Source organism: Rhinolophus ferrumequinum, chromosome 11 (assembly GCF_004115265.2).
Source record: "Rhinolophus ferrumequinum isolate MPI-CBG mRhiFer1 chromosome 11, mRhiFer1_v1.p, whole genome shotgun sequence".
Lineage (NCBI taxonomy): Eukaryota > Metazoa > Chordata > Mammalia > Chiroptera > Rhinolophidae > Rhinolophus > Rhinolophus ferrumequinum.
Genome location: NC_046294.1, coordinates 87,422,060 through 87,493,827, shown reverse-complemented (window position 1 = coordinate 87,493,827; position 71,768 = coordinate 87,422,060). Strand labels below are relative to the sequence as shown.

At 43.7% G+C, this 71,768-nt stretch overlaps 1 protein-coding gene and 1 non-coding gene across 4 annotated transcripts; one reads left to right on the top strand and one right to left on the bottom strand.

The window, feature by feature from the left end:
• Positions 1-20,774: 20,774 nt before the first annotated feature.
• TMPRSS4 (transmembrane serine protease 4) lies at positions 20,775-60,905 on the bottom strand. 3 transcript variants are annotated; one of them, XM_033119085.1, is made up of 13 exons: positions 60,629-60,905; positions 47,615-47,648; positions 44,017-44,130; positions 41,166-41,318; positions 39,962-40,091; positions 37,249-37,350; positions 36,284-36,324; positions 33,978-34,137; positions 32,801-32,967; positions 23,614-23,712; positions 23,284-23,426; positions 21,807-21,956; positions 20,775-21,369 (listed from the first exon to the last, which is right to left on the bottom strand). In XM_033119085.1, the coding sequence occupies exons 1-13, from the start codon at positions 60,629-60,631 to the stop codon at positions 21,358-21,360; spliced, it is 1,308 nt and encodes a 435-aa protein (XP_032974976.1). In that variant the 5' UTR covers positions 60,632-60,905; the 3' UTR covers positions 20,775-21,357. The 3 variants fall into 3 exon arrangements, with proteins under 3 accessions (XP_032974976.1, XP_032974977.1, XP_032974978.1); XM_033119086.1 differs by lacking the exon at positions 23,614-23,712; XM_033119087.1 differs by lacking the exons at positions 44,017-44,130; positions 47,615-47,648; positions 60,629-60,905 and adding an exon at positions 40,396-40,537 and having other exon boundaries at positions 41,166-41,260.
• On the top strand, positions 31,507-31,580 carry TRNAI-GAU (transfer RNA isoleucine (anticodon GAU)). Its single transcript has one exon. It is a non-coding gene; the product is annotated as a tRNA-Ile (tRNA).
• Positions 60,906-71,768: the final 10,863 nt, after the last annotated feature.

Genomic DNA, 71,768 nt, shown 5'->3' with positions numbered 1-71,768 from the left:
GGTGATTATTGATATGTGAGGATTTCCTATCATTCTAGCTTCTTTAGTTTTCTGGTAAGATTGTGTCTCCCTGGTTTCTTTGCCTTTTTGTTATTGTTTATTATTTCTGTATCGTGGTATTCTATGATGTTTCCCTCTGTTTCTTCTTTTACTGGAGTATATATTTCAGTTCTGGATTTTTCTTGAGTGGTTACACTTAAGTTTATGTAAAAGAAAGTTTGATATTTAGAGTATTCCATTTTCTTCAGCACGCTTACTTTCTCCATTCCCATATTCCGGTTCAGGCCTTTACTCTTCCCCTTTTTATGTTTTGGTTGCCACAAATTGTCCCTGTTGATGGTGGTCGAATAGAACTCCTTTAGTATTTCTTGTAGTGCAGGTCATGTATTAGAAAATTCCCTCAGCTTCTGTATGTCTGGAAAGGTCTTTATTCCTCCTTCATTTCTAAAGGATATCTTTAGTGACGTCATAGGAATGGCGGCAGCAGGGCGCACTTTCTGAGTTCTCCTCCAGATCTTGTTGCAAACGGGAACTATAACCCATCGAGGAAATTTTCGCTCACCACACAATATAGTGGAGAGATTCGTGGATTGCTTGAAGTTAAGAAATTCTTGGGGGTAAGCTAACTGGACGGAGCAAGGAGAGGAGGAGGAGAAACGGCGTGGGAGCGCCCGGCCGGCAGCGGCGGGAGAGCCCAGCCCCCAGCGGAGCCTCAGCTGGCGGGGGCGAGGACCGAAAACCACGGAGCCGGGCAGGCGCGGGATCCCAGGCGGAGCTGGAGAGCGCAGAGACCGGGGGTAGGCCCTTTCCCTGCTCCCACGGCTGATTTCTCCCGCCGGGAAGGCGGCGCGCCCTGCGGCGGTCGGGGGGCGCAGTCTCCATACCTGGGCCCCTCCCCCCCCCGCCCTGCTCTCCCAATCCTACCCCGCCCTTCCAGAGACTGGGACTGGAAACCGCGGTGCAGCCCCGCTGTGCCGGGCGCGCACAGGAGCCCAGGCGGAGCAGAGAGCGCAGAGACCGGGAGGCGGCTCTTTCCCTGCTTCCCGCGGCTGATTTCTCCAGCCGGGAAGGCGGTGCGCCCTGCGGAGGACGGGGGGCGCAGTCTCCATACCTAGGCCCCTCCCCCGCCCCGCTCTTCCAATCTTACCCCGCCCTTCCAGAGACTTAAACCGGCCCCTGAACCGAGAAGTGGTATCAAAAGCTCACGCTTTGGGAAGCCTGACGGGCAGCCCTGACCCAGGCAGACTGGGCAGTGTGCGTGATTTTGGCTGCGCTAGGAGAGAAGAGACGCCTCCACCCCCAGCCACCACCTTTTCTGGCCTGCGGGAAGAGGGCGACGCACGGCTGGGCTGGGAGAGTAAAGACCCCTCCATCTCCAGCCCCCACCCTTCCTGGCTTGCCTAGGGTGGGGTGGGTGCAGCGGCCGAGACACACCCGGAGATCAGCAGTGAGGCAGGCGCAGCTCTGGGCTTTCAGCAGATCAGAAATCTCCTGCCCGCACTCACACACACACACTGAAGAGGTGCCTTAAGACTCAAGAGTTTTGGTCACATATCTGGTGGTGCCCCTCTCAGTGTGCATTTGTGCAGGCAAGGGCAGAAACTGCACTGATATTGTAAAAACTATCATCCAGACCCCTCAGGCCCACGCTTTTAAGTCTGCAGTCCCAAAGTCTCTCTGGGCACCAGGTGACCGGCTCTGCCTGCGCAATAAGCAGGGGGCTCCTTGGTACAGCAGAGAACAACCTGGACATTGCTTGGTGGGCTTAGGCCGAGACTGTCGCTGCTTTTTGTATTGCTTTGTTTTGTCTTGTTTTGCTTTGTCTTTATATCTTTGATATCTTTGCCTCTGTCGAGTGGGGTTATCAGGTGGTTTTTGCATGTGAACGTATTTGATATTTTTCTTTGTTGTTGTTGTTGTTGTTGTGCTTGGTGATTTGCTTTGTTCTGAAACTGCCCTGCCGGGGCCCAGCTTGTGAGGCACGGTCAGCAGATCAGAAATCTCCCGCCCGCACCCATACACACACACTGAAGGAGTGCCCTAGGACTCACGAGCTCTGGACAAAGGACTGGTGGTGCTCCTCTCGGTGTGCATACGTGCGGACAAGGGCAGAAGCTGCACTGACTTTGTGGAGACTATCATCCAGACCCCTCAGGCCCACGCTTTTAAGTCTGCAGTCCCAAAGTCTCTCTGAGCACCAGGTGACCGGCTCTGCCTGCGCAATAAGCAGGGGGCTCTTTGGTACAGCAGAGGACAACCTGGTCATTGCTTGATGGGCTCAGGCCGAGACGGTCGCTGCTTTTTGTTTTGCTTTGTTTTGCTTTGCTTGGTTTTGTTTTGCTTTATCTTGTATCTTTGATATCTTTGCCTGTGTCCAGCGGGGGTTATCGGCTGTTTTTTTTTTTTTTTTTTTTTCTTCTTTGCTGTTGTCGTTGCTGCTGTGCTTGGTGATTTGCCTTGTTCTGGGACTTCCCTGCCGGGGCCCAGCTTGGGTGGCACGGGACTCGGCATATCTGGGGGCCAACTCCAGACCAAATCGGAGTGCAGCCGGGGTTGACCTGCAGGTCACATACCTAGAGGGGGTTCTCGGCAGGCTCTGGAACCCATAGAGGCCAAACCACATTGGGGTGGTCAACCCTCACGCAGCAGAGTGCCCTGCGGGGGGCAGAGCCAAGTCTCACGGCAGGTCAGCCCAGGAGTTGACCCCACCTGCTCATTAGCGGGAAGCAATTAAAGATCTTCTTGAACGGGACAGTGTACACAACACAAGACTCACCTTTGGAGCACACGCAGAGGAGGACGACGTGGTGCGAGTCAAATATAAAGGACACATACTACACAAGATAACCTAGCAAGAACTAAGAACTCTAGGGGATCTACCTAATATATCAAAATAAACACAGTCAGCCAGAATGGGGAAACAAAGATACACGTCCCAAATAAAAGAACAGAAGAAGCTTCCACAACTGGAACCAAATGAAGCAGACGTAACCAACCTCTCAGAGACAGAGTTCAGAACACTGGTGATAAGAATGTTTAAGGAGCTTAGAGAAGACATAAAGAAGGATGTAGAAATCATAACAAACGAGCTTAGAGAAAACATAAAGAAGGATGTAGAAATCATAACGAAAAACCAGTTGGAACTAAAGAACACAATTACCGAAATTAAGAACTCACTTGAAGGAATTACCAGCAGGCTAGATGAAGCAGAGGATCGAATCAGCGACTTAGAAGACAAGGTAGCAGAGATCACCCAAACGGAACAACAAAAAGAAAAAAGAATAAAAAACAATGAAGATGGCCTAAGAGACCTCTGGGATAACATCAAGCGCAACAACATGCGCATCATAGGAATACCAGAAGGTGAAGAGAGCAAGCAAGGGATTGAGAACATATTTGAAGTAATAATGTCTGAAAACTTCCCCAACCTGATGAAGGAAACCAACATACAAGTCCAGGAAGTGCAGAGAGTTCCAACCAGGATTAACCCAAACAGGTCCACACCAAGACACATTATAGTTAAAATGGCAAAGCTTAAAGACAAAGAGAGAATCCTAAAAGCAGCAAGAGAAAGACGGAGGGTTACATACAAGGGAACTCCCATAAGACTATCAAATGATTTTTCTACAGAAACATTGAAGGCCAGGAGGGAGTGGCAGGAGATACTTAAAGTGATGGAAAACAAAGGCCTACAACCTAGATTGCTTTATCCAGCAAGGCTATCATTTAAAGTTGATGGAGAGATAAAGAGCTTTCCAGAAAAAAATAAGCTAAAGGAATTTATTACCACCAAGCCAGCATTGCAAGAAATACTAAAAGGTCTTCTGTAAATAGAAGAAAGATCAAAACAACCTAACTACAAATTTAAAAATGGCAATATCTATGTACCTATCAATAATCACTTTAAATGTAAATGGATTAAATGCTCCAATCAAAAGACATAGGGTGGCTGACTGGATAAGACAGCAAGACCCTTGTATATGCTGTATACAAGAGACTCACCTCAGAACAAAAGACACACACAGGCTGAAAGTCAAGGGTTGGAGTAAGATATTTCATGCAAATGGAAACGAGAAAAAAGCTGGAGTTGCAATACTTATTTCTGACAAAATAGACTTTAAAATGAAGAACATACTAAAAGATAAAGATGGGCACTATATAATAATAAAGGGATCGATCCGACAAGAGGACATAACCCTAGTAAACATCTATGCACCCAACATAGGAGCACCTAAATATATAAAACAGGTACTGACTGACATAAAGGCAGAGATCAACAGTAACACTATTATAGTCGGGGACTTCAACACACCTCTGACCACAAGGGACAGGTCTTCCAGACAGAAAATCAATATGGAAACAACAGCCTTAAATGATACATTGGACCACTTGGATTTAATCGATATTTTCAGAACATTTCACCCCAATGCTGCAAAATACACCTTCTTCTCAAGCGCACATGGAACATTTTCCAAGATAGATCATATGTTAGGCCACAAAACAAGTCTTGATAAATTTAAGAAAATTGAAATCATACCAATTGTCTTCTCTGATCACAATGCTATGAAATTAGAAATGAACTACAGGAAAAAAACGGGAAGACACACCAATTCATGGAGGCTGAATAACTTATTACTAAATAATGAATGGGTCAAGCAGGAGATCAAGGAAGAAATCAAAAGATATTTCGAGATAAATGAAAATGAAAACACGACGACCCAAAATCTTTGGGATGCCGCGAAAGCAGTCCTAAGAGGGAAATTCATAGCTTTGCAGGCCTACCTAAAGAAACAAGAAACATCACTAATCAACAGTTTATCTTCACATTTAAGGGATCTGGAAAAAGAACAGCAAAATAAGCCCAAAGGGAACACAAGGAAGGAGATAATAAAGATCAGAGCAGAATTAAATGAAATAGAAACCAGAAAAACAATACAAAAGATCAATGAATCCAAGAGTTGGTTCTTAGAGAAGATAAACAAAATCGACAAACCATTAGCCAGACTCATTAAAAAAAAGAGAGAGAGGACCCAAATTAATAAAATCAGAAACGAAAGAGAAGTGACAACGGACACTGCAGAAATACAAAGAGTTTTAAGAAGTTACTATGAGCAACTATATGCCAACAAATTTGACAATTTGGAAGAAATGGACAATTTTCTAGAGGCGTACAACCTTCCAAGGCTAACTCAAGAAGAAACAGAAAACCTGAATAGACTGATTACCACCACGGAAATTGAATCAGTAATCAACAGTCTCCCAACAAACAAAAGCCCTGGACCAGATGGCTTTACAGGTGAATTTTACAAAGCGTTCAAAAAAGAATTATCACCAATTCTCCTCAAGCTCTTCCAAAAAATCCAGAAGGAGGGAAGACTCCCAAACACTTTTTACGAAGCCACTATCACCCTGATCCCAAAATTAGACAAAGACACCACAAAAAAAGAAAACTACAGGCCGATATCTTTAATGAACATAGATGCAAAAATCCTCAACAAAATATTAGCAAACAGAATTCAGCAATACATTAAAAAGATCATTCACCACGATCAAGTGGGATTCATTCCTGATATGCAGGGGTGGTTCAACATCCGCAAATCTATTAATGTGATACACCACATTAACAAAATGAAAAATAAAAATCACATGATCATATCAATAGATGCAGAAAAAGCATTTGATAAAATCCAACAGCCATTTATGATAAAAACCCTTAAGAAAGTGGGAATAGAGGGATCTTATCTCAACATAATAAAGGCCATATATGACAAACCCACAGCTAACATCATACTCAATGGGGAAAAGCTAAAACCATTCCCCCTAAGATCAGGAACAAGGCAAGGATGCCCATTATCTCCGCTTCTATTCAACATAGTTCTGGAAGTTCTTGCCACAGCAATCAGACAAGAAAAAGAAATAAAAGGCATCCAGATTGGTAAGGAGGAAGTAAAGTTATCATTGTATGCAGATGATATGATACTATATATAGAGAACCCTAAAGACTCCACCAAGAAGCTATTAGAGCTGATAGATGAATTTAGTAAAGTGGCAGGATACAAAATTAATATTCAGAAATCAGTTGCATTTGTATATACCAATAATAAAACATCAGAAGGAGAAATTAAAAAAACAATCCCATTTACAATCGCTCCAAAGACTATAAAATACCTGGGAATAAATTTAACCAAAGAAGTAAAAGATCTATACTCAGAAAATTATAAGACACTGATGAAAGGAATGAAGGAAGATATAAATAGATGGAAACGCATATCATGTTCATGGATAGGAAGAATTAATATAGTTAAAATGTCCATACTGCCTAAGGCAATATACATATTCAATGCAATTCCTATCAAACTGCCAACGTCGTTTTTCACAGAAATAGAACATATAATCCTAAAATTTATATGGGACCATAAAAGACCCCGAATAGCAAAGGCAATCTTGAGAAATAAGAACAAAGTGGGAGGTATAACAATACCTGACTTCAGATTATACTACAAGGCTACAGTAATCAAAACAGCATGGTACTGGCATAAAAACAGACACATAGATCAATGGAACAGAATAGAGAGTTCAGAAATAAATCCACGCCTATATGGCCATTTAATCTACGACAATGGAAGCAAGAATGTACGATGGAGTAATGACAGTCTATTCAATAAATGGTGCTGGGAAACCTGGACAGACACATGCAAAAAAATGAAGTTGGACCACCTCCTTACACCATATACAAAAATAAATTCAAAATGGCTTAAAGACTTAAATGTAAGGTCTGAAACCATAAAATACCTAGAAGAAAACATAGGAAGAAACTTCTCAGACATTACCCGGAGTAAGATTTTTACTGATATACACCCTCGCGCGAGGGAACTAAGAGAAAGAATAAACATGTGGGATTATATCAAACTAAAAAGTTTTTTCACAGCAAAGGAAACCATCAATAAAACAAGAAGGGATCCTACTGAATGGGAAAAGATATTTGCCAGTGATATGTCTGATAAGGGATTAATATCACAAATCTATGGAAAACTTACTCAACCCAACTCCAAAAAAACAAACGATCCAATTAAAAAATGGGCAGAGGACTTGAAGAGACATTTTTCTGAAAAGGACATACAGATGGCAAACAGACATATGAAGAAATGCTCAACCTCACTAACCATCAGAGAAATGCAAATAAAAACCACAATGAGATACCACCTCACCCCAGTCAGAATGGCTATCATCAATAAATCAACAAACAACAAGTGCTGGCGCGGATGTGGAGAAAAGGGAACGCTTGTGCACTGTTGGTGGGATTGCAGACTGGTGCAGCCGCTATGGAAAACAGTATGGAGGTATCTCAAAATTCTGAAAATGGAACTACCTTATGATCCAGTAATTCCACTCCTAGGTATCTATCCGGAGAAATCCAGAACTTCAATTCAAAAATCTCTATGCACTCCTATGTTTATTGCAGCACTATACACAATAGCTAAGACATGGAAACAACCAAAATGCCCATCGGTAGATGACTGGATTAAGAAACTGTGGTACATTTATACAATGGAGTATTATGCAGCCATAAGGAAGAAAGAAATCTTACCATTTGCAACAACATGGATGGATCTAGAGAACATTATGTTAAGTGAAATAAGTCAGACAGAGAAAGATAAGTTCCATATGATCTCACTTATTTGCGGATTCTAAAGAAAAGAATAAGTGAATGAACTAATCAGAAACTGTTTGGGAGACAATGAGGAAAAACTGAGGGTTGCTAGATGGGCGGGGGGAGTGGGGGGTGGGGGGGAGGGTGAGGGGATTGGAGGGCAGTCGGTGACCACAGGATGGCCACGGGGTTTGAAAATTAATCTGGGGAACGTAATTTGGTGGTTACCAGAGCGTAAGGGGGTTGGGGGGTGGGGGATGAGGGTGAGGGGGATCAAATGTACGGTGATGGAAGGGGAGCTGACTCTGGGTGGTGAACACACAGTGTGATTTATGGATGATGTGATTCAGAATTGCACAACTGAAATCTATGTAATTCTACTAACAATTGTCACCCCAATAAATTAAAAAAAAAAAAAAAAAAAAAGAAAGAGAAAAAAAAATAAAAAAAATAAAATAAAGGATATCTTTGGTGGGTATATTATTCTTGGGTCATAATTTCTCTCTTTCAGTAACTTGAATATTTGGTTCTACTCCCTCCTGGCTTGTAGAGTTTCTGCTGAGAAATCTGATGATAATCTAATGGGTTTTCCTTTTCAGGTTATCGTCTTCTTTTCCCTGGCTGCCTTGAGGATTGTTTCTTTGTTGTTCATTTTTGACAGCTTCAATACAATGTGGCTTGGAGAAGGCCTGTTGAGATTGAGGTAATTAGGTGTTCTATTTGCATCTTGGATTCGAGGATCCAGTTCTGTCCACAAGTTTGGGAAGTTCTCATCGACGTTTTGTTTGAATATATTCTCTGTTCCCTTCTCTCTCTCTTCTCCTTCTGGTATGCACATTATTCTTATATTGCTCTTTCTGATGGAGTCTGAAAGTTCTTGTAGAGTTCTTTCATTTCTTTTAAGTCTCAAGTCTCTTTCTTCTTCCATCTGTGTCATTTCCAGGTTTCTACCTTCGATGTCACTGATTCTTTCCCATCTGGTCAATTCTACTTCCTAAGCTGGCTATTTCATTCTTGTTTTCTTCTATTGAGTTCTTAATGTCCAGAAATTCTATTTGGTTCTTTTTAAAAATTTCAATCTCTTTGGTAAAACATTCATGTTGTTCTTTGATTGTGTTTCTGAGTTCTTTAAACTGCCTGTCAGTGTTTTCTTGCATCCCGTTGAGTTTTTTCAGAACTGCAATCTTGAATTCTCTGTCATTTAAGTCACATATTTCCATATCTTTAACTTCATTTTCTGGAGACATTTCACTTTCTTTCTGAGCTGTCTTGTTGCATTCGTTATTCATGGCAATTAATGATTTATTATTTCTCTTCCTAGACATCTACAGGAGTGGGTTCTGCAACAGGTTGATAGGAAGAGGTCTTTCTTTTTTTTTCCAGTACGTGTTGGTAGAATGTTTTATTTCCTCTCCGACTGCTGCCTTCTTTTCAATTTCATACTGAAGTGCTATGTATTCTCTGCACTATTCCAGCCTCTCACACAATGGGGGGGATTCCCTGGAAGGCAGGCTTCTCCTGTTAACAGTTTGCCTGGGTCTTAGGGTGCCGCATCTGTGTGGGGACGCGGCAAGCTTTTGAAGTTCCATAGCTCTTCCTGTACCAGATTTAGAGTCCGTGTTTTTCAGCAGTTCTGTTTACTCCTGCAGGGATCCGCCCTGATAGGTGGGGCCAGGGCTAGGGTGAGTTGTGAGAGGTGGCCCAGAGCAATGGCAGCGACCACCACCACAGCCGGTCCTGCTTCCGCAGCTCCCTCCCCTGTGCCGGAACTAGTTGGACTGCGAATCTGTGTCTGCGGACCACGTTTCTCAGAACATCAAATTTTCTGTTCTTTTTTTTTTTTTAAAGATTTTTTTTTTTTTTTTATTGGGGAAGGGGAACAGGACTTTATTGGGGAACAGTGTGTACTTCCAGGTCTGTTTTCCAAGTCAAGTTGATATCCAGTTTCAATCTTAGTTGTGTCGGGCGCAGCTCAGCTCCAGGTCCAGTCGCAGCTGCCAGTTGCAGGGGGCACAGCCCACCATCCCTTGAGGGAGTTGAACTGACAACCTTGTGGTTGAGAGGATGCACTCCAACCAACTGAGCCATCCAGGAGCTCAGTGGCAGCTCAGCTCAAGGTGCCATGTTCAATCTTAGCTGCAGGGGGCGGAGCCCACCATCCCTTGGGGGATTCGAGGAATCGAACTGGCAACCTTGTGGTTGAGAGCCCACTGGCCCATGTGGGAATTGAACCGGCAGCCTTCGGAGTTAGGAGCATGGAGCTCTAACCGCCTGAGCCACCGGGCTGGCCCAAATTTTCTGTTCTTTTGATCTGACACTGCTACTGTTCCGCTTCTAGCACTGGGCAGGTGGGGGTGGGGTGAGCTCTGGGAGGGTAGGGAGGGGGCAGCTAGTCTCAGTGCCTAGAGCTTCCATTCTCTGCTCAGCATTGGGGCTTAAACCACCGTTTTCAGCCTTCTTCCCTCAGTCTTTGCTCCGAGGTCTCTGCTGCAAGCATTGGGTTCAGCAGTTTTATATGCTGTCCCCTCAGCCCTGTGGGCCATAAGCAGAGCCCTAGCAGTTTGAGCTCTTCCCTCTCCTGCAGCTGTGGTAGTTCTGGGATGCAGCGAGCTCGGAGCACTGAGCTAGGTCTGTGTACTGCGCCCGCGTGGCCCCGTGTCTGTACTTCTGCCTTCCCTCCTCCCCCGCTTGCACAATTTGCACATCTCTAGGTTATTTGTGTAGTGTACCTCTTAGTCTTGCCTGTCTGCTGCTGAAGGACTCCTTTGTAGATTTATAGTTGTTCAATTTGTTGTAAATTCCAGGGGAGATTTCAAGAGGCTCACCTCACACCGCCATTTTAATCAAACTCTCAGTTTTTGCTTTCCTGAAAAATGCCTTTATTCTCATTTTTTTCATTTTTATTTATTTATTTATTTATTTGATTTTTTTTTTTTTTAGTTTCAGGTGTACAAAACAGTGTAATAGTTAGACATTTATCATTTATATCCCTCACACAGTGATAACCCCCCTATCTACTACCCTTCTGACATCGCACACAGCCATTACATTTCCACTGTCTCTATTCCTAATGCTGTACTCCACTTCTTGTAACCATATATATATGTGTAACCATATATATATGTGTAACCATATATATATGTGTAACCATATATATATGTGTAACCATATATATATGTGTAACCATATATATATATATATATATATATATATAATTATAGTTGTTCAGCTTCAGCTTCAGGTGTACAGTGCAGTGGTCAGGTATCTACACCATCCCTTATATGGTCTCCCTAATAAGACAAGTGTCCATCAGATACCCTACAAAATCTTTACAACATTATTGATTATATCCCCCAAATTGACTTTCGTATCCCCATCGCAATCTTGTGGTTACCGACTGTGGTTTCTAATCCCCTCATTTTCCCCCTTATCCCCACCCCTCTCCCATCTAGGAACCCTCAGTTTTTTCTCTATGTTTCTGAGACTGTTTCTGATTAGTTCATTCATTTCCTCTTTTCTTTAGATACCACATATAAGTGAGATCATATGGTATTTGTCTCTCTCTGTCTGACTTGTTTCACTTAGCACAATGTTCTCTAGGTCCATCTATATTGTTGCAAATGGTAAGATTTCATTCTTCTTGATGGCTGCATAATACTCCATTATATAAATGTATCACAGTTTCTTAATCCAGATATCTACCAATGGGCATTTCGGTTGTTTCCATGTCTTGGCCTTTGTGTATAGTGCTGCAATAAACATAGGGGTGCACATATTTTTTTGAATTAGAGTTGTGGATTTCTCTGGATAGATACCTAGGAATGGAATTGCTGGGTCATAAGGTAGTTCCATTTTCAGTTTTTTGAGATACCTCCATACTGTTTTCCATAGTGGCTGCACCAATCTGCAATCCCATCAACAGTGCACAAGAGTTCCCTTTTTTCCACAGCCTCGCCAGTACTTGTTGTTTATTGATTTATTAATGATAGCCATTTTGACTAGGGTGAGGTGGTAGCTCATTGTGTTTTTTATTTGCATTTCTCTAATGATTAGTGAGGTTGAGCATTTTTTTCATATGTCTGTTTGTCATCTCTATGTCCTCATTAGAAAAATGTCTCTTCACGTCCTCTGCCCATTTTTAAATTGGGTTGTTTGTTTTTTTGGAGTTGAGTTGTGTGAGTTTTTTAATAAATCTGGGATATTAACCCCTTATCGGGTATATCACTGGCAAATATCTTCTCCCATTCAGTAGGATCCCTTTTTGTTTTATTGATGGTTTCCTTTGCTGTGAAAAAACTTTTTAGTTTTATGTAATCCCACACATTATTTTTTCTCTTACTTCCCATGCCCGAGGGGATATATCAGTAAAAATCTTACTCCGGGTAGTGTCTGTAAACTTTCTTGCTATGTTTTCTTCTAGGAGTTTTATGGTTTCAGATCTTACATTTAAATTTTTAATCCATTTTGAATTTATTCTTGTATATGGTGTAAGGAGGTGGTCCAGCTTCATGTTTTTGCATGTGTCTGTCCAGGTTTCCCAGCACCATTTATTGAATAGACTGTCTTTACCCTACCATAAATTCTAGCTTCCATTGTCGTAGATTAAGTGACCATATAGGCGTGGATTTATTTCTGGGCTCTCTATTCTGTTCCATTGATCTATGTGTCTATTTTTATGCCAGTACCATGCTGTTTTGATTACTGTAGCCTTGTAGTATAATTTGATGTCTGGTATCGTTATATCTCCCACTTTGTTCTTATTTCTCAAGATTGCCAAGGCTTTCTGGGGTCTTTTATGGTTCTATATAAAATTTAGGATTATATGTTCTAGTTCTGTGAACAATGTCCTTGGTAATTTGATAGAAATTGCGTTGAATTTGTATATTGCCTTAGTCAGTATGGACATTTTAACGATGTACTTCTTCCTATCCATGAGCATGGTATGTGTTTCCATCTATTTGTATCTTCTTTAATTTATCTCTTCAGGGTCTTATAATTTTCTGAGAACAAATCTTTTACTTCTTTGGTTAAATTTATTCCTAGGTATTTTATAGTCTTTGAAACAATTGTAAATGGGATTGTTTTCTTAACTTCTCCTTCTGATATTTTATTATTGGTATATACAAATGCAACTGATTTCTGAATATTAATTTTGTATCCTGCTATCCTTTACTAAATTCATTTATCAGTTCTAATAGTTTTTTGGTGGAGTATTTAGGGTTCTCTTTATATAGTATCATGTCATCTGCATATAATGCTAATTTTATTTCCTCCTTACCAATATGGATGTCTTTTATTACTTTTTCTTGTCTGATTGCTGCGGCTAGAACTTCCAGCACTATGTTGAATAGAAGTGGAGAAAGTGGGCAACCTTGCCTTGTTCCTGATCTTAAGTGGAATAGTTTTAGCTTTTCCCCTTTGAGTATGATATTAGCTGTGGGTTTATCATATATGGCCTTTATTATGTTGACATATGGTCCCTCTATTCCCACTTTCTGAAGAGTTTTTATCGTAAACGGCTGCTGGATTTTGTCAAATACTTTTTCTGCATCTATTGATATGATTATACGATTTTTATTTTTCATTGTGTTGATTGTTTTGTGGATGTTGAACCATCCTTGCATACCAGGAATGAATCCCACTTGATCATGGTGTATGATCTTTTTAATGTATTGCTGAATTCTGTTCGCTAATATTTTGTGGAGGATTTTTGCATCTATTTTCATTAGGGATATCGACCTGTAGTTTTCTTCTTTTGTAATGTCTTTGTCTGATTTTGGGATCAGGGTGATAGTGGCCATGTAAAAAGTGTTTGGGAGCCTTCCCTCCTTCTGGATTTTTTGGAATAGTTTGAGGAGAATAGGTGATAATTCTTTTTTGAATGTTTTGTAAAATTCACCTGTAAAGCCATCTGGTCTAGGGCTTTTGTTTTATTGAGAGCTTGTTGATTACTGATTCCATTTCCCTGGTGGAAATCATTGTATTCAGGTTTTCCGTTTCTTCTGGAGTTAGCCTTGAAATGTTGTATGCTTCTAGAAAATTGTCCATTTCTTCCAGATTGTCAAATTTGTTGACATATAGTTGCTCATAGTAATTTCTTAAAATTTTTTGTATTTCTGTGGTGTCTGTTGTCATTTCTCTTTCATTTCTGATTTTATTAATTTGGGTCCTCTCTGGCTTTTTTTTTTGATGAGTCTGGCTAAAGGTTTGCCGATTTTGTTTATCTTCTCTATAAAGTAACTCTTGGATTCATTGATCTTTTGTATTGTTTTTTGTTTTTTTTGGTCTCTATTTTGTTTATTTCCACTCTGATCTTTATTATCTCCTTCCTTGTACTCCCTTTGGGCTTATTTTGCTGTTCTTTTTCCAGATCCCTTAAGTGTGAAGATAAACTTTTGATTAGTGATTTTTCTTGTTTCTTTAGGTAGGCCTGCATTGCTATGAATTTCCCTCTTAGGACTGCTTTCGCTGTATCCCTTAGATTTTGGGTCATCGTGTTTTCATTTTCATTTGTCTAGAGATATCTTTTGATTTCTTCCTTGATCTCATTGTTGACCCACTCATTATTTAGTCACATGTTATTCAGCCTCCATGTATTTGTGTGTCTTCCAATTTTTTTTCCTGTGGTTGATTTCTAATTTCATAGCACTGTGGTCAAAGAAGACAGATGGTATGATTTCAATTTTCTTAAATTTATCAAGACTTGTTTTGTGGCCTAACATGTGGTTTATCTTGAAAATGTTCCATGTGTGCTTGAGAAGAACCTGTATTCTGCAACTTTGGGGTGAAATGCTCTAAAAATATCGATTAAATCCAGCTAGTCCAATGTTTCATTTAAGGCTGTTGTTTCCACATTGATTTTCTGTCTAGAAGACCTGTCCCTTGTTGTCAGAGGTGTGTTGAAGTCCCCTACTATGATTGATCTCTGTCTACTGTTGATCTCTATCTTTATGTCAGTCAATATCTGTTTTATATATTTAGGTGCTCCTATGTTGGGTGCATAGATGTTTACTAGGGTTATGTCCTCTTGTTTGATTAATTCCTTTTTATTGTGTAGTGCCCATCTTTGTCTTTAATATAGTCTTCATTTTAAAGTCTATTTTGTCAGATATAAGTATTGCAACTCCAGTTTTTTTCTCATTTCCATTTGCATGAAATATCTTACTCCAACCCTTCACTTTCAGCCTGTGTGTGTCTTTTGATCTGAGGTGAGTCTCTTGTATACAGCATATGCAAGGGTCTTGCTTTCTTATTCACTCAGCCACCCTACATCTTTTGATTGGAGCATTTAATCCATTTACATTTAAAGTGATTGTTGATAGGTACATAGTTATTGCCATTTTTAAATTTGTAGTTAGATTGTTTTCATCTTTCTTCTGCTTACAGAAGCCCTTTTAATATTTCCTGTAATGCTGGCTTGGTGGTAATAAATTCCGTTAGCTTACTCTTTTCTGGGAAGCTCTTTATCTTTCCTTCAATTTTAAATGATAGCCTTGCTGGATAAAGCAATCTAGGTTGTAGGCCTTTGTTTTTCATCCCTTTGAGCACCTCCTGCCACTCCCTCCTGGCCCACAAAGTTTCTGTAGAAAACTCATTTGATAATCTTATAGGAGTTCCCTTGTATGCAACTTGCTGTCTTTCTCTTGCTACTTTTAGGATTGTCTCTTTGTCTTTAACCTTTGCCATTTTAACTATAATGTGTCTTGGTGTGGACCTGTTTGGGTTTATCCTGGTTGGAGCTCTCTGCACATCCGGGGCTTGTATGTTAGTTTCCTTTATCGGGTTAGGGAAGTTTTCGGGCATTATTACTTCAAATATGCTCTTGATCCCTTGCTCCCTCTCTTCACCTTCTGGTATTCCTATGATGCACATGTTGTTGCGCTTGATGTTATCCCAGAGGTCTCTTAAACCATTTTCATTGTTTTTTTATTCTTTTTTCTTTTTGTTGTTCCACTTGGGTGATCTCTGCTAACTTGTCTTCTAAGTCGCTGATTCGATCCTCTGCTTCATCTAACCTGCTGGTAATTCCTTCAAGTGAGTTCTTAATTTCGGTAATTGTGTTCTTTAGTTCTAACTGGTTGTTCGTTATGATTTCTCTGTCCTTCTTTATGTCGTCACTAAGCTCCTTAAACATTCTTATCACCAGTGTTCTGAACTCTGTCTCTGATAGGTTTGGTTACCTCTATTTCATTTGGTTCCAATTCTGGAGGTTTCTTCCGTTCTTTTATTTGGGACATGTTTCTTTGTTTCGCCATTCTGGCTGACTCTCTGTGTTTGCTTCAATGTATTAGGTAGATACCCTAGGGTTCTTGGTTTTTGCTGGGTTATCTTATGTAATATGTGTCATTTATATTTGATTTGTAACACTTCCCTATTCTCCTGTGCATATGCTCCAAAGGTGACCCTTGTGTTGTGTATATTGTCCTGTTAAAGTTGAGTTTTAATTGCTTTTGGCTTGTGAGTAGGTGGGAATGACTCCTAGGCTGACTAGTTGTGAGACTTGGCTCTGCCCACAGTGGATGATCTGCTGTGTGAGGGTTGGCTGCTCAAATGAGGCTTGGCCCCCATGGGCATTTGTGCCTGTAGATAATTCTCTCTGGGTGTGTCACTTGTAGGTCAAACCCGGTAATACTCTGGTTTGGTTTGGAGTTGGCCTCTGGATGTGTTGAATCTTGTGCCTCTTGGGCTGGGCCATGGTGTAGGGCTATTTCAGAACAAAGCAAATCACCAAGCACAGCAACAACACCAATAACAAAGAAAAAACCAAATACACTCACATGTAAAAACAATCGATAACCCACATTCAACACAGGCAAAATTATCAAATATACAAAAATGAAACAAAACGAAAAAAAACAGCACCAGTTCTTGGCTTAGGCCCACCAAATAATCTCCAGGTTGTCTTCTGGTGTACCAAAGAGTCCTCTGTGGCTTGTGCAGGCAGAGCTGGCCACCTGATGCCCAGAGTGACCCTGGGACTGCAGTTCTAGATGAGTCGGGCTATGGGGTCTGGATGGTAGTTTTTACAAAGTCAGTGCAATTTCTCCTCTTGCCTGCACATATGTGCACTGAGAGTAACACAGCCAGCCCTGTGTCCAGGTCTCCTGAGACTTAGGGCACTTCTTCCGTGTGTGTGTGTGTGTGTGTGTGTGTGTGTGTGTGTTTGTGTAGGGCACAAGATTTCTGAGCTGCTGAAAGCCCAGAGCTGCCTCTGTCACCTGCTGCTAACCCCTGGGTGTGTCTCTGCAGTTGTAATTGCCCTGCCCTAGGCAGGCCAGAAAAGGTGGGGGCTGGAGATGGAGGAGTCTTCTCTCTCCTAGCCCAGCAGTGTCACACTCTTCCCAGCATTTTCCCTGGGTCACAGCAGCTGCAAACCGGGCCCACCCTGATCCTGAGTTCTACTGCTCCTCTGTAATCTGACACTATTCCTCAGTTCAGGGGCCAGCTTGAGTCTTTGGAAGGGCAGGGGTAGGATTGAGAGAGTGGGGGGAGGGGTCCCAAGTATGGTGTTTCTGTCCTTTGTCCGACCTAGGGCCCAGCTGGAGGTCTCAGCTGAGGTTACTGCCTCAAACGCTGGATATGCTGCTCTCTCGGCAGGAGAGATCAGCTGTGGGATGCAGGGAAAGAGCCTGCCTCTTGTCTCTTCTGGCCTCTGTTCTGCCCTGGGACTCCCTGCATCTCCACAGCCATGGATGCAGGCAACATCTCCACTCTGCTCCCTTCCCTCTTCCCCTGCTTTCCCAGTTTGCCCACCTTCAAGTAATCCTCATAGGAGTCTCTTAGCTGTTCTGTGTGATGAGCAGAGAGTCCTTTGATGGGTTATATATGTTCAATTTGTGGTAAGTTTCGGAGGAGAACTCAAGAAGACCACCTCACTGCCACCATTCCTATGACGTCCCTTTATTCTTGAAAGATACTTTTGTAGGGTTCACAATTCTTGATTGATCATTATTATCTCTTGGCACACTGAAGATACAATTCTACTGTCTTCTAGCTACTTTACTGCTGTGGAGAAGTCTGCTGTTAGTCTAATTGCAGTACCTTTTTGGTACTGTAGGTGATCTGGATTTTCTCTTTGGCTGCTTTAACAAGGTTTTTTTTTTTTTTTTTTTTTCCTTCATTTGTGGTGTTTTGAAAATTCACTATAGTGAGACTAGGTGAGAATTCATTTTAATGTTTCCACCTTGGTTGTAAGGGTATACACAATGATGGCATATGCTGTATCTGTAGATTCATGCCTTTAATCAGTTCTGGAATTCTCATCTGTAATCTCTTTAGATATTGTCTCTCTTTCATTCTTTCTATTATCTCCCTCTGGAGCTCTAAGTGTCTATGCTATACCTTATCATTTTAGCTTCCATTGTTCATAGCCTTTGTTTTCATATTTTTAATCTCATTATCTCTTTCTGCTGCAAACTTAGTAACTTCTTCAATTTATCTTCCAATTCTTTCTTTATGTATTAAACGTTGTTTACCCCAAACATTCAGTTTTTCATTTTAGTAATTACATTTTCTATTTCTTTCCTTTTTTTTTTTTTTTAAAGATTTTATTGGGGAAGGGGAACAGGACTTTATTGGTGAACAGTGTGTACTTCTAGGCCTGTTTTCCAAGTCAAGTTGTTGTCCTTTCAATCTTAGTTGTGGAGGGTGCCGTTTAGCTTCAAGTTGTCCTTTCAGTCTTAGTTGTGGAGGGTGCCGTTCAGCTTCAAGTTGTTGTCCTTTCAGTCTTAGTTGTGTCGGGCGCAGCTCAGCTCCAGGTCCAGTTGCCGTTGCTAGTTGCAGGGGGCACAGCCCACCATCCCTTGCAGGAGTTGAACCGGCAACCTTGTGGTTGAGAGCCTACTGGCCCATGTGGGAATCGAACCGGCAGCCTTCGGAGTTAGGAGCATGGAGCTCTAACCTCCTGAGCCACCAGGCCGGCCCTACATTTTCTATTTCTAAGAGTTCTATTTGGTTCTTCAAATCTGCCTGTCATTTTGCTTGATTATTAAAATATCCACATTTTTTAAAACAGAAAATAACAAGTGTTGATGAGAATGTCGAGAAATTGGAGCCTTTCTGTACTGTTGCTGGGAATGTAAACTGGTGCAGCCATTATAGGAAACAATAAAAATTTTAAAATAGAATTACCATATGATACAGCAGTTCCACTTCTGGGTATATATCCAAAATAATTGAAAGTAAAATCTTGAAGAGATATTTGCACACTCATGTTCATAGTAGCATTATTCACAATAGCCAAAAGTGGAAGGAACCCAGATCTTCATTGATGGATGAATGGAAAAAAAATTGTGGTATAAATAATGGAATATTATTCAGCCTTATTAAGGGTGAATTTCTGACACATGCTACAACATGGATGACACTCGAAGACGCTATGCTAAGTGAAATAAGTCAGACACAAAAAGGCAAATTCTATATGATTCCACTTATATGAGGTGCCTAGAGTAGTAATATTCATAGAGACAGACAGTAGAAGGGTGGCTGCCAGAGTATGGCAAGAAGGAGGAACAGGGGATTATTGTTTAATGGTTATAGAATGTCAATTTTGCAATGTGAAAATAGCTCTGGAGATGAATGGTGGTGATGGTTGCACAAAAATGTGAATATACTTAATATCATTAAACTATATACTTAAAAAAAGTTAATATGGTAAAATTTATATCTATTTTACCACAATTTAAACATAATTTTAAAATGTGGAAAACTATCAATTTTTAATTTATTTAAAGATTTCACAAACTTGTATCATGTTGGAGGCCTTATAATTGGTAATTTATAACATAAACTCTGGAATCAGAATGCTCATTTTCCATTTACCAATATGTAACCTTAGGCAGATATTTAACCTTATTGTGGCTCAGAGTTTTTACCTGTAAAATGAGGATAAGAACAGTACTTATTTCATAGATTTGTGAGTATTAAATGAATCAGTATACAATGAAGCATTTAAATAGTATCTGGTACATAGACATATTCTATAGTTATTATATTAAGTTGGTGCAAAAATAATTGTGGTTTAAAAGGTTAAAAATAATTGCAAAAACTGCAATTACTTTTGTACCAACCTAATAATTATCTGATAATTCTAACATCTGAAGTCCTTGGGATACTAAATGTGATTCTTATTTACGGTTGTTTTTTTTTTCCTTTTTTAAAAAATTGGCTGATCTTTTATTGTGAACTCATATTTGGAGGGTCTTTGGGAATCCTAAGAATCTAAATTTGAGATGTTTTCTTCCTCCATTATATCTGCCACCTGGATCCACATTTACTCCCTTCAGTTGTCTCTACTTCACATGAGAATTCTAGGTTCAGCTCTCCTCCCTGCAGTGGGTCTGGTTTAGTTCTGATCTCAGCCTTCATATAGGTCTTTGTCCTTAGGGCATCCCAAGATTTTACTCAGCTGTTGCTTCCAGATTTCCACCTTAGTTTCAGCTCATGATTCTGATGGATTTATTTATTTATTTATTTATTTATTTATTTATTTATTTATTTGCCTGTGAGGATTTGTATTATTTCCTAAGAACCTAATAAGGCATTAATAAGTATATTTTACCTAGGATCTGAACTCAACTATAGCAAGAGGATCCTCAGAATGCGTGGGCTTCCATGCAGTGGCCAGAGAAGTCCATGTAGCTTACTTCTCTGAGTGCAGGAACTTATATCTCAGAACCCAGCTTGGGAACCACTCATACTTAGCAGGTGATAAATTACTTTTTTCTCTTTTTTAGTAAACAAATGATAAAAACCACACCCAGGATCTCTAGGTAGAAGTTAGGACTCAGAGGTGCAATATCTCTTTCCAGCTACTTGGGGAGCCATGACTTAATGTCACCCAAATCATCTCCCTCCCAAGCCATAGGTTATCTCTGGCCCATGGCTGATATCACAGGCAGGAGGAAGGAGAGGAGGGCAATGGGAGAAGGCTTGTGTGGGAAGGAGACTTTCTCACCCTGGCTTCCCCAGTCGGCAGCTCACTATTGCTTCCACACAACAGCTCCGGTCTTTGGGTCTCCTTTTTCCTAATCCTCTTGTCTGAGAATCAATTGTCTCCCCAGGACCTGTTCATACCCAGGCCCAAGAATAAAGGTCGTAGTTCAATAGTCCTAGTTCAGTTTTTATTAAGCAACCCAGTCAGACTATGTCAAATACTTCACATACCTGTTCAATAAAAGTAGCCATAAAGGTAACAACAGTAACAACAGTAAGTACAGTAGATGTGCCAACAGCAGGACAGGGCATTTTACGTTACAACTGGTTTCTTGCTTGGGTAGACCTGGGATGGGCAGAGAAGGAGTGGGGTGGCTCAGACCCTTACCTCCCTCCACTCCAGCTCTTAGTGATCTGGGCTCTCACCAGAGAGCTTACTTTTATTCAGTAGAGTGGGAATATTCCTTCATGGCTTAGCAGTGCCTTCTGAGACCTTGATCCATAGGCTGGCCTGTTGAGTGGGCTGTGTCTCTCCTTGGGATGCTGGTAGCACCAGGGGTGGCTGAGCTGGGGCTGCTGACTTCCTTTTGAGTGTCTGTGGGCTATGGGGTCTCTTACAGGAATGGAGGCTCTTTGCTGTACCAAGAAATGCTGAGGCTGAGGGCAGAGAGGTATTCCCAAGGGGGTGCTTGCTCTGTGTCTGGCTTCTGGGGGATACCCAGGTAAGCAGGGTGGGGGGAAGCAGTTTCCAGCACTGAAGAGTGGCAGTGGCATCATGGCTCAGACTAGAATAAGAGACCAACACAGAGAGTCAGATGATTTGAAAGTGGACAAAGCAGTGACATGTACAATATTAATCTTCCTTTTCTGAAGTTTTTCTCCTTTCTCTACCCTCTAGGGAAATCTCATAAGTCTTTCCACCATCCTTCTCATCACAATCCGTTCTCTGGAAAGTATCTGATAGTCTCATTCTGCTGAAGAATAGAATGATAAAGCTGGGTGTGTCCCATACTCTAAGGTATTTGCATTTAATGGGAATCTCTGATCTAAGGAATTTCAGGTCTTAATGGTGGAATCCCAGGCTGTCACTTACTGGCAGGGAAGATTATTTGGTATGTAAAGAGTTGTCTCAGAGCCACTTAAATCAAATCTAAGGATGATTTTGTATCCTAAGAGTAGAGGAAGGAAGGGAGGGCACAACAGGTAGGGCAAACATGCTCACCTTCCGGACATTGTAGATCCAGTTGAGATAGGCTGTGACCTTGGTGTATACTCCTGGGGTACTCGGGCCCCCACAGCCATGGCCCCAGCTCACGATGCCCACTACTTGCCACAGGTCAGAGTGATACATCAGGGGCCCGCCGCTGTCACCCTGTAATAGGGCAGAACAGGGACTGCTGGGGAGGGCGGGCAGAGTGGGATGGAGGGGTAGGGTGGGCTGGAGGGTTAGGTTCCTCCTTTTCCCCCTCCCCGCATTGGCCCATCTGTTCTCCTGCACTCCCCCAGCACTCTCTGCTGGCATACCTCACTCCCTTTGCTCATACTGCTCCTGCAGCCTAGAATGCCCTTCCCTTTTGGGGCAAAAGCATTCTGTGGGAGGTCAAGTAGGTTGTGGGTGTCCCCATAGCGCTCTCTCTCAGAGATCCACAAATCATACTAGCATATTGAAGGCTCTAAGGGGTCCTACAGCAATGAAGCCTGGTTATCTTTGTTTGACCTCGTATTTCCCAAATTTATTCACCCATGGAGTGCCTACTTCATGCCGGGCACTGTTCTAGACAATTGGGATTCAATCAATGAAAAGAACAAAGATCCTTGCCTTCAGGGAGCTTAAAACCAAATGAAGAGTGAGAGAGAGAGAGAGAGAGAGAGAGAGAGAGAGAGAGAGAGAGAGAGAGAGAGAGAGAGAGAGAGAATAAACAGCAAATGACAAGACAGACGAGAAAATGTCAGGAAAAAGTGCACTTATTTGGGTGTCCGTCTTACTAGCTCTTCAGGCTTCTTCTCTCAGAATCCAATAACACTGTGGCCAAACTACCTTTATGCATCTTCCCCACACCCCACTGTGAGCTTCCTGAGGGAAGACACTGTCTCCAAAGTCCAGCACTTATCTGGCATTCAAAAGATGACTAAGAGATGCCTCTTGAGTGAAAAAATTGAATGACTGAGAATAGGAGTGGGAAGCGGGTTAGGGGTTTTAATTAGAATAGCTCAGAAGATCCTCTGGGGGTGGAGGAAATGAGAATGTATTCAGGAATTGGTCAGTGGGTATGGGGTTAGAGATCCAGGACTCATCTAGTATGAGATGGGATTTCTCTTGTGTAGTTCAGCAGTTTGAAGACAGTTATAGGTAAAACTGACCTGGGATTCTTGCCCTCAAGGGACTCATACTCCTGTAGATGATGAGAAGCAAGGGTAGGTAGGGAGGGTAACATCATCATCTTTGTATGTGAAATGTGTATACATTCAAATTTTTTCTGCTTGTTTCCATTTATCCATCCATCCATCCATCCATTCCTATATCTTTATCTAACTATAACTTTTCCTTCCCTCTCTCTCTCCCTTCCTCTCTTCATCACACACTGATTGGCTACCATATGCAAGAGTTCATGTGGGGCATTCAGCCTTTGAACTTTCTCATCTCTCTAGGACCTATGTCCCTATCCATAAAATTCCCTCATGATCCTTGGAGGCCTCACCTGGCAGGTGTCCACGCCGCCCCCCAGGATGCCTGCACACAGCATCTCCTTGGTAACTTCCCCCTGGTATGCATCCTCTGCATTGCATTGAGTTCTGTCAATGACCTGGACTGATGCCTGCAGCAGTGTATCAGACATCTTCCCTGGGAGATTGAAAACACACTCACATTTCCATCCTTCCCTTTTACTCCCAGCCCAGGATAATTTTTTGGGTTGCCTGGCACCTTGGTGCTTGTACCTCCAGGGTGGGTTTTTCTGAAGGATGGTCCTCTTTCCCATCACCTCTGACAGCTGCTCCCTCTGGCCTGTGGTCCTGAGCCCTGGACTTACCTCCACCCTGCTCTGTAAAGCCCCATCCGATGACCCATAGCGGGGTGGCTGGAGTGAGCTCCTCATCAGAGAAGGGCAGGCAGATGGGCCTGATTGTGTCTGCCAGGAGCAGAGAGGAAGAGGGGACCCGATGTTCAGGAGAGGCTTGTGGCTAAGCCTTCTGAAAGGGTTGATACTAGCATTTCTATAACACACATTCCATGGGATGTTAATAAAAGTGGCATGATAAAAAGGGTTCTGTGGTCAAATAAATTCAGAAAATGTGGATTGAATTTTGGTCAAGATGGTGGAGTAGGTAAACACTATGCTTGCCTCCTCCCATGACCACATCAAAATTACAACTAAATTATAGAAAAGTCAACCTGGAGAACCATCTGAAGACTAACTGAACAGGAGTCCTATAACTAAGGATATAAAGAAGAAGTCGTGTGGAGACTAGTAAGAGGGGTGGAGATGTGAAACAGGCTGGCCCCACACCCACGTGTGGCAGTTGAGAATTGGGAGGGATATCTCAGCTGCTGAAGTCCCCCCTGAGGAGCAGAGGGTCCCAGCCCCACACCAGGCTCCCTAGTCCAGAGCACTAGTGCTGGGAAGAAGAGCCCCCAAACATCGGGCTATAAAGATCAGCAGGGATTCCACCTCCTGGGTGAAACAGAAGGCTGCTAGAAACCTAAGCATCCTCTTAAAGGACCCACACACAGACTCACATGCTCACAGGCACTCACTGTGAACTCCAGTGGAGGGACAGCAGCTCCAGAGGTTCCAGAGACATACAGGGAGAAACTAAGTTGTGTGGTTTCAGGGTGAGGGCTGGAGGAACAGCTGCTATTGTCTTTGTGTTAAGCCCACCTCCAAAATGGGTAAATCTGATTCTGCATTAGTCTGGTGAACCCCAATCACTCCACCTTGATGACTCCCTGAGACCTTGACTCACCCAATTCATGCAATACCAGGGGCTTTTTTGATGGCAGGCAACCAGCCTTGGCCCATGCTGCAGTCTTTCTTAAAAAACTCTCAAAAGTCCACAGGACCCAAGCTACTGGCAGCTGGCCTCGGTGTGCCCTGTGCTTTATGCTGAGTAGCTCCAGGCTCAGCACTGCTGCCAAATCTTCATTAACCTGGTGAACACTACTCACTCCACCCTGATAACTCCCTGAGACCCCCTCTCATCAAAGTTGCATACTACCAGAAGCTCTTTCAGTGGCTGAGACTTACAGGAAGCAGGCAGGTGGTGGCAGGCCTTTTGCCGAACTGCCCCAGGCATAGTAATTGTGGCAGCTGGCCTGTTCATAGCATGACCTTTTCCACATACCTCCAGGTCCAGCACAGGCAGCTACAAATCACTGATCACTTAGTAGTTCTACCAGCTAGCCCCGGGCTGATCACAGGCAGTGGCTGACCCTGGCCTGTACCAGAGTCCCTCCCAAGAGGCCCCAGAAGCAACACACCCAGTGGCCAATTTCAGACCACAACAGAGCACAACCTGATTAGCCCCACAAGTGGCACACCCAAAGGGTGATCTCGGCAAGCACTAGAGCCCACTGGGACAAATCCCACTCCATGGGATCAGTCCCATACACCATATGCTGTGTTCATGGCCAATCCTCACAGCTAGTCAGCCTGAGGGTCAATCCCACACACTGACATGCCAACAGCAATCAAGTATCAACTACAACAGGAGGGCACACACAACCCACACAAGGGACACTCCTAGAGCACCCAGCTCAGGTGACAAGGGAGACTGTGCCTCTGAGCCCCACAGGGCACTTACTACATAAGGCCACTGTGCCAAGACTGGGAGACACAGCAGATCTATGTAATACATAGAAACAAACACAGAGAGGCAGACAGAATGAGGAAACAAAGAAATATGCCCCAAAAGAAAGAATAGGAGAAAACTCCAGAAAAAGAACTAAACTAAATGGAGGCAAGCAATTCTACCAGATTCAGAGTTCAAAACACTTGTTATAAAGATGCTCAGTGAACTTAGTGAGAACTTCAACAAAGAGATAGTAAGGATAAAGAAAAATATAAAAACTATAAAAAAGAACTAGTCCGAAATGAGGAATACAATAACTGAAATGAAGAATGTACTAGAAGAAATCAACAGCAGATTAGATGAAGCAGAGGACTGAATCAGCTATTTGGAAAATAAGGTATCAGAAAACACCCAACTGGAACAGCAAAAAGGAAAAAAGAATTTAAAAAATGAGGATAGTTTAAAGGACTTCTGGAATAACACCAAGCATAACAGCATTCACATCATAGGGGTACTAGAAGTAGAAGAGAGAGAGTAAGAGATTGAAAAGCTATTTGAATAAATAATGACTGGAAACTTCCATAACCTGGCAAAGAAAATAGACATACAAGTCTAAGGAGCAGAGAGAGTCCCAAACACAATAAACCCAAAGAAGCCCACACCAAGACACATCATAGTTAAAATGGCAAATGTTAAAAACAAAGAGGGAATCTTAAAAGCAGTAAGAGAAAAGCAATTAGTTACCTAAAAGCTCCCATAAGATTATCTGCTGATTTCTCAACAGAAACTTTGCAGGTCCAAAGGGATTGGCACAAAATGTTCAACATGATGAAAAGCAAGGACCTACAACCAAGACTACTCTACCCAGCAAGTCTATTATTTAAAGTTGAAGGAGAGATGAAGAGCTTCCCAGAGAAGCAAAAACTAAAGGAGTTTATCACCACCAAATCAGTATTACAAGAAATGTTAACTGGATTTCTTTAAGAAGAAGGAGGGAAAAACCCATAACTATGAATAATAAGATGGCAATGACTATGTACCTATTAATAATCACTTTAAATGCAAAAGGATTAAATGCTCTAATCAAAATACATAGGATGGCTGAGTAGATAAGAAAACAAGACCCTTACATAGGCTGTCTACAAGAGACCTGTTTCAGATTGAAAGACATGCACAGACTGAAAGTAAAGGTATGGAACAAAAATGGAAATTAAAAAAAAAAAAAAAAAGCTGAGTTAGCTATACGTATATCATACAAAATATACTTTAAAACAAAGGCTATAATAAGAGACAAAGAAGGACATTTCATGATAAAGGGATCAATCTGCCAAGAGGATGTAACCCTTGTAAACATTTATGCACCCAATATAGGAGCACCAAATATATAAAACAAATAATACTGATGGACATAAAGGGAGAGATTGACAGTAATGCAGTCATAGTAGGGAACTTTAACACCCCATTGACATCAATGGATAGATCTTCCAGACAGAAAATCAACGAGTGGTCTTAAATGGTCTTAAAACAGTGGTCTTAAATGACAAATTCGACCAGATGGATTTAATTGATATTTTTAGAGCATTTCACCCCAAAGCAGCAGAATATACATTCTTTTCAAGTGCACGTGAAACATTTCCCAAGACAGACCATATGTGAGGCCACATACAAGTCTCAATAAATTTAAGAAGACTGACATCACATCAAGTGCCTTCTCTGATCACAATGGTATGAAGCTAGAAATCAATTACAAGGAAAAACACACAAACACATGGAGGCAAAATAACATGCTACCAAACAATGAATGGGTTAACAATGAGATCAAGGAAGAAATAAAAAATATCTTCAGACAAATGAAAATGAAAACACAACAACCCAAAATCTACGGGACACAGTGAAAGCAGTACTAAAAGGGAAATTCGTAGCAATACAGGCTTACCGCAAGAAATAAGAAAAATCTCAAGTAAACATTATAACCTTACACCTAAAAGAACTACAAAAAAGAATAACAAACAAAGCCCAAAGTGAGTAGAAGGAAGGAAACAATAAAGATGAGAGCACAAATAAAGAAAATATAGTAAAAAAAAAATACAAAAGACCAATGAAACCAAGAGTTGGTTCTTTGAAAAGATAAACAAAATTGATAAACCTTTAACCAGGCTCATCAAGAATAAAAGAGAGAGGACCCAAATAAATAAAATCAGAAACAAAAAAGGAGAAGTGACAACTGACACCACAGAAAAAGGATTATAAGAAAATACTATGAACAATTATATGCCAACAAGTTGGACAATCAGGAAGAAATTAATAAATTCCTAGAAACATGCAATTTTCCAAGACTGAATCAAGAAGAAGCAGAAAATCTGAATAGACTAATTACTACCAACAAAATTTAATCAGTAATTAAAAAAACTCTCAACAAACAAAAGTCCTGGACCAGATGGCATCACAGGTGAATTTTACCAAACATTCAAAGGAGAATTAATACCCATCCTTCTCAAACTATTCCAAAAAGCTCAAGAGGAGGAAAGGCTCCCAAGCTTGTTTTATGAGGCTGCCATTACCCTGATTCCAAAACCAGACAAACGTATTACCAAAAAAAAAAAAAAATAATAATAATGTATAGACCAATATCCCTGATGAACATAGATGCAAAAATCCCCAACAAAACATTAGCAAGCTGAATTCAGCAATACATTTAAAAGATCATACACCATGACCAAGTGGGATTTATTCCTGGGATGCAACGTTGGTTCAATACCAGCAAATCAATTAATGTGATACACCACATAAATAACATGAAGGATAAAAATCATATGTCATTTCAATAGATATAGAAAAAATGTTAGACAAAATCCAGCATCCATTTATGATAAAAACTCTTAGCAAAATGGGAATAGAGGGAGCATACCTCAACATAATAAAAGCCATATATGACAAACCCACAGCTAACATCATACTCAATGGGGAAAAGCTATAAGTCCTAGCCACACAATCAGACAAGAAAAAGAAATAAAAGCATCCAAACTGGAAAGGAAGAAGTAAAACTGTCATTATTTGTGGATGACATAACATTATATAGACAGAACCCTAAAGAGTCCACCAAAAAACTGTTAGAACTGATAAATGAATTCAATAAAATAGAAGGATACAAAATTAACATTTTATACAACAATAATAAACTATCAGAAAGAGAAATTAAGAAAAAAAATCCCATTTACAATTGCATTAAAAAATACCTAGGAATAAATTTATACAAGTATGTAAAACACTCAGATAATTATAAGACATTGAAGGAATTGAAGAAGATACAAACAAATGGAAACAAAGTTCTGAAAATTAAGTTTGTGAACTTGTTGCAACGATGTTGCTAAACTTGTTTGATATCAGAGGGATTATTCATTATGAATTTGTACCAACTGGACAAACAGTTAACCAAGTTTGCTATTTGGAAGTGCTGAAAAGACTGCATGAAAAAGTTAGATGACATGAATATTTCTCCAACAAATCATGGCTTTCGCATCACGACAATGCACCAGCTCATACGGCACTGTCTGTGAGGGAATTTTAGCCAGTAAACAAATAACTGTATTGGAACACCCTCCCTATTCACCTGATCTGGCCCCCAATGACTTCTTTCTTTGCCCAGAGATAAAGGAAATTTTGAAAGGAAGACATTTTGATGAGATTCAGGACATCAAGGATAATATGATGATAGCTGATGGCATTCCAGAAAAAGAGTTCCAAAATTGCTTTGAAAGGTGGACTAGGTTCTGGCATCAGTGCATAGCTTCCCAAGGGGAGTACTTCGAAGGTGACTGTAGTGATATTCAGCAATAAAGTATGTAGCACTTTTTCTAGGATGAGTTCACAAACTTAATTGTCAGACCTCAGTTTGCTGTGCTCATGGATAGGAATAATTAATATAGTTAAAATGTCCATACTACCCAATACAATCTACAGATTCAATGCAATCCCTATCAAAATACCAATGGGATTTTTCACAGAAATAGAACAAATAATCCTAAAATTTATGTGGAACCATGAAATACCCTGAATAGCCGCAGTAATCTTGAGAAAGAAGAACAAAGTTGAAGGTATCAAACTATACTACACTACCTGATATCAAACTATACTACAAGGCTACAGTAATAAAAACAGCATGGTACTGGCATAAAAACTGACACATAGGTCAATGTAACAGAACAAAGAGCCCAGAAATAAACCAACTCTTATATGGTCAATTAATCTATGAAAAAGGAAGCAAGAATATACAATGGGGTAAAGACAGCCTCTTCAACAAATGGTGTTGGGAAAATTGAACAGATACATGCAAAAAAATTAAACTAGACCACCTTCTTACACCATATACAAGAACAAACTCAAAATGGATTAAAGATGTAAATATAAGACTCCAAACCATAAAACTCCTAGAAGAAAACATAGGCAGTAAATTCTTTGACATTGCTCTTAGTAATATTTTTTCTGATCTATCTTCTCAGGCAAGGGAAACAAAAGAAAAAAATAAACAAATGGGCATACATTAAACTAAAAAGTTTTTGCACAGCAAAGGAAACCATCAACAAAACAAAAAGGCAGCCTATTGAATGGGAGAATATATTTTCCATGTATCATTATACATCTGATAAGTGGTTAATATCCAAAATTTATAAAGAACTCATACAACTTAACACCAAAACCCCCCAAAACAACCCAATTTAAAAATAGGCAGAGGTAATTCCACTCCTAGGTATCTACCTGGAGAAATCCAAAACTCCAATTCAAAAATCTTTATGCACTCCTATGTTTATTGCAGCACTATACACAATCGCCAAGACATGGAAACAACCGAAATGCCCATTGGTAGATGACTGGATTAAGAAAATGTGGTACATTTATACAATGGAGTACTATGCAGCCATAAAGAAGAAAGAAATCTTACCATTTTCAACAACATGGATGGACCTAGAGAACATTATGTTAAGTGAAATAAGTCAGACAGAGAAAGATAAGTACCGTATGATCTCACTTATGTGCGGAATCTAAAGAATAGAATAAGTGAATGAACTAATCAGAAACAGTTTTGGAGACAAAGAGGAAAAACTGAGGGTTGCTAGATGGGCGGGGAGGGGGGTGGGGGTAAGGGGGAAGGTGAGGGGATTAGAAAACAATCAGTAACCACAAAATGGCCACGGGGTTTTGAAAATTAATCTGGGGAACGTAATCAATAATGTTGTAAAGATTTTGTAGGGTATCCGATAGACACGTGTCCCATTTGGGAGACCATCTCAGGGAAGATGTAGATGCCTGATCACTGCACTGTACACCTGAAGCTGAAGAATAATGAATGCCAACTATAATATTATATATATATATGTATATATAGGTATGTATACATTTACAAGAGGCAGAGTACAGCATTGGGAGTGGAGATAGTGGAAATGGGATGGCTCGGTGCGATGTCAGAGAGATAGTGGATGGGGGGCGGGGGGTCCACAGTGTGAGGGATAGAAATGATAAACGTCTAAGGAAAAAAAACCAAAAAAAAAACCTCATAGACACAGACAATAGTTTAGTGGTTACCAGAGGGTAAGGGGGGTGGGGGGTGGGAGATGAGGGTAAGGGGGATCAAATATATGGTGATGGAAGGAGAACTGACTCTGGTTGGTGAACACACAATGGGATTTACAGATGATGTAATACAGAATTGTACACCTGAAATCTATGTAATTTTACTAACAATTGTCACCCCAATAAATTAAAAAAAAAAATAGGCAGAGGACCTGAAGAAACATTTCTCCAAAGAGGACATACAGATGGCCAATAAACACATGAAAAGATGCTCAAAGTCACTAATCAGAGAAATACAAATTAAAACCATAATGGGATATCACCTCACAGCTGTCAAAATGACTGTCATCAGTAAATCAACAAACAACAAGTGTTGGCAAGGATATAGAGCAAAGGGAGCCCTGTGCACTGTTGATGGGATTTCAAAGTGGTGCAGCCAGTATGGAAAACAGTATGGAGATTCCTCAAAAAATTAAATCTAGAACTAACATATGACCCATCAATTCTACTTCTGAGCATTTATCCAAAAAAATCCAAAACACTAATTTGAAAAGATATATGGAGGTGGCCTGTTAGCTCAGTTGGTTAGAGTGTGATGCTGATAACACCAAGGTTGCGGGTTCGATCCCCACATGGGCCACTGTGAGCTGCGCCCTCCTTAAAAAGACCAAAAAACTCTGAAAAGATGTATGTATGCTTGTATTCATTTCAACATTATTTATAATAGCCAAGATACAGATGCAACCTAAGTGCCCATCAATAGACAATTGGATAAAGAAGAGGTGGTACATATATAAAAGAATGGAATCTTACTATTTGTGACAACATGGATGGACTTAGAGGGTATTATGCTAAGAGAAAGATAAATGCTATATGATCTCACTTATATGTGGAATCTAAAGAACAAAATAAGTGAACAAACAAAACAGAAACAGACCCATAGATACAAAGAACAAACTGATGGTTGCCAGATGGGAGTGCGGTTGGGGGGCTGAATGAAAAAGGTGAAGGGATTAAGAAGTACAAATTGGTAATTACAAAATAGTCACAAAAATGCAAAGTACAGCATAGGAAATATAGTCAATTATATTATAATAACTATGTATGGTGTCAGATGGGTACTAGACTTATCAGGAGGATCACTTCATAAATTATATAAATGTCTAACCACTATGCTGTATACCTGAAACTAATACAAATAACATTGAATATCAACTATAATTAAAAATTTAAAAAATGATAATGTGGGATAAACACAAAAAAACATTATTTAAAAAAGTGTTTTAAAACTTCTTACGTCTTTAATACACTAATGTGCTCCAAGAAGAGAGCTAATGTATCAAAATGTTTCCCAAACTTATTTGATAATAGAACCCTCTTTTCCCCAAGGGACCAATGTCCTGTGGAACCAATAGTTGGAAATGCTGATCTAAATACTATCCAATATAAGCATGGGTCATCTCACAGAGCTATTCAAAGAGTTTATGGGCTGCCTTAACAGTGATGAGATCCTTGCCCACGGAGGAGAACAAATGGGCACAATGACCTCTTGACAGGGGTATTGTGTGGGCTCTGGGCATTGTTCGGGGTTGGAGGATTGACAAGGTGTTCTCACCACTCCAAGATTGGCTATAAGATATCGATGATCTTACTTGAGGTATTCCACATGGAGAAAACAGATCTCAGAAGAAGCTCTGACAGCTTGAGGCAGCCTCATGGCATCTGTGATATTAGGTTGATAATATTTGCTGGAAACAAATGGGTAACTGAGGTCTTGAGAGGAGAAGTGATGGGCCCCAGACCACTTAGTGAGAGTATTACCTGACCTAAGGGGTTCTGTTCCCAGGCACCAGCTCTCACCTGAGAATGTGAGTGGGTACTGCAGCTTCACGAGAGCAACGTCTTTCTCTTTGGGGTACGTGGTGTTGAGTGCAGTGACAAAGATCTTGGCCACAGGCATGGACAAGAAGTTGCCCAATTTGTCTGAGCCGGCCCTTACTTTCCAGTTGGACACATCTAGATACTTCCTGGGGGCAGAGACAGTGGAGTTCAGGCCTAAGCCATGCACGAGTAGCCTTTATCAAAGGCTGGGTTCTTGCCTTAGGAGGTACTGATGATGGAGGCACGGGTGGTGGAGAAGGGGCAATCTGAGGAACCACCTACCACAGGCCAAATCCTAAAAGGGAATCAGATCCTTTTTCCCCAGTGAAACCTGCCCAAGAAAACTAACTGGAGGGTTGGAGAAGCGGCTGTTCCCAATGCCTGAGCTATGGGGCCCTGGCACTGTCTCTTCCAATGCTTTTCATTATCGCTGTTACTCGTGTGGTAGTTATATTGTGGTCAGTTACATTATGTACTTGTCTTTCTTCCTCCCAACACCAGACACAGCTTAGTGTGCGGGGGTGATTTTCCAGCAAAGGATTTATAGCTCTTGTCATATTCTCTAAAAAGGTTAAGAATCACTGGCCTAGACTGTGAGTTCCTCTAAGACAGTAATGGGGCTTATTGCTTGGTACCTAGTAGGTACTCATCAGATGTTGAATGAATGATAGTGAAGAAAGCCTGAGAGTAGTCCTTCCCCAAAAGGGTGGGCAGGCCTCTCTCTGTTGGCCTTTAAGGAAATCTATACTTTTTAAAATGTTTCTGGATATAGCAAAGGAGTGGCAATGATTCTAGACCCTAGAACCACTTCCTAGAAGACTAGCAAAGAGGGAGAGAGTTCTTGGAACTCCAGACAGATGGGAAGAGCTTTTGTGGTGTGAATGACATGGGGGTGGACTGAGGACACTGGGTATCTGATGGCTTCCCACCCAGAAGACGTCAAACTGGGTGACCACCACCCTCTGCTCAGACCCCCAATGCCTAATAAAGGACATCATGTCCAGCATCTCATTGGGGTGGAAACACCCTGGGACACAGTGGGTGAGTAAAGGGGAGTGAGGGCATCAGAACACAAGTCAGGAGATGGGGGACGTAGGGACTCAGCCCCTCCATGGACATGATCCCCTGCAAGGCCTCCTCGCAGCATGAGCCTTACCTGAAGCAGTGAGCTGCGGTGAGGATCCAGTGGGGGTCCAGGATGCTCCCTCCACAGATGTGCTGTTTGTTGTACTGGATACTGACTTGCCAAGGCCAAGAATCCACAAAGGCCTTCTGCCCTCCCACCACCCGAGGGGCCTTCAGGCTCTCCCCACAGGCTGGACTCAGTAGGAAGGAAGGAGAAAGCAGGAGTCAGGCTCTTGGGAGATGGTGCTTCCTCTCCTTAGAGCCCAAAGTCTATCCTGAGTAGGCTGTTATGACCGGGACCTGGGGTGGTGGTGGTGAAGAGTACGAGGCCAATTTTGCATGATTCATGGGGAGATACTGAGTGTCCTAGACCACAGGCTTTCCGTCAGTCTCCCTTTTCTTTTTCTTCAGCTTGAGATGTGCTTGGTAGTTGATACTGTAAACATGGGTGTATCCATTGTGCTGGGAATTTATGACCCTCACACTAAACAGTCATGCAGAATTATGAAAGTCTTTCCCAGGTGGAATGTCCCCAAACCATTTCCACTGAGTAACAGAAAGCAGATGCCCACAGGCTGCTTTGGGAGCTGGAAGTGGGAAGAAAGTTTTAGAAACTGGGTCTTCCCATCCTAAACTCACCTTTGTCCAAGTCCCTTCCCTCTCTGCTGAGTGAGTCTATCAATTTGACATCCTATTCTCTCTTTGAAATCCCACTGTCCCGGCTTTCATATGTGACCCTTGAACTTTTGTAAAAACCTCCAGTTCCACCTTCCTGCTCTGTTATCAGCGTTTCCAATCCTCTGGCAGTCACTGCCACAATGGCTTCTAAAGGAGAAAGGCTACGACACTTTCTGGGCCTATGCTAGCCAGAGGCTTTGCAAACACCATCTCATTCCAAACAGTGCTTTCTAAATGCCACCTCATCAAAAGCCCCTTAGCATCTCTTTGTGTGTAGGGTAGAGCTTAAACTCTTCCTGACAGCCTCCTGCTGCCCTTACATAAAGTTTCCACCTAGCCAAATTGATCTGCTTGTAGCTCTCTAAAAAGCCATTCTGTTTTTGCTCAAGGAAGCCCCTGTCTGTGAGATGCTATCTCATCTATATATCTAAATCATTGACTCATTAAGCAAATTTGGACCTAGTACCTAATATGTCTCAGGGATGCTAGGAAGAAAGTGGTGGATAAGACATAGTCTTTTCCCTCCTGGAGCCTACAATTTATTCTTCAATGTTTAGCCTGGACACTGCCTCCTGGCCACCTAATCCCTGGGGATTTCCCTCTCTGGAATGTCCATAGCCTGCTCTGGGTGTTGGCCAGCCTTTCATCATTGTCATGCTTCAGTCTTGTCTTCTCAGTGAGACCTAAGGCTCCTCAAGGGAGGGTCTATGACTTAAACCTCTTTGTGACTTCAGTGCTATTCTGCACAGCTCATCAGGTGATGTGACCATTCATTCATTCATTCATTCACTAGTCACCATGTGTCAGCTCCACACAGAGGTATTGTGGGAGTCAGATGATAATGACTAAAAGTCTTAACATCCAGCATGGAAGCATATACACTGCTAAACTGCAAACGCAGTGATGATGGCCTTCCTCTTAGGCTGTCCAGCTTCTGGCCATCCTTCTGGGCTCTGTTCGGTTTTTCTCCCTTGAGGCTGATAGGATGAGGTGGGCCACACTGCTTGTTTTCTCTTCTTATCTCCTCTATTAGAGCCAGGGTGTCTCCTGGGATCCTCTTGGGCAGTTGGACTAAAGGGCTTCTTGGGAAGATGTACCTTAGAGAGGTCCAGTGAATTACTCAAGGTCACACTGGAAACCAGTGGGACTACTGTCCAAGTCTCCTGATTTCCTGTGCAGCTCTCTCTGCATGTCAGCTGTGACTACTACTCAGTCTGGTACATTCCACATGCACCTCTTTTATAAGCTCTTGAGGATAGCGGCCAATTCTTTTACTTGTCTGGTATTTTCTACTTCCAACTAGCACCTCACAGCACTAGACACATTCTAACTGTTCAATGAATGTGGATAATTGTGGTGATTGCGACAAAAAAGTGATGTGGGCCCTGACCGGTGGGGAGAGGTGGAGGCCCAATCTTGCCCTTTCCAGTTTTCCTACCCTCTCTCCCAGGTCTCTGCTCAGGTTGTGTTGTGGTGTGTGGGTGGTAGGAGGGAGCTCTTAACGCCAACCATTTAAAGGAGCCAAGGCCCAAAGAAGTAAGGTTGGGACAAAACAAAGTGAAACTCAGAGTCTGAGGGATTTAGGAATGAGAGTGAAGGTCTTCCTCCGTGATCATTGCTGACCCAGGACACAAACCCTCAGAGACGGGGCATACTCACCAAGGCAGTGCAAGGAAACCAGGGTGCCTGAGAGACAGGGTCTGGAGGGGAGACACAGGGGTCCTGTGGTTTCTGCCTCTCCTTTGATTCAAGTCCCTTCCCAACACCTGGGAAATACACAGCCTGCATAATGGGGACTTTATAGAAACTGCATTGCCACACAGTTCAATTCGATTTAATTTGATTGGATTCAACACCACCACTGGTAAGTATCTACAGTGTGCTGGGCCCTGCCAAGCTGGGCTCTTGGCAGCATGAGATTGAAAAGAGCAGAGCCTGGAACAGTGTCTGATGCTCTGTGGGTTTTCCAAACAGAAGAAGAATGGGATTTCAATGGATTTCCAGGCAAACGATCATTCTGCTCCTATCTTGTCCTTTTCAAGATTTAGTCTTTAATAAATAAGCAGCACTCAGCAATATCCTTGAACGTTAAGAAGCCAGCATCCTCTTTGAGCCACTCTACTGCCGGGATAGTTTTCATTTTTGCTCATGCTCTGATGCAGGGTGGTGAGGCCTAGGAACAGGCCATTGACAAAGGCCAAGCAGTCTCTGTTCTGGAGAGTTCAGAATGTGGAGTGGTCTTACTCTGTCCTGGGTGAGTGACAAGGAAGGACAAAGGGACCTTTGGAATATTGCATTTTGGGCTTAATAAGAAACATAAAGCAGTAGGAAAAAAATTTTTTTTGTTTGCTATTTGACTGACGAAAAGGCCACCAAGGTGTGTGGACAGCATGCTTTGTTCAGCTGCCTATTGTATTTTAGAAAAAAAGAGTCAACACAGAAAATCTCTCAGAAATGTGATTCTCGAGTTCTTGCCATCTAACAATCTGCCTGGCCAGGGTTCTTCCTGTTGTCTGGCTTACACTCCCCTCGCTGCGGCTGTTCAAGGGGTGGGGGGCGGTGCGGTGCTGGCTGCAGCACTGATGTGTGAGCCTTCTGTGGCCCAGGGGTGTGCTTTCACTTACCCACTTGGGTTTCGCACCTGAAGCTCCTGGTTATTTGCTGTGATTTCAACAACATCCAGATCTTGGTCTGGGCCAATCTTCACAGCTTTGAAGGTGGGTTTGCTGCTCATGTTGGGAGGGAGAGAGAGATCTGAGTTGGGCCAGGAGTTTAGAACAAGATGGTGGGAATAGCCCCCACTCCCAGGACATGGGGTGGCAGAGAACGCCCAGTGGGGCATGGCAGGGGAGTGGGGGTGGTCTTAGTGAGGGTGGTGTCCGCTTTGTTATATGATAAGGGACATTCCTTTGGCATCCCAGGACTCAGCTCTAGGCACAATGCTCACATGGCCTTGCTTTCTTGGGCCAGGAAGTCTGGTCAAGAACCCAGAGCTCTGGAGAAATATTAGTGATACTTTTTCCTAACTTCCAGCTCTGTCCCAATTTCAAATGCCCCAGCAGTTTCTACTGCTTCACAGAGAGGGGAACAAGGAGGCAAAGGAATCCAGGTTAGCTGCCCCCATCTTGGAGGGAACTGGAATGTGGATATTTGGTTCTCTAAATAAGGCACCTAGTCTGAATTTGGTAGTGGAGGTACATTTATAGCCCTCTTGGAGATAGGACAGGACAATATCAGACTTTCCATGAGTCCAGACAAATATTTCTCTCATTTGTACCTCCCTCCCTCTTTCTTTCTGCTCAATTGGTATTTATCTTCTTTAATCTTGGGTTTAAGTCTTCCCTCCAGCAGGAAGACTTCCCTGATTAATCCCATCTTTTTGATTCTTTCTTTTTCTTTACTATGAATCTGCCTCTTTCCCTTCTCTTGCATCCTTCCCCATCCAATCATGCTAGTACACGCTCTGTAGGCAGGGCTCAGGTCAACCCATGGCACGCGATGACCAGCACGTTCTCATACTGTCCACCAGGAATCTGGCAGTAGCTGGTGGATCCAGGTACTGCAGTGGGATCCAGCAGTCCTCGGTTTTCTGTTAAGCAGCCTCAAGACCGAGGTGATTGTCCTGGCCCTGACACTAGCTTGATATGCAACCTTAGAGGTCACACTCCTTCTCTGGGCCTGTCTAAGCTTCAGCTTTCCCCCCTATAAAAAGATGGGTGGACCTGCTGATTTTTAGAATCCCTCACATTTCAAATGTCTAGGGTTTTGTGGTGCTGGGACAAGAAGTATCTCCTACCCAGGTGGAAGAAGGAAAGTAGAGAAATCTGAGACCCAGAAGGAGGGACAATGGTAGAAATGGACAGTTCCAGGAAAGTTAATCTCTGTTCACTGATTACATCCTGATGAATAATTCTGACCGGCTTTGATTTTGTAGGGCTCAAGAGCCAAGTGATTTGTTGTCTTAGGAGCATCAGGAGGACAGAAATTCCAGGAGCCTATTACCTTAAGAGCCCCTAGAGACACCCTATTTTTGTAATCAAGCTGCAGTCTGCTGTGCTGGGTACAGCTGACTCTGCAGTTGGCTGAACTGCAGCAGGGAAGAGGGGTGGCTGTAGTGAGAAGGCTGGGCTGGGGTGGCTGCTGGAGGAGGGGAGAATAGCAGGGTCAAGGCGAGCCTTCCCTGGAAAATGAAGGTGGTGGGGCATCCCCTCCATAGGGTGCTGGGAGTTACACCTCATGGAGGGTAGATAGCAGTAGAGGCCTGACAACCAGAGAGCAGGAAAGCAAATAGGTCTGATGGATCAGTAATGGCTGTCTAGAGAATTTATCGAAAAAGGACCTTGAGACTGCTTTAGGGATGGATGGGAGAGAGTTCTGTGATTGACTGATGGTGTTAGCCTAGCACTTATCATTTCTGCCTGCAGTTTCTTAGAATCCTCAAGTTTGGGGCCTGCTGGGAGCGATTATCCCACTCTGCAACTGAATACATGGGTTCTTTACCATTCTCTCTAGTTAGGCTCTCGGAGTGATCAATTGTCTCACCTCCCCTCCCATAAAGGGTGAAACCTCAAGGGAAGAGAGATTGACCTACAAACAGAAACGCTTCTAGAACTCCTGATGCCCAGGAATAAGGGAAATTTAGGCACAAATTCCAGCCCTCTCCCTCCCAGTTACTACCCTAGCAAGTTGTTTACCTTTTCTGAACTTATTCCTAAAATAGATATAATCATAACTACCTTTTTGGTTTTTGTCAAGATCACATGAATATAAATATGTAATACTAATTACCCCTATTGTAATTATACACTTTTTCATCATTGAAGATCTGGAACTGCTTTTGAATACGCTGAAAGAGCTGGGATTGCTGATCTAGCACCAATGAAATCAGGTTTGTTTAAACCAAATTTTAACCAATGGGATTTGGAATAAGTAAATAAGATTTTTGTCTTGTGGGGTGGGACAGCATTGTGAAAAGACAAGGAGTGAGGAGTAGGGAGCAAAGGAAAAGAGAGGACTGCAAAGGAGCTGGAACTCTGTGTGTGGTGGGTGGGACACATTCTCTCACTGGCAACTCATAGTCAGTCATCCCATGAAGCTGGCATTACTGTCCCCAGTTAGCTCTTGCGCAAACCAAGGCTTAGGAGACTGAATTTCATGTTGCTTGTAAGTGACAGTGCTGGGATCAAAGCAGTTTTGTTTGATGCCCATATCTATATTTTTTGGAAGGAAGGAGAAAAGGAAGAAGAAAAGGGCGAAGAAGGGGAAAAGAGGAAGGAAGACAGTGAATGAGAGGTCACAGGGGTGAGGCGACAGCCTCCCATGGCTTGGGCTGGGTACCTGACAAAGCCCATCTGCCCGCAGGCTGTCTGGGCCAGAGCTTCAGTGAAGTTGTCAAAACAGGCAGAGGCCCAGTTTCTTGTGACCGGGTCCAGCACCTGAAGGGTAGATCGGTCTCTGGAGAGGCGAACTGGGAGGAGAGGAAGCTGGGTCAGTTGCAAGGGCCCATCTGGCCCATCTCCCTCAGAATGTGTCAGAGACCAGCCCAGCTCTCCCACCCCTGGGAGCATCACAGAACAGCAACCCTTTCAACCTCAAGGGAAGCTCCTCCATTTGGCTTTGTCTGGTTAAGACTTTGGTTGACGGTAGCTAGAGTGACCAAATGTTCTGCGGTCAATCTCCATTTTGATTTGTTGCCCTGGCATAATTATTAATAGCTCCTCCTTTTGATCTTGTAGGTATCAGTTTTGATGATATAGCATATGGCCCCCTACCTAGGGTCCACGCAGCTTGCCCAGAGTGGGGAAACTTCTCAGTGAGGGACCTTGCTCCATCTCCATGTAAGGACAGAGAGGTGAAGTTGAATGAGAAGTACTATTGGCAGTAGAGTGGCAGGTGTCCATAAGCATTTGACTTCTTATTAAAAAAAAAAAGAGCAAATACACAGGAAGTCATTCAGCCCTGTCCCTTAAAAGCCCCCATCACCCATGTTCTAGGCTACTTTTTCTCCTCAGAGCCCAGGTACTAGGTGGATCAGGTGGGGCTAGCCCAGTTCAAGAAAGAACACGGGTGTTTATGTTCAAAACATTTCACATTCCTTTGAAGGACCTAGCTCAGTCTTGTTACATAGCATGCTACAATAACACTTATCTAATGAATAGAAGGGTCAATAGCTGGTTAATAGCCGTATAGTCTCTTTTCTAGTCCCCTTGAAATAACACATTTCATAGAAAAGAGGGAACTCCCCAAGGTTGTGCAATCCAACATTTTGCCTCAGTTTCACCCAGGCACAGCAGAAATGGGGTAGGCTCAGTTATAATTTTCTGTCCCCTCTGGTTCGCATTTGTTCGTCCAATATTTATTGAGTGTTTGCTGCATGTTAAGTACTGGGATCTAGTAGACAAGACGTGGTCCTGTTCTCAAAAACCTTATAATAGGGATGGAAATGGACAAGTCAGGTGGCAGGTGCTATGCAGTGGACCAAGGGAGCCTGAGCTGACTTCCTGCTGTGCCCACCCCCTGGTCCCTCAATGCCAGGACTCACCTGCCACTGGAGGCCCATCAGGGGAGTTCTCGACGCAGTGCTGCTCATCCTCCCCCGAGGCACAGTCCTGCTGGCCATCACACACCTGACTCCTGGGGATGAAGTGGAGAGGCTGCCCGCAGAGGAAGTAGTGTTTGTCCAGGATCACCTTGACTGGAAGCAAGGGAAGGAAGGGGTAGAGAGGGCTGAGGGCTAACCATGCAGCCTGGGGGCAGATGAGGTTGTATTTCTCTGAAAATGCTGGGCTTGGAGACAGGCAGACGGTAGTTTCAGGCCCAGTTCTGCCACTTAGTGACTGGTGTACTTGGTCCTGAGCGTTAGTTTTCTTATCTGTAAAATGGAGATAATAACACCTGTCCCATATCTAAAGATGGCTGAGGAGTCAAGAGAGATAATATGTGTGGGAGAAATTCAGAAACAGCCCCCACTAGCCTCTTACCCCAGGCTCTGGCACAGTGTCTCTGGAGGAGACGCGTTGTACCTGGAGTCTGAAGACCTGGTGCTGGCTTTGCAACTTACTGTGTGACTTTAGACCAATCACTTCCCCTTTCTGGGGCTCAGTTTCCTCATCCGTACAGTGAGATGATGATACCACCTCACAGAGATGTTGAGAATATTTGGTGAGCTGAGTTAGTGAAAGTGTCTCATAATTATCAAGTGCAGTTCTAGAATTCGTTGTTTTTATCTGGGGTAGACAGACCCATTAAAAGGATGATGTTTTGTTTTGTCTTCTGCCTGTTGCCTTCAAAATCTGTTGCTCTGTACCTTGGGTGATGGGAATGAATTGAGTGTTTTTCATTCCTCAAGGAACAGATCTTTTAACGCTTTTCCAAGCTCTCCCGGCAGGAGAGCTCTTCCTGCCTCACTGAACTCCGCCTTGGCCTGAAGGCCCCCACCTGCAGCCCAGCGTCACTCCCGGCTGGCCTAAGAGTGGTGGTAATAAGTCTGTTGAGGCCCGCACTTATTAGTGCTAAACGCTTTCCATGCATCGCCTCACGTAATCCTGACAACAACTTTAGGAGGTAGGTGCCATTACTAACTTGCACTACAAATCAGGACTGAGGTTAGAAGCTAGCGTTTATTTCCCAAGGCCACATAGCTCTTATGTGGTAGAGCCAGGATTTCAATCTGGGTCTGTCTAGCTCCAAAGCTCTTTCCTGCCTCTCCATGATTTCCCTGAGGGGGATCAAGGTGTCACCTGCTGGCCCCGGTGCTCCTGGTTTGAGTAAAGCTAGGGAGGAGCAGGTCAGATACTTCCTAGACCTTCAGAATTTGGTTCACGGCTGGGAGCCAGGGTAAGTAAGGCAGGGTTACTCCAGTCTCCTGGGACAAAGGCAGGACACAGTGTCACCAGTTGAGACCCCAGAAGCCAAAAGGTTGAGGGACTGTACCCCAGGCTGGAGGCTCAGTTACTTCCTCCAGTTGCTGAACCTGAGGGGTCCCAGGTTATGGAATTCACACAGGGAGACCCCAACTTTAAATTATGCCTTAGTGCCTGCCCTGGCTTCCCCTGGATGAATTTGGATCTCTCTTCACTGTGGTGGGGCATATGCTCAGAGAAAGCACGCTTATCTTAATATTAATGTGAACAAAACAAGCTTAGGATGGCAAATCTGCTGAGGCTGCTGCAAACCCAGCACCACTTTGCGCCAGTCAAGGTCAAGAAGAAATGATCTGGGGTTTTCTGCATCTCATAGCCCTTCAGGGCTCTCAGGGATCTCAGTGGTGTTTGTGTTGTGGATCTGCATTTCCATCACCACAGGTGGAAGTGGACCTGCTCAACGGGGAGCCTGGGGACCTGATCCAGCTGTGTCCAGCTGCTACGCCTCTTCTTTGAGCCTGGTACTCAAGTGGGGAATGTGGAGTTGGACCAGATGATCCCAGAGTGTCCTCCAACGAGGTGGTGGCTGTTGCTGGTGGAGATACCACCACAGTTACAAGTGTAGGCTCCTGAAAGGCCCGTCCTGGCTGGTTAGCAAATGCATGGCATTGGTTACATCTCTGCAACTGCCCGGTGGCCCACACACTTTTGCACAGCCTAATATTTATCCAGGTCCTTTATACACATTATCTCATTGGTCCTCTGATGTTCTTCTGAAGGAAGCAGAATGTTTTATAGATGAGGAAATCGAAGTTAAGAGAGGTTGAGGAACTTACTCTAGGTCACAGAGCAACAAGTGGCAGTGCCAGGATCCCCATCCCAGATTTCTTGCTTCCTGCTCTGGCCCCTTTGCTCTACTCCCTGTGAAAGCTGTGGTTGGTATCCTGCTGTGACTATTAGGGAGAAGGCAAGGACTTGATGTTGCCACTGCAAGGGAGGGACTGTGGGAATCCCTGCTCCTTCAGTTTACTCTTCCTTGTCACAGAGTGGCCTGCCCAAGATGTCACTGGGCCTCAGTCACCAGCCATGATGAAGACAGAGCTAAAGATGGGGAGGGGTGCTGTCTGCCTGGGTGGTCTTCCCCCAGTGCCTCCTCTGTTTATCCCCTCCTCATGAGCAGAAATGCTACCTGCTTTTCTAGCCGGTAGAGCTGCTCAGATCCACTGAGCTCCCAGTCTGCAGACATGGGATAGAGGAGGCAGGGATTGTGCCTCTGCTAGTTGTCTGAGAGGTTGTAATGTGTGCAACTGTGCTCTACCTATAGAAGACACCATCTGGGATAGAGGCATCTGGGGTAGATGCGGGCTGGGTTCATCTCCTTTTTTCACTCTTAGAGGAAAGCTTCTTTCCAAGCAGGGGATGGATACATGTAGATACAAAGCATCGTGACTCTGATGGGGTGGAAATGTGGAGGCTGAGGGTGGAGGTGGGGGCAGTAGCGAGGGGGTGGGGTCGGGGGCTGCTACTTACTGAGGACAGCCACGATGACAATGGTTGCCAGGCTCAGCAGTGCTGCGATGATGGGGATCCCCACCTTTTTGAAGGTCTCCAGGGCAGTGTTTGGTTTGTGCAGGGGGGTGACATCTGCGAAGGGTAGGGGAAGAGCCTGCAGTCACCACTTGGAGACTGCCCCTGCCAAAGCCCACAGACTCCCCACCCTCTGGCTTCCCCATCCCCCACCATTGCGCTGAACTACAGAGATGCCTTGGGGAGAGTTCTTGTTAGCGTTGGGGGTGGTTGTTCCTTCAGACGACGCTTAGTTCCATCAGCACACGGTCATCCCACCTCCTTTCACTCACCCAGGCTTCTCCATTTCACAGGGGCCCTTCAGATGAGCCTCCAGACCATGGCCTCTTCCCCTAGTCTTGCCTTAGCCTGTTCTAGGATGTGTCACCCTGTCCAGTCTGACCTGTGTCTGCTCTGGGAGAGGCACGTACCCATTCATTTTACTATTATTTATTCTCTTTCCTGGCTTTTTAAATTAAACTATAAGCTCAAGGAGGGCAGGGGCCTCCACTACAATAGGTGCTTAATAAATACCTGTGAATGAATGCACCCCAATGTCTCTCATCTCCAAGTCAATCGAAAAAACAGCAAGTCTCTAGAATGGTCCTTGTCTTTAAGGAGATTACAATTTTGGGGAAGATGCAAACAGGGACATAGTTGCCAGCACCACCAGACACCATCAAAGCACTCAGATGGGCCTCTGTAGGTGGAGATGGGAGAGGGAGGAGCTGGACCAGCTGACAAAGGCCCTGGGGGTGGGGACTGTGAGCTCCTGGTGTCCCTGGGATGCCAGGTGAGCGAAAGCATGTTGTGGAGGAAGGACAGGCAAAGTCAGTTGGTGGAGAGTCTTGAATACCATGCTAGGGGTTTGGATTTTGTCCTTAAGGCAGTGAGGAGCCATGGAAAGCTTTGAGCAGCAGAGACATAGGATCATGTTAATATTTAGCAAGATGCATCTTTCCTCAGGGAGGAGATGGATTGGAAGAAAAGAATCTGGGGCTCTGGAGACTGGGTGGGAGCCTATCGATGCCTAAAGTAGAGACACTAATAACTATATTGTCCATTTCACATGGTTACCCAAGGAGATATTACATGGGCAAGGTTTTGAGAAGTTAAATTCTGAGGAAGCAACAGAGACAGGTTCCTCTGCATCCCTTCTCCTTGTAGGCAATAAGCTGGGGAGGTGCCATGGGGACTTTTTTTGGGTGAACTAAGTCAGGAGTCATAGGAATCATGAGAATCTCTAGAAAACAATAGGCTGCTCTCTTCCCCCTCACCTTCACATGGCTTGCTCCCTTACTTCTTTCAAAATGTTCTTCAAATGTCATCATCTTAGTGATGCTTTCTTTGACCTCCCTATTTACAATAAAATGCAATCTTCCAACATTTCCTAACCTCCTTCCCTGGTTTTTTTTTTTTCCAAAGCACTTATCATCTCTAACGTACTCTATATTTTACCTATTTTGCATCTTTTCTGTCCCCTCCCATTCCTGCTTGACATGAAGTCTCCAAGAAGATAGGAATTTTTGTCTGTTCTATTCACTGCTGAGTCCTGGTGTCTAGAACAGTGCATGGTCTCTAGTAGGCATTCAAAAAAGTATTTGTCGAATGGATAAAAAAAAAATTGCTCTTTGCTTGTTCTCTTAAGCACATCCCTTCCATCTTTCTTATAGGTCTTATTTTATTCTGCGTTTAATGATGATGGCTAGTTATGCCTGTCTCTATCTCTTTCTTCAGCTCTTCAAAAGCAGAGAATGGCACACTTCCAGGACCTGGTGCCCGATAACTGCTGATAGCATTGAATCTGTCAATAGGGAAAGTGGAGGGAAAGCTTTGTGTTTCCTCAAAAGGGAGAGTTTAAAGCTCAGACACAGAGCTTGGGCCCTGGGGGTGTGGGCTGGTATTGCCTGTCATTATCAGGACCTGCCACAATAATGGTAGCAGATACTGTTTCTAAAGTTCCACCAATCAGAGTCCAGGACCGTCCTCTTTTCTGTGTCCATGGACATGGTGAAATTTTGTTTATTCACTCACGCATGATTTATTTATTGAGCACCTACCTCTAGGGAAACGAGGTTGGCTTGTTTTCTCAGAGATGGATGACCTATTGGGAGCCCCTTGATGAGTTCCCATGTCCAGGGCCCGATGTCTCTGCCTCTCTGATGTTCTCAGGAAGAACATCATCACGAAGGGAAGGGTTTTCTTGGTTTATTGTCTCGTACTTGGTTTAAGTTAATGAATCCACTGAGGCATGAGTAGCCTCCCTGCTTGCCACTCTTCCTTCCTCCAGCTGGTCCTGCCCACTGCCGCCAGACTGAGCTTTCATTCCGTCACTTCCCTGCTCAAAATCCTTCAGGGGCTCTCCATGACTTCCATATCTGGACCATACTCTACTCAGAGCTTTCAAAGCCAGTGTAGTTTAGCTCCAGTCTCCCAGATAAGTGGACTTCCCACTGCTAGTTCTTGCCAACACCCACTTCTACATAGGCAGGTTCACTTCCTGGTCCTTGAATAGCCCGTTTTCATTCTTACTTCTGAATCTTTGTTCCTGCTCTTCCCTTTACCACTGAGACACTCATCTCTTCCTTCTGTTTTGTGACAGTTTATTCCTGTAGGGCTTTTGTCAGAGCTTGCCTGACCCATGACGCTATCCCTGATCACTCAGCATTGATCTACCCTCCCGAACACCCTCACTCTTCACTTGTTTTCTGGTTTGGCAGTTCTCAGGCTTACTCAGGTGAGGGGAGCACTTGGATGTCTGGTGTGCTTTTGGGGACTTGACGGTCTATTGATATATGAAATTCTACAGTATAAAGTAGGCATCATTTCACTTGCTGAAGGTTACATTGTTTGTGATAATTATGAACTTGCAACTCTGAAATAAATAAGCTGTCCTATTAAGTGGGATCGGTCATTTCCTTATCGATCTGTCATATTAGTTTGTTCTTTGCTCACTCGTTTTGCTGATCCGGCAGGCGATCAGGAGTAGGTATCAATGGGCTAAGAAAATGGAATGGGAGGGGGCAAAAACCATCAAATTTGGGAAAACTTTATCTATTAACTTATGTTTCTCCTGTAAGTCAGGCAAACACTACCATTTTCTAATCTACCAGTGAAAACATTTTGTCGACCTTGTTTCTCGAAAGCATGGTCAGAATGTAAACTCCATGAGGGCAGGGACTTTGGCTATCTTATTTACTGCTGTAGCCCCGTGTCCATCCCGGAGCCTGACACATGGCAGGCACTCACTGTGTTGTTCAATGAATGTGAGAATGAGTAACTGAACAAATGAATTGAAGAATCACTGTTCTTGGAGTTTTAGGTTAGTTGGTCCTATTTCCCCAGAGACCATGTCTCCTACTTCTAGAATGAATCCTGGATCTTACACTTGCTTAATAAGTGTTTGCTGAATGATGGATGGATGGGTGGATGGATGTCTCCCACAGCATTTAGCACTTGGTGGTGACAGTGAGGGCCACACCAGAAGGGTTTAGTATCTGCTTGGTAACTGATTGAAACTCAGAGGCTGAGGTAAATAAAGGAAAACCAGACCTGATCTTACCAAGGCTGTTCAGGGGTTGATCACTGCCAGGATCCTGTAATTGAAGGAAAAAGAGTCAGTGAGTTGAGGGAGGAACCTCTTAGGTTGGGGCTAACAGCCTGGGGGAGGCTCTTAGTTCTCACCTGCATTCCCTTCTCCCTGCTGAATCGAAGTAGGAGAGTCTCTGTGATATCCAAATAATTGGTTCAAAATACAAAATTCAGTTATACATCTATATGACCTGGTACAATTAGTTTACTAATTGTAGCAAATAGTTAGCAATTGTAGAAATGACTGGTTGCTGGGTTGTTGTGTGTGTTGCTGAGTTTCTTGAGATGATTCTGCTCTGCTGTCTGTTTTGTCAATTATTTATCCACTTTTTCAGATGTTATAGTTCTGTAAACACTTGAGCAGATACTCTACAAAAGGGGATAATCCAGTGGCCTATAAGTAGCAAAAGATGCTCACTATCATTACTCATCAGGCAAATGCAAATTCAAACCACAGTGACGTATCTCTACATGGGCACCAGAATGGCTAACATTAAAGAAGGCTGACAGTACCACGTGTGATGAGGATGTGGAGCAACTGGGATTCTCGTGCATCGTTGGTGGTGTGTAACTTGGTACAAATACTTTGGGAAATCATTTGGCTGAATCCACTAGAGCTAAACATGTGACTATTCTATGATTCCATGACCCAGCAATTATAGCCAAGAGGAAAGAGTGCATATGAGTAGCAAAAAAAAAAATCCCTGTATGTGAATATTTGTAGTAGCTTCATTCATAATAGTTAAAAATTGGAAAAACCCAAACATCAATCACTGGTGGAGTAGATAAATAATTGTGGTATATTCATAAAATGGAATATAATTCAGCAACGAACAAGAATAAACTAATGCTAAATGCAATGACACATGGATGACTCTCAGACATAATAATGAAGGAAAGAAAACCAGACACAAAAGAGCATTCTCTGGGTGATTTAATTTATATGAAGTTTAAAAGGTAAAGTTAAGCTATGGTGATAGAAGTCAGAATAGTGGTTCCCACTGGGGAGGTGAGGGGTGGTTGTTGGAAGGAGCATAATGGAGCCTTCTGAAATGTTGGGATGCTTCCAGATCTTAATCTAAGTGTTGGCTACATGGGGGTACAAATGTGTAAAAATTCATTGAGTGGTATACTTTAGATTTGAGTACTTTACTGAATGTACGTTATACCTCATAAAACAAATAGACAAACAAACCACCAGAGCACGATGGTATTTCTGTGAGTGTAGCCTTAGGTCACCACCGACACACATACACAAATACATGCAAGGCTCTATTCTTCCACTTAGTCATACCACATCCTGTATGCACTCAGCACACACAGCCGTGTAGGGGCCTACACGACAGCCACGCACACAAAGGCTCGCATACAGAGTATATGTACCCACTTTCTGCAAGGCAAAGCTTAAAAGGGAGGGTGCTGCCAGTGTTCATGCTCTCTGAACCCTTCCCTTGCTCTCATGCCTTCCAGAAACCTCTCTTCTTCCCTTTCCCAGTCTGGCACAAGACCTGTAATCCCCAGGCTGGGGCAGCAGCAGTTCTGCCCAAACTCCAGGTCTCCACCCAGAAACTTGCCTACTCTTGTGCTGAAGTTCTGATAGCTCCAATGGTGGGTGGAAGAACAGTGGGACCCTGAACATTTCCAGCTGGGAATTTTTCCAGTCCCATTTGGGAGGGAGAGGGTGTTTTCTAACCCCTGGATGAGTGCCCCATATTAGATATAGGGGTCCCTGGGCAGTCCCTGCTCCCGTGGCTCTGCATGGCAGACGCAGTCACTGGGAGAAGGAGCTCTTCTTTTTCTCCCAAACTCTGCAGTCCGCTGGAGGGCCATGCCTGGCTTTGCCCTTTGGTGACATCAGCCACAGGTGGCTGGGGGATGTAGTATAGACAGCCAGTAGTAGAGACAGCAGGAGCTGAGTTGTAATATAGGCTCTGCCTATATTAACTGTGAGCCTTTGGGTAAGATACTTAACCTCTCTTTGCTTCAGGTTTATCCTCTGAAAGTGGGGAAAATACATCTACTTCCAAGCGCATCTGTGAGGATGAAATGAGACTTCTGGTGGACAGTGTGGCTCACACATTAGAGCCCCCTTCTCTGTACACTTCCATCCTGTATTCCCCCAGCATTTGGTACAGGACTTTGTTGCAGCACTCTCCCACCAGGGTCCCTGTTTCTTACTGCCTTATACCTTCTGTGTTTTGCATTGGGCTTGTACCTATTAAAGACCTGATAAATGACTATTAAATGGAACTGAACTCTGGGCTCTGCAATGTAATTCATTCCAACATCTCTCCTCCACCATCACCAGGGCCTGGGTAGGGGATGATGTCCAGGACAAAGATGAGAATGAATTGGGGGACTCTGCCTAGCTACGGCGACAGAGTCAGGCGATAAAAATACCAACAGCCATCTACACAGAATGGGCACCTAACAGTTTACGAAGTCCTCTAAGTCAAATTCAAAGTTGAATAGGATTGATATCAATTGTCTGATAACCAGTACGGGTAGCTTTAGATAATTAGGTATTAAATGAAACAAATATTTGTTGAGTGTCTGTGTTGTGCCAGGCACTGCTCTAGGAGCTGTGGATTCAAAGACAAATAAGAGATGATTGTAGCAGGATGGGAGAAATGCCCAAACAAGACAGGTGAGGCCCTGCCTTCACATCAGGTGAGGCAGTGAGTGAGGGGTGGAGGGGAGAAGCAGGAGGAGGGCAGGCTGTACACAGATAAACCAAAAAAGGTCAGAGAGTCATGGGTGCTACGCTGAGAGTAAAGGCGGTGATAGGAGACAGTGGCTGTCTGGATACTTAGAGTGGGAGGCCTAGGGAGGAGTCAGGTGGTTAGGGAAGACCTCTGGGCTGAGACTTGAATGACAGGAAGTAGCCCGCCAGGCAGGCAGGCAGACAGCCGTAAGCCTGGTATTGGAGGAACAGAACAGAGAGCCACACGGCTGGAGTGAGGTGAGGATAAGAGGAGGGAGAAAGAGGCTGTTGGCAGAAAGACTCAATGTGTGGCTCCATAAAGGCAATAGGCCTCGTCAGTGGGTTGAATGCTCTTGGGTTTTTATTGAGCAGGTAAGAGGGTATGTGCTGAGATGTGGAAGGCTACAGGTCAGGCAGGATGCAGGGATATCAAGAATGTTCATTTAGCGGTCTGTCCTTTGTCAATTCATTCTCTTTCACTGAGTCAATGAGGTGTGATTAAAACATACAGTGAATATTTAAATTAAAAAAATATATTACAGTAAAAGACACAATGCCATTAATCCCCCTCAAAATACCCCCCCTCGCTTCGAACACACTTATCCCATTGTTCTTGCCACTTTCTGAAGCCGTTCTGAAAGTCCTCTTTCATGAGTGTCTTTAGTTGTGCTGTCGTGGCTGCCTCGATGTCCTGAATTGATTCAAAACGTTTACCTTTCACGGTTATTTTGACTTTGGGGAAGAGCCAGAAGTCGCACGATGCCAGATCTGGTAAATAAGGTGGATGAGGACACACCGTAATGTTTTTATTTGACAGAAATTGCCATACCAGAAGCGATGTGTGACACAGAGCCTTTCCATTGTGATCACAAAATACGGTGAAGGCTGCTGCCGAGTGCCATCTGACAGAAAGGCAGGGATCTTCTATATGGAAAGAGGCGCATCGAACCTTAGTAACAGTGTGTGACAAGTTTCATCTTGTTTGGTGCAGTCAGTCAGGTGTGAGCTATGGTTGAGAAAAGGTGTGTTTTAAAGTGTGCCATAAATCATCTTCCATTGTGACAGTGCTCTGTGTCACACATCACTTCTGGTATATGGCAATTTCTGTCAAATAAAAACATTATGGTGTGTCCTCATCCACCTTATTACTCGGACTTGGCACCATGCAACTTCTGGCTCTTCCTCAAAGTCAAAATGACCATGAAAAATAAACATTTTGAATCAATTCAGGACACGACAGCATAACTAAAGACACTCAAGAGGACTTCCAGAACTGCTTCAGAAAATGGCAAGAACAATGGGATAAGTGTGTTTGAAGGGAGGGGGAGTATTTTGAGGGGGATTAATGGCAATGTGTCTTTTACTGTAATAATTTTTTAATTTTATTTAAACATTCACTGTGTTTTTTGGTCACACCTCATACCTGTATATACTAGTACATGCCTGCATTAGTTGAACCACGTAGGGCAAGTCTCTTTTGTCTATTATTAATTCAACAAATACTGACTGTATGTCTTTGGTGGACCCGAATATGCTAGAAGCTGAGATACAGAGGGAACAAAAGAGGCTTATAGTCTGCATTTCCTGAGGCCTTGAATTCCTCATTGTTGAACTGAAGTGACCTCAGTACTCCTTTAGCCAATACGATTTCAACTGCTCGCCACTGAATAGTGGTTATACAGAAAAAATGTCATACCTTTTAGAAAATAAAAGAGAAAGAGAAAAAAATAAACCAAATCTGCAGTCTAGAAACATAGGGACTGTAGCTATCTTGGTAATTACTGCGCTCCCTGTTGTCACCTACAAGAGTTGGCAAATAGTGGATATTTAATAAATATTTGCTGAATGAAAGAATTAAAGAAAATTCTCAGTTTCAGGGCTCAGTCCCAGGCCAGCCTTAAAGATGCTGACTGTGGTATATTCACCCAATGGAATATTATGCTGCAGTCAAAATAAATGGTGGCACAAAATAATACAGATGACATTAACAATTCAATATTGAAGGAAAGAGTCTCAAAAGATTACATAGAGCACAGAATCTTTTTTATAAAAAAGCAAGGAAATGATGAACATAGGATCTGGGATGATACTGATTTTGGCAGGGGGTTTCTAGAATGTCCCTGGCCTATAAAAGATGTGCAATCAATATTTGTTGAATTTTTAAATAAAAGAGATTTGCCCACCTACCTCAGCAGGGGGATCTCCTGGTTAGATGTAGGTTATTGTTAAATCCTAGCTTTTGTTTTGGGTGGTGGGTTTATGGAGGCTTACTGTAATACATGGTTAAAATCGTCTAACTACTGTGTTTCCCCGAAAATAAGACAGGGTCTTATATTAATTTTTGCTCCAAAAGACACAATACGGCTTTGCAGTATGTTCAGGGGACGTCATCCAGAAAAATCATGCTCGGGCTTATTTTCTGGTGAGGTCTCATTTTCGGGGAAACACAGTAGCTGGTGGGTTACAAGGGGGCCTTGCATGGATCAATAGTGAAATATGTCATGAAGGAAGGATTATGACTCATTCAGTGCCTTGCACCTGGGGGTCAAAGAGAAAAATTCAAAGGCAGCTACTGGCTATGCGGAGGGGTCAGAGGAGTCAAACGCCTGTCCTCCCTCTGCTCCGCTCTGCCTCTCATGCCGCCCCCCTTCTTCCAGTTACTGTCCCACTCTTTGACTTTTCTTGAAGCCTCTCTAGCAAATATCTTTGATACAGAGATCAGAGATGATAGGTTGCTAAATTTCTGGGAAGGGGACTTGTTGAAGGTCATGAGTATTGGGGATGATGGACAGAGAGGTGTGGGTGCATTTTATGCCTATGAGTGGCAATTGGGGAACATCAGTGTCAATGGCTACCTGAGCAGGATAGAGATGGGGATAATCTCTGCATTGCCTCTCAGCCCAGAATCAATCCTGAGCTGGGGAAAGGAAAAACGGGGCTTAGAGATATGGGCGCAGGTAAGACTCCGGGATTTGGCCCGCCCTCAGCACTTTGCATCCTGCCCTGATCACAGGATGCAAAGCCAAAAGGGTCTCTGGAGACCATCCCAGGCAATTCCCTTGTTTTCCAATGAGAAAACAGGCCAGAAGGGGGAAATGTTTGGCCCTGGACTTGACAGAGGGAAGAAGGCTGAGTCTACCAACGACCAACTGTGGGGACAGAGCCAGGAGTGCAGTTTCCAGGCTCTCGGCCTCACGTGGAAAGGTGCTGGCTCAGGTAGTAAATGGCCATCAACTGTGATTGGATGGCCATCAGCTGTGGCTAGTTGGCCGTCAGCTGTAACCAGTGAGCCATTAGCCACTAATATAACTGCCGTGGCTACGCTAGCAGAAAATGGGGGCTAGCAAGAAGATGGTGGCTGAGCTAGCAAGCAACGGAGTGAGCATTGCGGATCGTGAGGCTCTTGTTTCCTGTTTCTCCAACTCAGCTGCCAGCGAGACTATAGTGGTATAACTCCTCTCTCTATCTATGGCTCCGTGGGTGTTCCTTTTTGGCCTCACCGTGTCCTGCGTTCTTATGTGGGGAGCGGGACCAGAGACCCCGCAGGCTGCCCCGCACGACACCAACTGTGCCGCCTTCTCCTTTGCTGGAGGTTCTCTATTTATCCCCAACTTGACTCAATACCTGGCCACACCTGCCATGGCCCAGGCCCAGCCCAGACCACGTGAAGGCATCAGCATTTTCCTTTGTGTTGGTGCCACTGCCTGGGTTAGGCCTGTCTGCTCTGTTGATTCAGTCTGCAGCAGAGCCCTCATGCACGGGTCCAACAAGTGTCTGACCTATGGCTCATCTGGGGATGCAGCTGCTGCTGTCTGGGGTACAATGGAAGGTCAAGAATGCCCAGGCCCCCAGAACCTTGGAGGGCCTGAGCTGGAGGAGGTGGGCGGTGGGGTGGGGAGGTGGAAGTGGGCGGGTGTCAGATGGCTGAAAAACACCTGCTGATTGCATGATTAGCTCACAGAATCATCTTTGCTTCTTACTTGGTCACCGGTGGCAGAAAGGCATTAATCCAAGACCCAAATGTAAAGGCAGAATAATTAACTACTGCAGCTAGGTATTGTTCTATGGCTTACAGTACTTTTATAATTGCTGTCCCAGTTAATCCTCAGAACAACTGAGAAATTATCCCTCATTTACAGAAGAGGAAACCAAGGCTCTGTAGATTAAGTGGCCACTCTGGCCTCAGAGCCAGTAAATAACAGATCCAGCTCCTGGGGCCGGACTTCTACATTCAGCAGTCTGTTTTCATTTCCCCCCAGTTTCAGGACCCAATGTGGGTTAAGTGTCACTAGCTGGTTCTGGGCCTTTTGATTGTCTACTCCCCTGCCATGAAGTCTAGTTGCATATGATCAGTGTGCCATCAACACGCAGAGGTTACCCCCAGCTTCTCCCCAGCCCTTCCTCCATCTGAAGGCAAACCCACCTCTGCTTAGTGTGTGGCTCTGCAGAGTCATCCATGAACAGGGCTAAGAAGCCTGTCCTCCCGGGGTGTGTTGGAGGGTCTTCTGCAGTGCTTGGGACTCAGTGGGGGCTGTATTGATAGCAGCTTTCTTTCTTTCCCCTCTTCCATTAGGTTTGTACCTTTCTCACCTGCTTCTCCTTCCTTTTTTCTTTTTTAACCAATTACTCTCAGCCCTGGGTGTTTTAGGTCCCAGAGAAACTCGTGTTTGGGCTTAGCTCAGCTCCAACCTTCCAGCTCAGAGATGATAAACCCAGACACATGGCAGCTCTTGTTTTTAAATGAGGGCGAAGATTAAGTATGCTGCAGAGAGGCCACAAAGACCCAGCCTGGGGAGAATGAGCTCTCATCTTGTCTTCTGACTTGCTATGTGGCCTTGGGCACACCCCTCAACCTCTCTGAACCTCAAGATCTCTTAGGGTAATTGGGAACTGTCTTTTAGAGTTGGTGAAGCAGACAAAAGGTTAAAAACCACACAGTGAAATGAGTGTCCTCCACCAGGCTAATAATGAGGCGAAGAAGAGGCAGTAGCTCACAGAGGCCCAAGGAGCAGCAAGCCTGGCCAGCTTTTTTGCTGTTCTCGCCAAGCAGCCTGCCCCTGGGGCCTTACCTCTCTCTTCCTCTCTGCAATGCTGATCCTGCATTTTCTTGTTCTGGAATGAAGTTGGTAAGGACAGGGCTGGGATGATTGTGGTGTAGGAAAAGGGAGGAAGTCAGGGGCACATCAAAGGGACGTTCTGATCCTGGCTGTGTCTGCGGCAGCTTCAGGCTCCTCTAGGGGCTAAAGCCCTGGCTTCCCAGCATCTCCCAGGGGAAACCTACAGCAGGGATACTGCTGTTGCCAGGTGATGGGATAAACAGGTCCTTTGTGGCTCTGGCAGGTGGCAGCTAGGTTGCTGAGGCCAGTGACACAGCAGGGGATAGCCCAGGGGAGGAGGCAGAGAGAGTTCTGGGTGAGCCAGGAGACACAAAGGCTGCTCACAGTCAGCTTGCAGAGTGGGGCTCGGTTACCCGCTGGCTCAGATGCTCAGGACTGCTCTGAGGGGGCCTTACTCTGCTCTCTCAGGGCTGAACCTGCATCTCACCCCCAACTCGATGGCAGAAAGCTGTGTCCTCTCTACGTGCAGCTGGGATAGCTCAGTTTGATGCCTTTTCCAAGCTCGAGTAATACCCTGTCTCTTGGGGGCCTCAGCCATGACAGGTAAGGTGAGGACAGGGGACATGAAAGCTGGGTGATCATTTGTCTGGAGAGGAGGGTATGAACTTCCTGAGATGAGCCATGCCTGGAAGGTTCTCAGAGATGACAAATCATCCTGGCTTTCAAGTATCATCTGAACGGTTTCCCTGTCTCTAGACAGATCTCTCTCCTGCCATCCATGCTGCGTACAGGTAGACATCCAACCTCTCATGTGAAGGACCACAGGGAACATTCTCACTCGCTCTGTCTGGTGTTTAGGTGTCCAATAGCAGCACATTTTCCTTCAGGACTAACCTCAACCTTGGCTGCTACATTAGAAACCATTTTGCCTTGTTCTAAGCCACATAGGTACTGACATGCTGGCAGTTTGAGCTGGGAAACTTAGCCCCCATCCCAGCACATAATGGCTCCATGGCAGGGCCTGGGGCAGAGAAGAGGTATCAGGTGGCCTGCCGTTAGCCTGCTGCCCTGCTGCCTTCATTAAAGAATAGGCTTTGTGTTCCAGCATAGCTCTTAACTCTAGGTAGGAGATCCAGAGGAGAGGGTGAAGGTAAACTATCCCTGTTTCACAAATGGGGAAACTGAGGAACAGAGCGGTTATGCTATCTGTCACCAGGTCACATGTCAAGACAGCGTGAAGTGCAGGAGTGAGAGATGCTGCTGTTAGCTGTCTCTACGAGGTCCTTTTCTTGGTTTGTGTCAGATAAATTAGTGTCAGATAAATTGTGTCAGATAAATCAGTGTCAGATAAATTAGGTAGCTGGTTATAGGGATTCAGTCTTGGTCATTTGTCATTCATTCACAAACATCGATCTGTGCCTATTCTGTGCTAGGTTTGGGGCTAAATGAAGTAAAAGACACAGACCCTGACCTCCAGAAGATCACAGTGTGGTTGCAATAGGGTTATACAAAATGGCAGCTGAATGCCTTTTATGTTTTGGGGAATTCACTGTTTTGGGCAATCATTGCTGGGGAATTTGATGTGTTTTATAGAGGCAGATGTTTTCATCTGAGCAAGAAGAAAGACTGAGGTGAGAAGAGCTATCTGGCAATTCTGAGAGGCCCGCGAAGGTTTTCAGTCCTGACAGTGATGGTCTCCTGCTGTCCTGGGAGGGCTGTGGGGCTTTGGAAAGTTTCTCCAGAATCCTGAGCCCTGTTTTTGGTCTCTTTTTCCTATTCCCCCCACCCCCGCCCTGGACTAATGTTCCTCAATTCCCACATTCAGCTCCTCAGGTTCCCTTAGGCTTTGTCATGGTAATAGGCTAGGGAGTGAAGGACATTTGCTGCAGGTGACTGCTGGCTTTCTCAGCTGCATGGAAGGAAGGCTGAGAGAAGAGGCTTGGAGGCATGGAGGGAGCCTGACTTCTAAACCACCTCTCCATGTCAGTAGTCAGGCACAGAACTGGCCCCAAAGGCAGGAGGGAAGAGCCCTAAAAGATGGAAGAGAGCCTGGGGGTAGTGCTGCCACCTTCATATAAAATGGCCCTTCTCCCACCCTCCCAGCTTCTGTGCAGCCTTCAGCATCCCCTGGCCTCTGGCAAGGCCACATGCCCCGGCAGAGCTCTCCCAGGACCCTATGTTCCATCACAGCGCGTGTCTCAGTTGTTCGTTAAACATGAATTTATGTGATTGTTTAATAACCATGTGTTTCTCCCTGCTCCCACTCCCTCTAGACTCTGAGCTCCATGACAGTAGGACCCATGTCTGCTTTCTGTCACTAACAAGGCTGGTGCAGGCACAGGGAGGCATACTGCCCATTTTGTGGAATGAGTGAATGGAGCTGGATGCCTGCTGCCCTGCCTGGTAGGGAAAGGTGGCCTGGGCCAAATTTCTGGAGGCTCAGCTCAAACATGACCCCCTGGCAGCTGCTGGGGCCCTTCTGTGGTCCATCCCCACTGAGCTCCAGTGCACAGTGAGGACCCTGAACCTGAGATTATTGGTGGAGGGGCCTGCATGACTACCCCATGGGCCCAGACCTCAGCCGTGGCCCTCCCTGCTCCCTGGGCCTGTTGATCTCGCCACAGCACCCTCCCCTTTGTCCCTCACTGCCAGGCTTTCTTGCTGTTCACATACAGTTTCCTCTGCCTGGAATACCCTTCCCACCGTCTCTGCCAAGAGAGAGCCTGCTCATCCTTCCAGGTCCAGTACAAGTACTTTCTCTTCTGGGACAACTCCTTGACCCCCCCACAGAGAATTTACTGTGTTCTCTGCCCCCGGGATGCCTTGTGTCACCTATAATACTGGACTTGTCACACTCTCTTAGGATCCTTTGCTTAAGGAGCTGTCCTTCCTTTGGACTCTGTGGGCAGAACCTAGGCATTGCACCCTTTTGCTCCCAAGCCTTCCAGCCATCTGGAAGCTGGTCAATAGCTGGCCGAATGGTGGTTGGAAGGATGAAGTCACTTGGGGGGGGGGTCATAGCAGCGTCAAGGCCCCCCCTTACTTGTCTACCCTCCAAGAGCTTCACTGCCCAGCTCTTGGTCTGCTGTCTAAGAGCCCAGGATGGTGCCACCAGGCCTCAGTGGGCTACTGGACTCTGACTCCATCTGAGGTGGCCTCCGCCCATGCTCCTAGACCCCCACTGCCAGCAGGTTGGCCTACTACATTCCTGAGCCACAGCCCAGCCCAGCAAATCCCGTGGTCTGTACCAGCTGGCAAGGCAGAGAGGAAAGGGTAGGGAGAACCTGCTTCCTCCAGAGCAGTCAGAGGGTTGGGATTGACCTCAGGCATTCAACACTCTACTCCGGTGGCTCATGGTGTGTTTGAGGCCTCCTGGATAATGCTGAGTCAAGACCAGAATGGCTAGTCACGGTGTCCTGGCTTCCTTCCAGGCCTCAGCTGAAGCCTAGGTATCAAGGGATGTACTTCCCTCCAGGATGGAGAATGAGCTCAGACCTCTCCCCACAGCCTTCCCCTACATCCTGCTTTCACGTAGCACACCCAGTTGAGTAGTCTCAAGGGAGAACTATTGTTAAGAAATAGCAACCCTGCAGGACTCTGACTCTGTTCAGGGAGGAGCCTGTGGGTGTGGAAGGAGGCAGGGGAGAGAAGGGGAAGGGAGGGCTAGGCCTGGGCATGTGTTGTCCTAACTCTCCCCAGGGCTGGGAGCTATGGTTGTACTGGCCTCGTTAAAGGAAGATTACAGGGTAATTAGGCACGGGTGGCTTAATGGCTACCTCAGGGACCAGCGGCTCTCTGGTCCTACCCTGGATCCTGGCCATGCTGCTGCCTTGCCTTTGGGCCCCAGGCCTGGCTCCTCTACCACAGTGTGCCCACCTGGCGTCCCTTACTCACACAGCAGTGTCCAGATCCTTCCCTGGGCAGTGAATGGTCAGGTTTGGTCGTGCTGCCCACCCGTCATTTCCTGGAGCAAATTCCTCTTTAGTCACAAGTCCTTACATCTGCACAGGCCTTCATGGTTTACAGAGCCTATTCACATACATTATCAGCCATTCAATCTTTCCATTAACCCTGAGTGTGTGCAAGGGGTGGTGCAGATAATATTTCTATTTTATAGGGAGAAAATGAGTCTCAGAAGGAGTAAAGTCTCAAGACTAATAAGCTAACAAGGGAGCTGGCCATTTGACCTTTTGATTCTACAGTTAGTGCTCCAGTTATCTGGCCTAGAAACTACTATGTTGTTCCCCCAAGAGACACTCCAGTTTCCCCAGTGCCACCAAAAAGCAGCTCAGAGCCAGTCGGTCTGGCACTGCTTCCTCTTCTCCCCTGAGAGCCCGGTGAGATGCAGCTTCTCTGTGTAGGCTAGACTTCGGAGCCCTTCCTTGGATGGGGATATGGGCAGCTGGTGCTGCTATCCTGGCTGGTTTTAGAGTGAAGCAGGCAAGCCCCTCCCCTTCCTGACCTCAGGCATTCTTGGCACTGGGGCTAGAACTTAACCAGACTTTTTAGAGGAGTCCCATGGGAAGTGCTCGGGCGGGGGCACTTAAGGGGCCCCAGCAGGTCACCCCTTTTCCCCGTAGACAGAATGCTTCCCCGTTCCTTCCTGTCCCTTCCCTTCCCTCTCATTTTCATGTTGGCTGTTGGGCAACTGCAGCATCTTTGCCAATAATTGGAGAAGGAAGATTCCCTGGGTCCCCTCCCTGTCCTCAGCTGTCCTTCTTGAAACATGGGATTCATTCTCTTTGCCTCAAGACAGTGAAGCAACTCAAGAGTTCAGAGAAGGAGATAGGTCAGGGCCAAAAAAGAGACCAAAGAGAAGATCCCCATAGACACCCTAGATTGCCTTGAGGCAGCTCTCCACTGTTTTCCTTAAAAAGAAAAGGAGCCAGTTTCTTTAGGAAGGTGGCAGGAGGCCACCATGGCATCAAAAACAGACCCTCAGTCTTGGAAAAGTGCCAGCCTCCAGCAAACGGACACTGGGCAGCAGGGCAGGCAGGACATAAGAGGGGATAGTCCGTAAAGATAGCCTGGCCTCTGTGTCTCAGCTTCCTTGGTGGTGGTTCAAGGGCTGGAGTGCAGGGAGCGATGCAGGTATGATCTTTTTTTAACCTGGAAGGTGTCACAAAATTCTCAGCTGATGACTTCTCAGGCTGCCTGAAGAGCTCTGTATGGGGAGACCTGCCCCCCTCCACCAGTATTTGGAGCAGAGGACCCCCGCACTCACCATGCTGGCTCTGAAATCTTCCGGGTTTCCTGTGGCCTGGAGTTGAGGTCAGAAATGAAAGTCAGGAGGAGGGCCTTTCCAGATGGGGCCCTGGCTTGACAGCAGGTCAGAGACCTCCAGGCAACAGTGGCTGGAGGAGGCCTAAGTGCAGAGCAGGCCTTGCTCCCTCATGTCCAGCATCCCTCTCCCCTTAGTGAGCTGTCCAACTCTCACCGCTGTGTTCCGGGAGTGATTTGGGTATTGTGCAGCAGGCACGTCGATGAAAAGAACCATACAGTGAAGTTGCCAAACTGGAATGACTATGTGTCTTGTAACACAATACCGTCTTACGGGCTGGAACACACCTGGAGTCATTCATGGGCCCTTTGCCTCAGAACAGGTGACACACCCAGATGTCGCAAAAGCCTTCCCGCCTGAATAGCTTCCACCTTGAATGACTTCCACCCAACTGGGTGTTGGCTGACAATGATGTCAAAAGGCTCTCTCTTGCTCTCCTGGTTGTGTGACTTCTCACTTGTATGAGTACTTTCGTTTGGGGTTGTGAGAAGTTGCACAGGGGGGTGGGATGACAAAATTTACTGCTCAGTGGAACTGGATTGTTCTCATCCCTTATGAAGACGAGATAAACCTGGCCCCCAGGAGTGACGCTGTCCTGTGCAGGGCTCATATGCTGCATACCAGCCAGCATCCCACTTGAGAGTATTTGCCCCTGCCTCACCAGTTATTTAACATTTTTTAATATCACCCTTGGTGCTATGGCTGCGACCCAGGTCTCCCCTCCTCACAGGATCACTTCTGATTCACGTCCTGCTGCCTCCTGAGGCCTGAGCTGGCCCTGGCCAGGGGTTGTGAAGGCGAGACCGTGGAACCACAGAACCATGGAGCTAGAGGAGACTTGGGCAGCTGTCTTCTCCTGTTCCTTTTGTATGTGAGGAAACCAAATTTCAGAGGCAAAGCCAAGTACCCAAGATCACACAGTAAATCAGTGTCATATTCTGAACAAATCCAGATCTTTCTCCATTTCTCAGCCTTGACCCTCCCTGGAGACCAGCCCAAGTGAGACTTGTGTGTATTGGCCCTTCCCCTGATAGCACGCGTCTGTGTTCCAGCTCTGTAATTCTCACCACGACCTCATGAGGAATATTTTCTCACGTTTGGCAGCTGAGGAAATCATAGCCTGTGGCTCATGAAGAGACTGGCCCCCAAATCACACCAAGTTTTTGGCAGACTTGGGGCTTGCACTTGGTTCTCCTACAACTTCCAGCCATATGAAGTGGCTGAATGTAACACAAGTGTCTGAAAGCCTCTGTACATAGTCTGGGGAGACATGGTTCCTGGAAGACACCAGTGGCATCTGAGCAGGAGCAATATCAGGTAGATTTAACTGATTGCTGGTAAGATTCAGCTGCTCAGTGTGATAGAACCCTAGACTTTTCTCTGGGCAGCAGAGATCTGAGGCTGGTCTGAAGGGCCTCTTTTTTTTTGGGGGGGGGTGACAATTGTCAGTAAAATTACATAGATTTCCGGTGTACAATTCTGTATTACATCATCTATAAATCCCATTGTGTGTTCACCACCCAGAGTCAGTTCTCCTTCCATCACCATATATTTGATCCCCCTTACCCTCATCTCCCACCCCCCACCCCCTTACCCTCTGGTAACCACTAAACTATTGTCTGTGTCTATGGGTTCTTGTTTCTCATTTGTCTTGTTCTTTTGTTGTTTTTGGTTTATATACCACATATCAGTGAAATCATATGGTTCTCTGCTTTTTCTGTCTCACTGATTTCGCTTGGCATTATATTCTCAAGATCCATCCATGTTGTCACAAATGTTCCTCTTTCATCTTTTCTTACCGCCGAATAATATTCCATTGTGTATATATACCACAACTTCTTTATCCATTCATCTATCGAAGGACATTTTGGTTGTTTCCATGTCTTGGCCACCGTAAACAAAGCTGCAATGAACATTGGAGCACACGTGTCTTTCAGATTTTAATAAATGTTTAATAAATGTTTTCAGATTTTTGGGGTAGATACCCAGGAGAGGGATTGCTGGGTCATATGGGAATTCTATTCGTAATTTTTTGAGGAACCTCCACACTGCCTTCCATAACGGCTGCACCAGTCTGCATTCCCACCAACAGACTATGAGGCTTCCTTTTTCTCCACAGCCTCTCCCACACTTGTTACTATTTGTCTTGTTGATGACAGCCCTTCTGACTGGGGTGATGTGATATCTCATTGTGGTTTTTATTTGCATTTCTCTGATGATTAGTGATGTGGAGCATTTTTTCATGTCTATTTGCCATTTCTCCTCTTTGGAGAAATGTCTCTTCAGGTCATCTGCCCATTTTTCAATTGGGTTGTTTGTTTTTTTGTTGCTGAGTTGCATGAGTTCTTTGTATATTTTGGATATTAGCCCCTTATCGGAGGCACTGTTTGCAAAAATCTTCTCTCATTCAGTTGGTTGCCTCTTAATTTTGTCGATGGTTTCTTTTGCTGTGCAGAAGCTTTTAAGTTTCATATAGTCCCATTCATTTATTTTAGCTTTTACTTCCCTCGCTTTTGGAGTCAAATTCATAAAACGCTCTTTGAACCCAAGGTCCATAAGTTTAGTACCTATGTTTTCTTTTATGCAGTTTATTGTGTCAGGTCTTATGCTTAAGTCTTTGATCCATTTTGAATTAATTTTGGTACATGGTGACAGATAGCAGTCCAGTTTCATTCTTTTGCACGTGGCTTTCCAATTCTCCCAGCACCATTTATCGAAGAGGCTTTCTTTTCTCCATTGTATGTTTTTTGCTTCTTAGTCAAAAATTATCTGTCCATATTTATGTGGTTTTATTTCTGGGTTCTCAAGTCTATTCCATTGATCTATGTGTCTGTTTTCCTGCCAATACCATGCTGTTTTGATTATTGTAGCCCTGTAGTACAAGCTAAAGTCAGGGAGTGTGATACCTCCAGGATTGTTCTTTTTTCTTAAGATTGCTTTGGCTATTCGGGGTCTTTTGTGGTTCCAAACAAAGCTGATGATTTTTTGTTCTATTTCTTTAAAAAGTGCCATTGGGATTTTGATGGGGATTGCATTAAATCTGTATATTGCTTTGGGTAATATGGCCATTTTAACTATGTTGATTCTTCCAATCCATGAGCATGGAATGTCTTTCCATTTCTTTGTGTCTTCTTCAATTTCTTTTAAAAATGTCTTGTAGTTTTCACCATATAGGTCTTTCACCACCTTGGTTAAGTTTATTCCTAGGTATTTTATTCTTTTTGCTGCAATTGCAAAAGGAATTGTTTTTTGTATTTCTTTTTTCTGAGATTTCATTGTTAATATATAGGAATGCAATGGATTTTTGTGCGTTGATTTTGTAGCCAGCAACTTTACTGTATTCGTTGATTGTTTCCAATAGTTTTTTGGCGGAGTCCTTAGGGTTTTCTATATATAGCATCTTGTCATCTGCAAAGAGTGATAATTTAACTTCTTCGTTCCCAATTTGGATACCTTTTATTTCTTTCTCTTGCCATATTGCTCTGGCAAGGACTCCCAACACTATGTTGAAAAGCAGAGGTGATAGGGGACAGCCCTGTGGTGTTCCTGAACGTAGAGCAAAGGGCTTCAGTTTTTCACCATTAATTATGAGATTAGCTGAGGTCTTGTCATATATGGCCTTTATTATGTGAGGTATTTTCCTTCAATACCAATTTTATTAAGTGTTTTAATCATAAATGGATGTTGTATCTTGTCAAATGCTTTTTCTGCATCAATTGATATAATCATATGATTTTTGTCCTTTATTTTGTTTATGTGATGTATGACATTGATGGATTTGCGGCTGTTAAACCATCCTTGTGCCCCGGGGATGAACCCCACTTGGTCGTGATGAATAATCTTTGTAATGCATTGTTGTATTCGATTTGCTAGAATTTTGTTTAGGAGTTTTGCATCTGTATTCATCAGAGATATTGGTCTGTGGTTTTCTTTTTTTGTTGTTGTCCTTACCAGGTTTTGATATCAGGGTAATGTTGGCCTCATAAAATGAGTTAGGGAATACTGTCTCTCCAATTTTTTGGAAGAGTTTGAGCAGGATTCGTATTAGATCCTCTTTGAAGTTTTGGTAGAATTCACTAGTGAAGCCTTCTGGTCCTGGACTTTTGCTTTTGGGAAGGTTTTGGATGGCTGATTCAATTTCGTTACTGGTGACCGGTCTGTTTAGATTTTCCAGTTCTTCATGGTTCAGCCTAGGAAAGCTATATGTTTCTAAGAACTTGTCCATTTCTTCTAGGTTATTGAATTTGGTGGCATATAGTCCTTCATAGTATCCTTGGATGATCCTTTGTATTTCTGTGGTGTCCGTGATAACTTCCCCTTTTTCATTTCTGATTTTGTTAATTAGTGTCTTCTCTCTTTTTATCTTAGTGAGTCTAGCCAAGCGTTTGTCAATTTTGTTAATATTTTCAAAGAACCAGCTCTTTGTCATTAATTTTTTCTATTGTCTTTTTGTTCTCTTTTCATTTAGTTCTGCTCTGATTTTTGTTATTTCCTTTCTTCTGCTGAGCTTGGGTTTCACTTGTTCTTCTTTTTCTAGTTCTTTAAGGTGTAACATAAGGTTATTTATTTGTGATTTTTCTTGTTTCTTGAAATAGGCCTGTAATGATATAAATTTCCCTCTTAATACTGCTTTCGCTGCATCCCAAATATTTTGGTAGGATGTATTTTCATTGTCATTTGTTTCTATATACCTTTTGATCTCTCTTCTAATTTCTTCTTTGACCTGGTCGTTCTCTAAAAGTTTAATCTCCATGTATTTGTGTTTTTTCCTGCTTTCTTTTTGCACTTGATATCCAATTTCAAAGCCTTGTGATCAGAGAATATGCTTGGTGTGATTTCAATCTTCTTAAATTTGCTGAGGCTGATTTTATGTCCCAATATATGGTCTATCCTTGTGAATGTTCTACGTACATTAGAAAAAAAATGTATAGTCCTTGTTTTAGGATGAAGTGTTCTATATATGTCAATTATGTCCGTTTCATCTAATGTGTCATTTAGGGCTGCTATTTCGTTATATATTTTCTGTTTGGATGATCTATCCACAGCTGTCAATGATGTATTTAAGTCCCCTAGTATAATTGGGTTTTGGTCAATTTCTCCCTTTAGTTCTGTTAGTAGTTGCTTGGTATATTTCAGTGCATCCTGAATGGGGGCATAAATATTGATGACTGTTATGTCTTCTTGTTGTGTAGTCCCCTTTACCATTATGAATTGTCCATCTTTGTCTCCTGTTACCTTTTTCACACTGAAGTCTGTTTCATCTGATATCAGTATGGCTACACCTGATTTTCTCTGGATACCATTTGCTTGGAGTGTCAATTTCCACCCTTTCACTTTGAGTCTATACTTGTCCTTGTAGCTGAGATGTGTCTCTTGGAGACAGCATATGGTTGGGTTTAGTTTTTTGATCCAATATGCTACTCTGTGCCTTTTTATTGCTGAGTTCAGTCCATTTACATTTAGGGTGATTATTGATATGTGAGGATTTCCTATCATTCTAGCTTCAGTTTTCTGGTAAGACTGTGTCTCCATTGTTTCTTTACCTTTTTGTTGTTGTGTATTATTTCTGTGTGGTGGTATTCTATGATGTTTCCCTCTGTTTCTTCTTTTATTAGAGTATATGTTTCAGTTCTGCATTTTTTTTTGAGTGGTTACCCTTAAGTTTATGTAAAAGAAAGTTTGATATTTTGAGTATTCCATTTTCTTCAGCACACTTACTTTCTCCATTCCCATATTCTGGTTCAGGCCTTTACTCTCCCCCTTTTTATGTTTTGGCTGCCACAAATTGTCCCTGTTGATGGTGGTCGAATAGCCTCCTTTAGTATTTCTTGTAGTGCAAGTTGTGTGTTAGAAAATTCCCTCAGCTTCTGTATGTCTGGAAAAGTCTTATTCCTCCTTCATATCTAAAGGATATCTTTGCTGGATATATTATTCTTGGCTCATAATTTCTCTCTTTCTATAGTTTGAGTGTTTGGTTCTACTCTCTCCTGGCTTGTAGAGCTTCTGCTGAAAAATCTGATGATAATCTAATGGGTTTTCCTTTTCAGGTTACTGTCTTCTTTTCCCTGGCTGCCTTGAGGATTGTTTCTTTGTTTTTCATATTAGACAGCTTCAATACAATGTGCCTTGGTGAAGGCCTTTTGGGATTGAGGTAATTAGGTGTTCTATTTGCTTCTTGGATTCGAGGATCTAGTTTTGTCCACAAGTTTGGGAAGTTCTCATCGATGATTTGTTTGAATATATTCTCTGTTCCCTTCTCTCTTTCTTCTCCTTCTGTCTTGCCCATTATTCTTATATTGCTCTTTCTGATGGAGTCGTAATGTTCTGGTAGAGTTCTTTCATTTCTTTTAAGTCTCAAGTCTCTTTCTTCTTCCATCTGTGTCATTTCCAGGTTTCTATCTTCGATGTCACTGATTCTTTCCTCCATCTGGTCAACTCTACTACCTAAGCTGGCTACTTCATTCTTAATTTCTTCTATTGAGTTCTTAATCTCCAGAAATTCTATTTGGTTCTTTTTTAAAATTTCCATCTCTTTCGTAAAATGTTCGTGTTGTTCTTTGATTGTGTTTCTGAGTTCATTAAACTGCCTTTCTGTGTTTTCTTGCATCTCGTTGAGTTTTTAAGAACTGCCATCTGGAATTCACTGTCATTTAAGTCACATATTTCTATATCTTTAAGTTCATTTTCTGGAGACTTTTCACTTTCTTTCTGAGCTGTCTTGTTGCCTTGGTTATTCATGGCAATTACTGATTTATTATTTCACTTCTTAGACATCTACAGGAGTGGCTTCTGCAACAGGTTGACAGGACTAGGTCTTTCTTTTGTTTTCCAGTAGTTGTTGGTAAAATGCTTTATCTTCTCTCTGACTGCAGCCTTTTTTTCTCTCTCACAATGTAGTGTTATGTTTTCTCTGCACTATTCCAGCTTCTCACACAATGGGGGGATTCCCTGGGAGATGGGCTTGTCCTCTGTTAACACTTCGCCTGGGTCACAGGGTGCAGTGTCCATATGGGTATGCGGAGAGCTTTTGAAGTTCCAGAGCTCTTCCTGCACTAGATTCAGTACCTGTGTGCTTCAGCAGCTCTGTTTACTCCTGCAGGGATCCGCCCAGATAGGTGGGACCAGGGGCGGGGTGAGTTGTGAGAGGTGGCCCAGAGCAATGGCGGCGCCCACCACCACAGCCGGTCCTACTTCCACAGCTCCCTCCCCTTTGCTGGAACTAGTTGGGCTGTGAATCTGTGTCTGCGGTCCGTAGTTCTCAGAACAGCAAATATTCTGTTCTTTTGATCTGACACTGCTACTGTTCCACTTCTAGCACCGGGCAGGTGGGGGCGGGTTGAGCTCTGGGAGGGTAGGGAGGGGGCGGCTAGTTTCAGTGCCTAAGGCTTTCGTTCTCTTTTCGGCAGTGAGGGCTTAAACCACCATTTTCATCCTTCTTCCCTCAGTTTTCTCCGAGATCTCTGCCGTGAGCGTTGGGTTCAGCTGTGTTATATGCTGTCCCCTCAGTCCTGTGGGCCATAAAAGGAGCCCTAGCAGTCAGAGTTCTTCCCTCTCCCGCAGCTGTGGTAGTTCCAGGATGCAGCGAGCTTGGAGCACTGAGCTAGGTCTGTGTCCTGCGCCATCGCAGCTCCGTCTCCTCACTTCTCCCTTCCCTCCTCCCCCACTCGCACTATTCGCCCACCTTTAAGTGAATTCAGTAGTGGGTCTCTTCATCTTGCCTTTCTGCTGTGCAGGGAGTCCTTTGTGGAGTTATAGTTGTTCAATTTGTTGTAAATTCCAGTGGAGATTTACAGAGGCTCACCTCACACCGCCATTTTGACGACGTCTTCAATTTTCCATGCACAGCTTTAAGTCTTAATTATAATGGCTCTGTCACCTACAAGCTGTGTCACCTTGGCACATTATTTAATTGCTCTGTGCCTCACTTTAATAATAAAGACTTACGTTCTAGGGCTATTGTGAGGATTAAGTGACTTAATATTTGTGAAGTGCTTACAATGATGCCTGGTGCACAGGAAGTGCTATATAAGTATTGTCAGTGAATTGAACATGATTATTTCAATCATAGGTTAAAGTAATCACTACCATCAGAATGTATTTTTTAATATTATTTAAAAAAATTTCAAGTACAGTTGACATTCAATATTATATTAGTTTTCAAGTTTATTGCATTGTGTTTAGACATTTATATAACTTACAAAGTGAGTCCTCAATAAGTCTAGTATCGATCTGACACCATACAGTTATTACAATATTATTAGCTATATTCCCTATGCTGTACTTTCCATCCCGTGATGATTTTATAACTGCCAATTTGTACTTCTTAATCTCTTCATCTTTTCACCAAGCCCCCTAGTGCCCCTCCTATCTGGCAACCATCAGTTTGTTCTCTGTATCTATGAATTTGTTTCTGTTTTGATTGTTCATTTATTTTGTTTTTTGGATTCCATATATAAGTGAAATCATATGGTAGTTGTCTTTCTCTGATTTATTTCACTTCACATAATGTCTGCTAGGTCCATCTGTGTTATTGCAAATGATAAGATTTCATTCTTGTTGATGGCTGAGTAATAGTTCATTGTATATATTTGTATGTACCAACTCTTCTTTATTCAATTGTCTGTATGTATTGAAGGACCCTTTGGTTGTTTCCATATGTTGGCTATTACATATGAAAAATTTTTCTTTGTCTCTTATAAAGAGACAAAGAAATATTTTTGTCTTATATGAGAATTGTTATCCCAGCGTTTTAAAAAAAATTTCCTTTTTCATGAAATATCTTTTTTAATCCCTTTTCTTTCAGTCTGTGTGTGTCTTTTGATCTGAAGTGGGTCTCTTGTAGGCAGCATATGTAAGGACCTTGTTTTCTGATCTATTCAGCCACCCTATCTTTTGATTGCAGCATTTAAGCTATTTCCATTTAAAGTAATTATTGATAGGTTTGTAGTTATTGCCATTTTACTATTCATATTTTTTTCTTCTTTAAAAAAATCCCTTTAGCATTTCTTGTAATACTGGTTTGGTAGTGATGAACTCCTTTAGCTTTTTCTTGTCTGGGAAGCTCTTTATCTCTCCTTTGATTCTAAATGATAGCCTTGCTGGGCAGAGTAATCTTGGTTTTAGATCCTTGCTTTTCATCACGTTGAATATTTCATGCCAATCCCTTCTGGCCTTCAAAGTTGTCATTGAGAAATCAGCTGACAGTTTTATGGGAGCTCTCTCACAGGTAATTCACTGTTTTCCTCTTGCTGCTTTTAAGATTCTCTCTTTGTGTTTAAACTTTGGCGTTTTAATTATGATTTTTCTTGGTTTGTGCCTCTTTGGGTTCATCTTGTTTGGGACTCTGCTTCTGGGACTTGTATGTCTATTTTCTTCACCAGGTTAGGGAAGTTTTTCATCATTATTTTTTCAAATACGTTTTCAATTCCTTGCTCTCTCTCTTCTTCTGGTACCCCATGAAGCGAATATTGTTATGCTTTTGGTTGTCCCAGAGGTCCCTCAAACTATCCTTATTATTATTATTATTATTATTCTTTTTTCTTTTTGTTGTTCTGATTGGGTGTTTGCTGCTACCTGGTCTTCCAAATCACTCATTTGATCCTCTGCTTCATCTAATCTACTGTTGATTCCCTCTAATGTAGTCTTCATTTCAGTTATTGTATTCTTCTGACTGGTTCTTCTTTATGTTTTCTATGTTCATTTTTATGTTTCCTATCTCTTTGTTAAAGTTCTCACTGAGATCATTGAGCATCCTTATAGCCAGTGTTTGGAACTCTGTGTCAGATAGATTGCTTGTCTCCATTTTGTTTAGTTCTTTTTCTGGAGTTTTGTCCTATTCTTTCATTCGGGACATGTTTCTTTGTCTCCTCATTTTGGCTGCCTCCCTGTATTTGTTTCTATGTATTAGATAGAGTTGCTATGTCTCCCAGTCTTGGTACAGTGGCCTTATGTAGTAAGTGTCCTATGGGGCCTGAGACGCAGTCTCCCTGGTCACCTGAGCTGGGTGCTCCAGCTATGTCCCTTCTGTGGGTTGTGTGTGCCTTCTTGTTGTAGTTGAGTGTTGGTTGCTATTTGCACATCAATGGGAGGGATTAAATCTCAGACTGATTTGTTCTGAGGACTGAGTGTGAGTACAGTGGAGGAGCTGTTGTTCAAACTCCTGAACAACAGCTCTTCCACTGTACTCACAGCCAGTCCTCAGAACAACTCAGCTTGAGATTTAAAAAGCAGGATTCACTTTATCAGTGCTCTGTTGCCTGCTGAGTCTGCCCTTAGAGTGTGTCATTTGTGGAGGTAGTTCAGTGGTGCTCTGGTGGGGTCCGAAGCTGGCCACCAGGTGTGGTGGTTCTGGGGCCTCGTGTTAGTGGCTCTGGTGCAGGCCAAAGTCAGTCTGGCCTGGAATTGTGTCGTAGGAGCTCCAAAGTGATCTGCAGATGGTGCCACCTGTGCTGGGCTTGGTGACATTTAGGAGAGGCTAAGCTATGAACCATGGCTGGCTGCCACTAGTGCCAGGCCAGGGGTTGCTTAACAAGAGGTACAGGACATGCAAATCCAGCTGCTGCTTGTTTGGAGTTTGTGAATCTTTGAGAAATTTTAGGAAAGTTCACAACATGAGTCAACACAGGCTGTTTGTATGGAAGAGCTATTGGAAGAAGTTTGGGCCAGGCACTTGAATTGGGTAAGGCAGGGTCTCAGGGAATCAACAGGTTGAGCTGTGTTAGCCAAGTTAATGGAGTGCTCAGATTTGGTGCCTGCCTGCATGTGCCTGCGAGATGTGTGGAGGGAGGGTTCAATAAAGGAACAATAACATCTGCCAGCACTTCTGTTCCCAGAGTGAGCTGCCCTGACCCCTGCCCCTCCAGCCCTCACCCTGAAGCTAGTCAATTCAGCTTTCCTCTATGTCCCTGGTGCTTTTTGAGCTGCTGGCCCAGTGCTGGAACTCAGAGTGAATGAGTCCGTGAGCAAATAGGTCCATGTGTGTGCCCTTTAAGAGGAAGGCCTGAGACTCTAGCAGCCTTCCATCTCACTCAGTGCAATCCCTGCTGGTTTTCACAGAAGTTATGGGGATTCCTCTTCCTGGTAC

Excerpts from the sequence above, each read along its gene's own strand:
- TMPRSS4 (XM_033119085.1), bottom strand. Across the intron at positions 23,713-32,800 it reads GTACCCACTCACATTCTCAG|ACACAATCAGGCCCATCTGC; the intron begins GTGAGAGCTGGT and ends TGCTCCTGGCAG. Across the intron at positions 23,427-23,613 it reads CTTTACAGAGCAGGGTGGAG|GGAAGATGTCTGATACACTG; the intron begins GTAAGTCCAGGG and ends TCAATCTCCCAG.